Source organism: Mesoplodon bidens (genome assembly GCF_964165515.1).
Source record: "Mesoplodon bidens genome assembly, chromosome: 3".
Classification (NCBI taxonomy): domain Eukaryota; kingdom Metazoa; phylum Chordata; class Mammalia; order Artiodactyla; family Ziphiidae; genus Mesoplodon; species Mesoplodon bidens.
In genome coordinates this window covers 12518332-12590420 of record NC_138178.1, presented here as the reverse complement: position 1 = coordinate 12590420, position 72089 = coordinate 12518332, and the positions used below count along the sequence as shown (strand labels likewise).

Below are 72089 nucleotides of genomic sequence, written 5' to 3'. Positions count from 1 at the left end.
TAAATTGGATATTGATGGGCAATTACCTGACACCAAATAGCTCTATAAATCAATGTGCTAGAAGCTGGTACCCCAGTCAAGGGCAGCTCTCAGAAAAGGCGGGCCCCGCAGCCCTGTGAGGTGAGGCTGGGGAGCAGAGGTGGCCTTCTGACCACCTTGCAGAGGATGGGAGATTTGCTTGGTGGGGAGCAGACGGCCCCATCCCTGGATGCTGCAGTGTCAGTGTGTGGGGAGTCAAGGGCAGGGTCCAGCCCAAACGGGGCTGCACTCCTGCCTTGGTGCCTTCCTGCAATTACCGGCTCCATCATACCTCCTGACCTCCTCCAGGATGGGGAGCTTTAAAAATAATTACTGTTTTAGGATTCTGAGAGTAATACCTTCTCATTGTAGAGAACTTTTAAAATGTGGACAAATATATAAAGAAGCAACTGTCAGCCACAGCCCCACAACCAGAGGTAACTAATCACTCTTAGCAGGTTGTCCCCTTATAGGCTTTTTAAAAAATGATGTACCTGTCATCCTGGATGCTAAGAAGTGGTACATTTTCATCCTCTGCCCCCCCACCCCCGTCAAGGATACCCACTCAAGGACAAAGCCTCTCCCCCGACCTGGAGCCAATGCAGCTTTCCCTTGCTCCAAAGGCAGGGAGCTCAATTTCAGGCAGCCACTTTCTTGCTAAAAGAGGGCCCAGAAGCTTCTAGCTTCCACCTTGATGCCTAAGAGGCTAAATCCTCCCTACTCAGTCTTATTCAGGTACGACAGGATGTGTCACCCCAGCCACAGAATATCCCCCCGACAGGAAATATATCTTCCCACAAACAAAAACCAAACAGCTTGGAAATCTGGTCTTAAAGATATACATTTTAGAAGCTCCAAGCAGTACTGTTTACAGAAGAGAATGTTGCCAGAGGAAACCTAGACAGACCTGTCTCCAGTGAACCTCCTTCCAGGTACGAAAAGAAGACAGAACAAAGGCCTGATTCCCTCGCTCCCACGGGAACCATATTTAGAAATAATACATGAAGTAAGATTGTATGATTTAATAAAGTCCCCAGTACAGTTATTTTGCAGATAATCACTGAAGGGTTTTTTTAAATTCCTTTACAACAATATTTTAAACACATGAAAAGCAGGAATTGCCCCAGATGAACATTCCTTGAGAAGCCCACATCTTCCAGCCAGTCTATGTTAGACCAATACAGAGCACAGATATTTTCACTTGCTGTAGGGCAAGAGCTCATTTCTCATAAGGTTCCCTCCCAATTACAGCCAAGATGGAATTTACCCCTTGCGTTGATAGTCACGCAAGCATGTCTTAATGAAAAACACACCTTCTCGGGCCCTCTAACAAAATCAGTCCCTCAGCAGGAGAGTGAGAGCTTGTCTCTAATCCTGCATGGAAATGCACATTTGCATGCTAATTACCCAAAAAGCTCCTCCAATTCACTGAGGTGCTATAGAAATGCTAGGTCAGAATTCTAGAAGTTCCCACTTTGCCATCAATGTCCACGGAGAGGAACAGGAACTGAGGATGGTTTAGGTGGAAGCAACTGGGACACAGTTTATTTTTAGTCATTTAAAAAATCCACATTAGCTGAATTAATCATGTCCAGATTAAGCAGAGAACCCTCTCTTGGAGTTACTCTGACTGTGGATCAGAGCAAACAGCTTATTTTTCCCCATCATTTACAGCTTAAGGAGGCCCTTTCACTCTGAGCCCGAATACAAGAAAATACAATTGTCAAAACTGGCAGACCGCTCCACAGAACCACTTGATCACGGCTCCAAAAGCTCTGTTCAATGGCTAAAAATACGTTGTTTTCAAATAGGGTTATAATTGAAAAGAATTATTTTTCGATGGAATAAAATGAAGCTGCATCTCTGCAGCAAAGTCAATCTGTGAATACAATTTGGAAACTGCCTTCTTTCGAGGAAAACAAGGAAAAGATGGGGGACCTACTTTTACTCACGCATATAAATGAGAAGTAAAAGGCCCTTTGGTCTTCTTTTCTTCATCCTCTGTATTTGCAGGTGTTGGGCAACATTTTTTCCTTTTCAGAAAGATGCTGTCTCTTTTGTTCTGCCACTTTTCTGTTTTGCTTCCAGAAGGCTCTGCAACCCTGAGAATGCCAAAGGCAAATGGACATTTTTTCATACTGTTTCTTAGGCTTTGACCATTGGTGATTTATGTTCTGACTTCTTTCCATTTGTGCCAACCTTTCTTCTGTTCCAAATGCTCTTTCACCCACTTGTGAGCCCCATGATTCGGTGCCTCTCAGAGCAGTGTTCCCATATTAAACAGAAATTCCTGGAAGGCAGAGCCAGTGTGCCTGCCTTCTCATCCTTATTGAATCCCAAACCAGTCCGGCCCAAGCCCCTGGGGCCAGAGGCCTGGATGGAGGGCACAGGAAATAACAGATATCTGCTTTACTGACCCCTAAGCTCAAAATCTTTCTCACGAAATTGTCTGCATTTTCAAATCTTGAATTAAAATAGTGGATTAAAGTCCAAGAAAACATGTTCCCCTTTTTGAACTGTTTCATAGACAGTTATCACTGAACCCCCAAAACCAAGGATCCTAAGTATACATGGGGATGGAGTAGTAACGAAGAGGGCAGGGTTTAGAAGCATGCAGTGTAGACAGTGTGATATGTGTCTATACTGTGATATTCACTTAGCACTTTCTGAACACCAGTCAACAGTTCACAGCGTTATTCAAACTTTTTTCCCCTACAAAACGGTGGAACCGTGAGCAAGACAACAAATATTCTGGCAGTTGTCTTTACATAGTAAATATTATGTAATGGCAGCTATTTTTCATAGAAGTGTAGGGTTTGGCCTGGTCTAGGGGGTTGATTCAGATGTAGTTTCACCCCAAGTCATGTAATCCAAGATTCCAAGCCACCTGCAAATATGAGTGCTCATCAAACTGGTGATCTGAGGATTGTGTCTCATTAACCAGAGAGGAACCTATCCTTCCACTAAACCCTCGTCCCCTCCTCCCTCATTTAATTTATTTGTAAAACAACTATGGAGAACTTATTATTGGATAATTATATGAAAAATACACCTAAAAAAAGATTATGCTGTCCTAGAAATTAGATTATTTCTTCCCACTGACAAAGATTCTTTCCTTGTCGAAACTTGAGCCTAGTAGTCTAGTTGTAGCAAAAGTCCTAAGTAAGTTTAGCAAGAACCCCCCACCCTTGGTTCATCTCCTCTTAAGTGATCCATTGACCCACTCAACCTGCTATTAACTGTAACTCCCCAGCAGTCTTTACTGTATTGGGAGTTAAGCCCAATCTTTCTCCTCTATTGCAATAGTCCTGAATAAAGTCTTCCTTACCCCCTTAACAACTGTCAAGATTATTTTTTCCTAGCACCTCCCAAATACTCTTAGAGCACACCTTTATGAATTATCCATTGCTATTTCAGTGTTTTTAAATTTTCAGAAAGAACTTTTACGTATTATCTTCCTCACTGCACATAAACCACCATTAAAGATGGAAATGACATCCATAATATGCTTAGAGTAATCAAAGGGTCCCAGAGCAAATGTGTGTTTCAGATCTACAGCTAATAAATCAAAGACTGTTGCCCTAATTAAGTTCAGTAAGATTATAACAATAGAGTTTTAAAGTTTGAAGAATTCCTAGAGACCACCTTGTTCAAACTTCTCATTTGACAGCAGAGAATAACTGAGGACCAGGGAAGCAAAGTGATTTGCCCTAAGTTTTTAATAAGTTCCTGGCAATGTTGATTTTGAATACAGGTCTCAGTAACGCTGTAATCAGAAACAGCGTCTTCTTTTTGGTGGACTCCACCAGAGACTGTTCCCCTACACACCAAGCCCCCTCCCCCAGGAGTCAGCACCATTCTGGGTGCCGTGAGGGTGTCTGCTACATCCTGAGTGAGGTGGTGAGACCTGGGACCAAGTGCAAGAGTGAGGCTCTCATCTGAGCACTGCAGGGGACTGACTGCCTTACCGATGTGATAAAAGGGCTGGCACACACGCCTGCAGGTGCTTTCTGGTTTACCAAGCCCTGTCACCTTGGGATTCACGGGATGCTTACAGAGACCTGGGGGGCAGGGCAGATGCCGCTCATCCCCATCCACACCTAAGAGAAGCAAGGCTCAGCGAGTTTGTCACCCGCCCTGTTTTCCATAACCACTGGGTACCAGGAGCACAACAGCCCTTGACTCCAAACCATTTGTTCTTTCCTTTCTCCCATGTGGATACCACTCCAGGTGATTTCCAAGGTCTTCTAGTGCTAGAGACAGAAGATAGAAGAGGACGAGGGGTAGGGGGAAGAGGAGGAAAGAAAAGGGGATCGAATCTACGGCTTTGTGTGCGCACGTAACTTTCCACATCTCCTTACTAAGATGATTTATGAGGAAACCCTCCTTATTTCATCACTGGCACAGTTGAAAGAAAATAATTTATAGTGATCCTAGTTAGACTCACAGCACTATGTCTACATAATATATTTCCCCAAGGAGTTCAAATAATCCAGAAATCATGGCAGACGACTGGCCTTGAGCAGTAACCACAGTGGCTGGCCTCCTCTACTGAGCAGAATATTATGGGGCGTGTCCTGGGGCCCAGCTCCTCTTCCTTGGTACCTTCATAGAAACTCTCCCACAGTCCAGACAAATCAGAAACTGGCTGGTGTGAGGGAACTCTCTTAAGCCAGGGAGAACACAATTTCTCTCTGCCTGGAGTGTGTAAAACATGAACAACATAGCATACAGCAGCTCTTAAATCACTTATATTTCCCCTTTTTATGATGCCACTGCAAATTAGCTATTCCTTGCATCTGTAATTAGAGGCTAGAACAGATGGGGAGGCCGCAGTTCAGGGAGAAAAATCTGCAGGCGTGCAATGGCTGTGCAGGACCTCCTCCCTGCAATTCACCCAGTGCTGCCTCCAGCGAATCCCTTGCAGCCCCACCCCTCCCAGTCGGGGAGAGTCCTGCCTGCCAATGAGAGCACCTTCCCAGCTGCCCAGGGGGAGCCTCCAAAGCAGAAGCTGCATTTCTCACAAAGCCCTTCCCCTCTCAACCTGATTTGGAGCAAGTCCGAAGAACTCTATCCATCACACATAAACCCAAAACTAAGCATTTTCGAACAAGAGCTGATCATAAGTCAAGAAGCACTGGGGAAGGAATAACTGCTCTTGTCTCCCAACGTCTGGTTTTGCCTGGAAAACGAATTCCAAGGAAATAATGCAAACAGCTCCCGAGTGTCTTGTGTGGCTTGGTGTCTGCCACACAGGGGTGTCCTTAATAAATACTCATGAAAGGATGCTTGGCTGGGGAGATAAAATATATAGGAGCTGAAAGGTCCTTTTGTTGTGCAAGGCTCTTCCTGGAGAATCCGATCAGCCCAGGGATTCCTCCCCCATCTTGGGCTGAGACCTGGGCCCCATGACCTACCCCAGAGCTGGGAGCCAGGCAGGGGCACACTATCCCGGGAAGGCTCCCACTCCCACTGTCCCCAGCTGGACTGGCCACCCCTTTTCTTTCCCAGGCTATCTCCTCTGCCCTGAGAGCTCGTCCAGCTGCGACCAAGAAATTGGAAAGCCTCAGAAAATGAAAGGTAAACTTTCCAAAAGCCTCAGCCCCTTTTTCAACCCCGCAGGAAGCGGTTTACGTCTGGGATATTGGATAGCAGTTTGGGCCCAGTTAACACATCTCTCCCACCACAAATCACCCGGCTGCATTCTCAGATGACACTGGCCAAATAAACTCTGGGATCATAAGGCGCTGCTGCCTTTTGTTGAAATGTAAAACGAGGGAGGGGAAACTGGATATAGGACATTGGCTTGAGAATCAGGAACTGATCCGAAATCCACTTGGAATCCCTTTCCTGTTCTCTCTGCCGTGAAAATGCAATTTTGGTTACACAGCATATGGGTGATACCACTCAGTCCTCCATTACAATCGGTCCTGTCCAACTTAAACCAGCCTGCAAAGAGTTGCTGACAGCCAACAGCTGAAGCAAGACGTTTTAACTGGTAGCGGTGAGCAAATGTTTGCATGCTGAAGTCTTGGATGGGTTATGGCATTTTAGGCTTGCTTTGCAAACTAAAACCCTCCATGTGTTACCATTTGGAGAGAGGGAGTTCTAAGGAAGAATAAACTATGCTCAGGAATTGGTTTAAACTTTTTTTTTCTTTTAGTTTTTAAATTGAAATATAGTTGACGTATAGCTTAAACTTTTTTTTTTTTTTTTTTTGGCCGCCCTCGCGCCTTGTGGAATCTCAGTTCCCTGACCAGGGATCGAAACCTAAGCCCTCAGCAGTGAAAGCATGGACCCTAACCACTGGACTGCCAGGGAATTCCCTGACTTAAAGTTCTTAAGAGCACTCTCCACAATACCCAGAGTAGCAAGAAGAAAACTTAAGATTTGCCACTGTGGTTTGATATTTCTCTGAGGGTGATCCAGCATCTTTAGGATCATCTTTTGGCATCTTTCAGGCTCAAGGTGGCAAATTTCTCCCCTGCATTGCCTCCCACCCCATTTCTCCCCAAGATGGCATCTGGGTGGTCACAGGTCTGCAGAGCCACTGGACCCTCTGAGGGGACCACTGTTGGGGAGCTGCTGGCATCTAGCTTTACGTTAAGGAGGGAGGGAATATTAGCACCATGGTCCTAGCTATTTGACTCTGGTCACAAATTCCACATGTTCTCCGGTTTCTCTGTTCTAACCTGTCTTCCATCAGCCCACTGACCTCTTCAGCCCCTTGCTGGGGCATGCAGTTAAGTTCCAGATTCCTGTCAAACACTTAGGAAGACTGGGAGAGCTAGGAGCACCACATGCCATGGCCACTGGCCCAGACACCTCCCTCTGCCAAAGCTGGATGATGGCTCCCTGGTGTCCTGTATGACAGACTCCTTCATGCTATACCCAGGAAAATTGGCCACTGAGTCCTGATGTTCTCAGGTTTTCCAAAATCCACAGGATGTTCCTTGCCTTTCCAAACCCTGATACTCAAGAACAAGGAGAAAATAAGAAGATTGACATTGACCTCCCCATCTTACTTCTCTGACTCCCCACATTCAACCAATGGAGGGAACAGGCTTTTCTCTTATTGTCATACCTGCCTGCTTCCTTACTCCAGCCTCATGACGGGTGAGTGTATCAGTTAGCTATTGCTGTGTAACAAACAACTGTGTATCTTAGGGGCATCTAACTTGTGAGCATTTATTTAGCTCACATGTTTGTGGGCATGCTGGATGTCGGCTGATCTATGTGTCTCTCACTCTCCTTCTCAAAGCAGGGGGCCTGCCTGAGCCATGTTCTCATGGAAATGGTCGAATCACAAGAGAGCAAGTGAAAACACACAAGTCTTCTTAAGACCTAGGTACAGAACTTGCACCCTTTTACTTGCACCTTATTCTTTTGCCCAAGGCAAGTCATGTGGCTAAACACAAGGTCATAGGTTTGGGAAATACACTCTGCCCCTGTGGTGGGAGAAACTGCAAAGCCACAGGGCAAAAGGAGTGAATAGAGAGAGGAGAAAAGGTCTGGGGTCAATGATAGACTCTACCACGGTTCAGTAAGGGGGAGAAACTGGCTTGCTAACAATGGAATATAATTTGGGAATTCTTTCAAAAATATTAGATCCATTACATTCATCTGTACACTGGTACCAAAAATACATGGTTACTTGACCTACTAGGTAGATTAATTTATCCTTGGGAAACATTTTTGCTTCTTCCCATCTTGCTGGCAGGTTACAAATGGGAATCTTCACCAGCCTGCCAAGGCGTACAATTGTTTATGAAAAGTGGTCCACTCCCCCAGCATTGTCCATTACAAAGAGAAGACCGCTTCTCCACAGTGGTGTCCTCCTGGTCTCTGCCTCTTGTTGCCCACCCTTAGAGGATTTCCAGCCTCCAGGCTGTGAAGGAGGCTGCTCATAAAGCTAGACTGTGCGCCATTAACTTGTCCATTTAACGGACATGCAGTAATAAGTGCCCACTCCTTCCTCACACAGAGATCATGTATTCTAACCTCACCTCTATATAATAGATTACTTACTGGAGAAATACAGATCTTTTTCTGCCTAACCTGAGGATCCACAACATCTATGTCTTTATCAGAGACTCAGGTACGGAAAGAAAACTGCAAATGATAATACTTAGAATAGACATCATGATCTTCTGGAATTACATATTATACCAGGATGGGCGTTATCTCTGTCTCCAGAATTGCCTTATTATTTAAGATTAAACATACCAACATACAACAAATATTAAAGCCAAAATGAGCATATGATTTAATAGGGAATATATAGGGTGCCAGGAATCATTTAACATGGTGATAATACTAACATTTTGAATACTTACATTCCAGATACTATTCTAGGCATTTGTATACATTCCTCATTTAATCATCACTATAATTCTTTGAAGGTACTATTATTATCTCCCCTGTAGAAATGAAACCTGAGGCTGGAAATTTAGGTCACCTGCCCAATTCCAGGGTCACTTGGATAGTCAATGGTGGGGCTATGATTCCAACCTGTATATATAGAAATATGAGGTCAAAAGTCACTCACTGGGCTTCCCTGGTGGCGCAGTGGTTGAGAGTCCACCTGCCGATGCAGGGGACACAGGTTCGTGCCCCGGTCCGGGAAGATCCCACATGCCGCGGAGCGGCTGGGCCCGTGAGCCATGGCCGCTGAGCCTGCGCGTCCGGAGCCTGTGCTCCGCAACGGGAGAGGCCGCAACAGTGAGAGGCCCGCGTATCGCAAAAAAAAAAAAAAGTCACTCACTTTCCCCCTCTAGGTCTTAGCTCAGCCTTGAGATATCCTACTCTGATTTTGTATAAATTCTTTAACTGTTGCGATTTAAGTTTACTATTTTTAGTGTCTGGAAGACACAATGTCTGGAATTCATAGTCTTTCCAGGAGGTTAGAACAACATACAAAAAATATTCACAGTGGTTCTCTTTTAGGTGGTGGGATTTCAAGGGATTTTTGGTTTTTTCTTTTCTCTGTGCTTTTCTGTATTAAGTTTTCTGTATCAAATAATATTACATTTACACTGAGTAGAAAATTGAAATTTTCTTCTCACGAATTTTTTAATATAAATATAACTGGCATGGAACTTTATATTAGTTTTAGGTGTACAACACAATGACTTGAGATATCTATATATCTATATCTATATATATCAAAATGCTCACCACAATACGTTTAGTTAACATCCATCACCTCACATAGTTACAAATTTTTTATTATTATTTAAAATTATTTCTAATTTTTAAGTTACTTTGGAAACTAGTTATTTTTGGTAAAAATGTGTTATTATACACATGAATGGGTTTATTACTGTTATTTTTATTTTTATTTTTTATTTATTTTTTTTTTTTGCGGTACGCGGGCCTCTCACTGTTGTGGCCTCTCCCGTTGAGGAGTACAGGCTCCGGACGCGCAGGCTCAGCGGCCATGGCTCACGGGTCCAGCTGCTCCGCGGCGGCATGTGGAATCTTCCCGGACCGGGGCACGAACCCGGGTCCCCTGCATTGGCAGGCAGACTCCCAACCACTGCGCCACCAGGGAAGCCCCTGTTATTTTTAATGAACCAATAAATAATTGAATTTCTCATTTGTAATTTCTAGTACAGTAAATGGTGATTAATATAAACTACAGAAACAATTACTCTTTAAAATCTTCAGTAATTAGAGTGTAAAGGGGTTCTGAAGCCAAAACATTTGAGGAATGGTGATGGATACAGTACAACAAGATTTGAAGATGAAGGTTCTAAATTCAAATTCCAGTTCCATCACTGAACTGACTTTGATTTTCAATAAGTTATTTAAGGGTAGGCTCCAAAGTCAGACTGTCTGGGGTCATAATTTTGGCTCCACTGCCTGCTGGTAGTGTGACTGTGAGTGAGTCATTTTACCTTTGTAAATAGGAATGACTATAATACTCCTTCATCTGGTTGCTGCGAGGATTAAATGGCATTATCCTTCTTAAATGCTAACAACTGTTCTTACCACAGAGTAAGAGCAATTATTATGAGTCTCAAACATTTTCAAATAGAAAATATTTCCTTCTTTTTTCTTCATCTTGTGGCTCAAAATTGTCCATCATAACTACGTGTGATTCTCCAGGGCTGGAAGCTATAAAAAGAGTGACCTTCTCCATCTTCACCTCCGTCGGGCAGGTACGGAAGCCAGAACGGGTCGTTGTTATTTTCCAGAAGGAGGACATAAGCAAGGCAAGTTGTGACTCTAAAGCAACAGAAAAATGATGGAGGTTGCAGGTTGACACAGGGTCTTGGAAGGACCCTGGGGAGACCCAGACAGCCAGGTCCCCAGGATGTCTGAGACCTCCTGTACCTGGGAGACATCCTGGTCCACTAATTCAGCCCAAAGCTGGTTCTTTCCCTGTTCCCCCGCCACACCATATGGTCCACAAAAACACCATATCCCGATGTCTCTGGAGTTCCCCAGTCCTACAAACAGCGTCCTTCCCACCCCTCCTCCCTTCCCTTCTCCCTGAGCCCCCTCCACACCCTCCCACCTGGGAGCTGGCAGCCCTCTTCTCTGTCAAATCCATTAATAGACAGATGAAGGCCTTCCCAGAACAGTTCCAGAGCCTCTGGAGTTAGAAGCCTCCCAGCACCAGGGCTGGCAGCCCGCCTTCTCTTTGCACAGAGGTGAACTATTCTGAGGCTCTCAGCGCCCCCTAGCGGGCCCTTCCTTTTACCAAATCCCACAGACACAGCAACCTCTTTATCCACAGGGGAGGATGCCTTTCGTTAGGAGCAAGAAGGTTACAAAAAAATGATTCTATTCTAATAATACAACAAAACCCTAGAAACCTTCTCTGCTCCCTCACTCTCCAAATTATTCTTCTAAGAAGGGAGACAGAGGAGAAAGAAAGTTGTTAAGCCAAGAGACACCTCATTCTACAACAATGTTCAATTTGTCTAGAGGTCCTAGTAAGATTCCCTAACACAAAAACAGAGTAAAACAGACTATGGAGTAAACAGGGATGCAGAGATGGGACCGGAAAAAACAAAGGCAGGAGAGATGTGGATTCAGCAACAGCTGAGGCTTGACCCAGCTCTAATACTTTGAGCTGCTGGTTTATATTTGAATGTAAGTTCAAGTGTCTGTAAGTTCAAGACCAATGAATGGAAGTTCAAGAGCATTAAGAATGCCCTTTGGGGAGACTCACAAGCAGGACGGTCAGTGTCTGCTTTTCTGCAGTTGCCCTACCCAGGCAGTAAAACTATGAACCCCAGATTAGGAGAGAAAATTTCTCTGAGTATAACACCCTGTCTCTGAAAAGCCACACTTTTCCAGGCTACAGCTGCCTCAGGAGGCCCCGAAGGAGTCCCAGCCAGAGAGTCTGACCCCCTCCACTGTCAGAGACCCCACCCTCTTTAAATGGCAGATTGTTCCAATGGAAAACCTCTTCTGTACATTCAGCTCAGGATGAGAGCAGATTGCCTTCACTTGTAACTTCAGGTTGTTGTTACCTAGGGTCACGTTGTTATAACCTAGAACTCTGGGAAGCAGCGTCATGAAATCATAAGAGCTGTGTTTAGCCAAAGTGGTATGTTCTTATATCAATCATTCACGCAACCCTGTACAAATGCAATTTTAACAGATGTTAGTACGTACATGAGCTGGGAGAGCATCTCCATTAATAACTGTCTGCTTGTTCTGGGAGACTGGGGAGACCTCTTCTCAGCTACAGGCTCAAGTTCGGGGTAGGCTGGGAATAGTATCTCCATTTAGACATTTTTAAAGTAACATTAGTAGAGGCTTGAAAGTCCCTGACAAATGGCAGGACATAAATATGTGACCAGTGTGACTGTTTTTTAGCCCGTTCATGCAGGGAGTAATTTACTCCTTGGTCTTATTTGATGCATGCTAATTGCTACCTTTTTCAAATTGATTTGATTTGAGGTCCCTGGTCTCTTAGTGACAATAGGGAAATTAAGAGGAAAGGTGACATTTCCTGAGAAAGAACAGCAATTCCCACATGAAGAGGCTGCCATTGGGGCCAGGTGGTGGCAGCTGTGCCCCCAGCACAGGGAGAAACCAAGGGCAGGTGGGCAGGGGCTGAATATCCTGGAGCCAACCTTTTCCTTGGCAATTGCCCATCTCACTAATAGAAGAAAGCTCATGGAGGGGGAAAGACTATTTTCTGGCCAGGCTGGGTATAAACACTCTTCTGACTCTTCCTAAAGTGAAGGCCCAGGAAGATCTGTTAAGTAGCTGATGCCAGCACTTATCTTTTTGATGCAAAGTTCTTGTCATAATGTTATAGGAACCACTGTAAAATGCCGGCATGGACATATGTTTAAAGCCAGAGCCAGGGAGGCTGTGTCAGAAAAATATAGAAGGGACAGAGATTGGGTGATTCAAGAGCTAAACTACTTCTATCTGCAGTATCGAGTTTACTGCAGTTCAAGAAATAATTTGCGGGACTTCCCTGGTGGCAGAGCAGTTAAGAATCCGCCTGCCAATGCAAGGGACACGGGTTTGAGCCCTGGTCCAGGGAGATCCCACATGCTGCGGAGCAACTAAGCCTGTGTGCCACAACTACTGAGGCTGCACTCTAGAGCCCGTGAGCCACAACTTCTGAGCTCGTGTGCCACAACTACTGAAGCCCACACGCCTAGAGCCCGTGCTCTGCAACAGGAGAACACACTGCGATGAGAAGCCTGCGCTCAGCAACGAACAGTAGCCCCTGCTTGCTGCAACTAGAGAAAGCCTGTGCGCAGCAACAAAGACTGAACGCAGCCATAAATACATAAATAAATAAATAAATTGCAAGAAAAAATATATATTATTAAACTTTAAAAAAAAAGAAAGAGGGACTTCCCTGGTGGCGCAGTGGTTAAGACTCTGCGTTCCCAATGCAGGGGGCCTGGGTTCAATCCCTGGTCCGGGAACTAGACCCCACATGCATGCTGCAACTAAGAGTTCGCATGCCATAACTAAGGAGCTGGCAAGCTGCAACTAAGGAGCCCATGTGCCGCAACTAAGGAGCTGGCAAGCCACAACTAAGACCTGAAGCAACCAAATAAATAAATAAATAATTTTTTTTTTTTTTTACAAAAAGAAAGAAATAGGGCTTCCCTGGTGGCACAGTGGTTGAGAGTCCGCCTGCCGATGCAGGGGACACGGGTTCGTGCCCCCGTCCGGGAAGATCCCACATACTGTGGAGCGGCTGGGCCCGTGAGCCATGGCCGCTGAGCCTGCCTGTCCGGAGCCTGTGCTCCGCAATGGAAGAGGCCACAGCAGTGAGAGGCCCGCGTACCGCTAAAAAAAAAAAAAAAAAGAAAGAAAGAAATAATTTGCCCAACAAGATCTGGTTGTTTGTCACCTGTCAGAATGGCTATCATCAAAAAGAACAGAAATAACAAATGTTGGTGAGGAGGTGGAGAAAAGGGAACCCTCGCACACTGTTAGTGGGAATGTAAATTGGTGCAACTACTGTGGAAAACAGTATGGAGGTTTCTCAAAAACCTAAGACTAGAACTACGATATGACTCAGCAATTACACTTCTGAAAAAAACAAAAACACTATTTCAAAAAGATACATGCACCCCAGTGTTGTAGCAGCATTATTTACAGTAGCCAAGGTATGGAAGCAACCTAAGTGTACACCAACAGAACACATGAATGGATAAAAAAAGATGTGAGATAGATAGATAGATAGATACACACAATAGAATACTACTCAGTCATAAAAAAATGAAATGTTGCCATTTGCAGCAACATGGATGGACTTGGAGAGCATTATGCTAAGTGGAGTAAGTCAGACAGAGAAAGACAAATACTGTATGGTATCACTTATATGTGGAATCTAAAAAATACAACAAAGTAGTGAATATAACAAAAAAGAAGCAGACTCAGATATAAAGAACAAACTAGTGGTTACCAGTGGGGAGAGGGGAGAGGGGAGGGGCAATATAGGGGTAGGGGATTAGGAGGCACAAACTATTATGTATAAAGTAAGCTACAAGGATATATTGTACAACACAGGGAATATAGCCAATATTTTATAATAACTATAAATGGAGTATAACCTTTAAAAATTGCAAATCACTACATAGTACACCTGCAACTTACCAAATATTGTACAGCAACCATACTTCAATTTAAAAAAAAGATTTTGTTCTTTATCGCTGAGGTGCCCTTGGTCATGGTTGGGGAATTAGCTGTGGGATGTGCCCACATTTAGGCATCTCTCCAGAATACTGGCTACTAACCAGTCAATTTGTTGACATCATTGTCTAACTGTAAACAGTTAAGTGATTACTGACACCATTAACTTAGGCTAAGGAGTTGTGTCCCCCACCCAAACCACAAACCACTTTAAAAGAAAGGTAATCCTTTATGTTCCATTCATTAACTACTACTTTGCATTGGCGAAACCTGGACATACTCCAGTACAAGAAGGGAAAGTGAGTTCACTGCTCTCATAGCAGGATTCGATCACAAGCACTTGTTCTCACTCTAGACTCAGAGCAGTGGTCTCAAACTTCAGTGGCATCAGAATCACCTGTGTTCTGGCGATTACTGGGCCTCACTCTCAAAGTTCCTCATTCAGTAGTTTTTGGGTAAAACCTGAGCATCTGCATTTGCAACAGGCTCCAGGTTGTACTGATTCTGCTGGTCTGGGGCCACCCTTTGGAAACCACTGACCTAGAACTGGAAGAAATCTCCCACTTAGACGAGGCTGACTCTCTCCCAATATATGGAAACACAGCAGATGCTACTCACTCTGAAAAGTTAACTACCATTTTGACTTATAAATGAAGGAGACAGGCAGTTTTGAGAATTTCTAAATTAAAGTCTTTTCGTTAATAACCCATGGGGATTTCAATTTTAATATTCTTCATGCCCTGGAAAGACTGTCATTAGAAACAAGGAAAACACTACATTCAGAAATGGGTCAAAGCTGCCACCACACTGAGGGCATTTGAGCCAAATAAAGGTACACAACTATTTTTTCCCCTATTCTTTACACCAAATATATTCGAAGTCAGCAGAATCTCTAAGGTGTCTAGGACTAAGAATGAAGAGTAGAGTAAGATCTAAATACAACAATTCAAAAGCAAGGAAAGAGATTCAGAAGCACCCAATAGCTTTATCATTTTTTAAACTGCCCATTTTAGCACAGGATTTTTAAATTGGAAAAGAGATAGCAAATTCTACCTATAACTGCATCACAATGACTCTTCATTCACTCCTTGGCCCTCAGCTTTGCAGATTTGTAGACTGATAATACAAATGGGCTATTGTTTAATTATGTGCATAACTAATGAGTAACTGTATGCTCAGGGTGCAGCTTTAGCCGAGTCCTTTGTGTCAGGAAGATGCCCTCAACCATGAACTCTGCAGTCAGGGTTCTGAAGGTTTGACAATCTCAGCAAAGAGCTTAGCCCCAATCCATGTTCATTCATTGATAATTTCCATTGGCATAGTTAATGATGGTGACAATATACCAAAGACCACCTCTATAACTGCCTAGATGGGACTCGGTGATTGGATTGTTTAAAAAAAAAATGACAGAATGAACACATCCAAATTCAGCTGGAGGCGTAAGTTCCAGTGTCTGTTAAAAATTCTGTCAAACTATTCAATACTTCACAGTGAAACGTTATGTTGTTCCACATATTTAATTACATCGTTGCTATATTCACATGGTGAGACTGGGTTTTTAGGGAGGAATGGCCATGTTTTCCTTGAGTTTCAAGACTGTGTATGTCATGGGCTAGTGAGATTATGAAGTCTGGGGTCCTGCTCTTCAGAACTGAGAGGAGGAAGAGGAAAGAGGAAATCGTAAGATTGCAGGAAGAGCATGGCACTCCGAGCTGGGCGTTTTCACGGGTGTAGGCAGGAACTGGGAGCAGAAGATGGAAGGGCATGGAAATCCACAGATGAAACAACTCTGGGTGTTCCTTCCCCACGTAAGGTGGTTATTTGGAAAGGCCAGACTTACACCTCTTCCCAGCAGGAATTTTCTCAGTATTGGAGGGAACGAGCCTTCCTGTCTGAACCCAAAGAACATGAGCCCATCTCTAGGCACCCCCAGCAGTTTATAAAGCACTCAATAAAAAGCAGTTGTTATAATGAAACTTTTCACAGGAACTGATATTCCAGTGCTTTGCAACATAGTAGTTGGATATTCATCCAAGTGCAGGTGAAACAATAGATGGGGTAGATGTTGTTTTCCAGGACTCAGAATGATGGCTCTGGGGCTTCCCTGGTGGCACAGTGGTTAAGAATCCGCCTGCCAATGCAGGGGACACGGGTTCGAGCCCTGGTCCGGGAAGATCCCACATGCCACGGAGCAACTAAGCCTGTGCACCACAACTACTGAGCCTGTGCTCTAGAGCCTGTGAGCCACAACTACTGAGCCCATGTGCCACAACTACTGAGCCCATACTCTAGAACCCGTGCTCCGCAACAAGAGAAGCCACTGCAATGAGAAGCCCACACACCGCAACGAAAAGTAGCCCCCACTCACCACAATTAGAGAAAGGCCGCGCACAGCAACGAAGACCCAATGCAGCCAAAAATTAATTAATTAATTAATTAAATTTAAAAAGAAAACAGAAAAGAATGATGGCTCTGCCTCCAGAAACCTAAAGCCGTCAAACGCCACAAATTTGCTTTCTGTTGGTGGTGATATATTTATATCCAACCTTGTTCCACAAATAATCTGAAGAGGCTTATAATATGCATGCCACCTTAAAATACGAAAGTGTGAATAAAAAAGGTGAGGAATAATATAGATAGAATGGAAAGACATGATCAGAAGGCCTCATGCAATCTCCAAAATTGAAGACTAGGCCAGAAATTGGGCTCTGAGCTTTTCAGCAGCCAAAATAATTATAATTATAATAATAATAGAAATGAAAATTCATATTGTCTATCAAAAGGAAACGTAACAATTCATCCGAAGAAAGGCTTTTTCCCAATTCTTGGGTTGAAAGTACATTCCTATGGGAGATGGCCTGGCCATGGTGCATTAACCTCACCTTTCCAGTCAAGCCCATCAGGGAAAGGACACTGGAACTGATGTCAGAAAACCTGCGTCTGAGTGGCTGTTCCAGTTGATCTTGGGTTACTCACTTGCCTCTCATAAAACAGCAAAACATACTCCACAGCTGGCATGAGAATTAAGATCCTGAGATAAACGAAAATCACAAAGTGCTGTTCAAGGAGAAAACATTTTAAAATCATGTTTTCTTTATTACTCTTTTAGTTTCCCTTGCCATACGGTCAAGCATGCCCCACACACATCCTCCTGGGTCTCTGAGGTCCACAGGTGGATTCAAAACCAGCCTACATCCTGGAGAGCTGATTTACTTCGGGGGCTTGCTCTCCATAATCAGTAACTGTGAACAGTCCCTGATTTATTACAGCCCTTCTCAAGTTCAATCTCTTGACCAGCAAGTCAGAGATTAATCTGAAAAAACCGTTCTGTGTTCATTTGTCACAATTTCTACTTTTTGTCCAGCTCACTCCTTCATCCTTTCTCACCATCCTTTCTCACCATCCTTTCTTCACGGTGAAGAACTAACACACATCCCAGGAAGCCTCTGCACTTACATAAAATCTAAGGCAGAACACTGGCAATGACTACCATTTTATTTTGTACATTCATTTCCTTAAAAGTCATTAATTACCCTTTGTTCCTAAAGTCACATAAGAGATGACATCGATTGCTTAATTTGAAAGGTTCAATATAATGAAAGATTGTTTTGAATCCCAAATTCTCAAATACCAAAGATAAAATACAAACTATAGAAAAAGTGTTACAAAGCCAAGATGAAAATTTTACCAAATGACCATTAAAACAGAGGCTCAGACTTGTAACTAGTATGCTAACATTATGGGAATTTGTCTATTTTTACTTTGGTATTGGTGGTGGTGACTGGACCTCTTAAGATGATAAAATCTCTTTACTCAAAGCAAAGGAACTTATACAAAAGGAGAATGGTTATCCATTTCTTGTTATGTAATTTTTTAACAGTTCTGCTTCCTCTTTCTCATGACATATGGGGACAGGTCCTCCAGGTGAGAGAGATTCAATGGCTCAAGTTTGTAAGATGCATGAGTGCATTTTATCTATGAGGTCACCATGTGGAAAACTGCTGTTTCAAGGCACTAATCACAGGTGAATGAATGAAAGTGGTACTTTCTTCATACTTAAAGAGATAAGATGTCTTCTAATTAAGGAATTTATTTCATTTATGACAATATCCATCCCAGAGTCCAGTAATTTCCCTGTATTTTATTTTTTAAGACAAGGGATGAAATAAGAAGTATATTAATACTTTATCCGAAAAAAATGTTGGTAACTCATAAATTAATTTTCTAGATAGAGTAACCTTGCTTCTTTAAAATCCCAAACTTAGAAAATAATCTGCCACCTTGGATGGCTATCTTTCTAAAATGAATTATATATGTAAATGATTTACCAAGGAATTTCAATTCTTTGAGAATGTAAAGGCAGCATTTTCCCCTCAGTCATGACTTTCAGTGGTGCTATGTCAAATGAGTTTTTCCATTCTCCTAATGATGTCTTAGGCAGAATCTATAATTTCTGGTTACTTTCAGTTATTAGAACCTAGCTAAATTCAAAGCTCCCTCTGTACCTGACACAGGCTAGGTTTGGGGGCCAAGAGCCAGGAGTGGGGTCTGGGCCATGGTTTGCTTATTCATTCTTTCCCCCACCCTGGCATGTTGATTTGGTAGATGATGGCGGGGGATGCTGGCCCCACTGCTGGGTCCAGCTGCTCTCCGGTGGGAAGGCAGAGGAAGGATAAGAGGAGTACCATTGAAACACTGTGCTCACAGCACTTAATAAGCAGCAGTGGTTATGATAATAAAATGTTTTTCAGGAACTGATGTTTGAAAGTATATAGCTGGATATTTATCCAAGTGCAAGTGAACAGATGGGTTTGACATGCTGTTTTATAGAACTCAGAATGGTGGCCCTCTGGCTTGCCTTTGGTTTGGTCTAATAGTTGGTGACTTAGACTGATGGGGTAGACTCCTCATAGGTGGCTTCTCCCCTTTAGTTGGGTGGTGTTCAGCTCCATCTCAGCCCCCTCTGTCACTGAAGACCACTCAGAGCAATAGTCTAAGCTCCCTCTCTGCCTCTCTAGTAGTCCTCACGTCCAATCCTTTCTCAGGATGGACCACCCCATCATTTGACTTGGGGGTCTCCTGGGAAGCCCCACAGCTCTTACCCTTTCTCTGGGTTCCATACTTCTTCATGTGGAGCCATGGGTATGACTAGTATACTTTTTCCTTTCCTCAGGGGGCAGAGAGAGTTTGGTTGGGGTGGAGCTGTACCCTACTTCTTCCAGGCCACTACCACGGTTCAAGACTTGCTGGTACAGAGTACTCCACTGGGCACTCCTGACCAGAAACTGACGACAGCTCCCTTGTGCTTGTATGCCCCCAATTCCAGAGAATTCACATCAAGTACTCTTAAGAATTCTCTCACCACTCTCTGCTCTAACTTGTTAAGCCTCCAGCCAGGGGATCAGAAGCAAGTCTCTTGCAAGTACTGCAATTTCTATAAGTAATTATCCTGGGGAAAAGGAGAGAATTAAGTTACAGAAAAGATAAAGGAGTCAGAGTTTGCTTAAGTCCTCTTCTGGAATATATCTGACTGGATCAAGAAGTGGAATAGAACCACAGTCCTCAGGGAAAGAACTAGAATGTTGTTTCACTTCTCTGAGAAAGAGTAACTCCTAAAAAGTTCACTATACAGAAGAAAAAGAGACACTTGTGATCTTCAGACTTCCACTATTTATCATAAGGTACATGCTGTGGTTTTCTCTTTCATTGTCTCTTAGCCCTAGAGAAAAAAGTTCTTTATGCATCATGTCGTATGACACAGGAAAATATTGCCTCATGGCCCAAAGAAAACCTTCAACTGCCTTGACTTGTCGGGCATTAGTATGTCAGGATTGATGGAGTGTTCCTCAGGGGGAAATTAATGAATATGCATTTGTGACTAAAGCTTTTCATTAGTGCGCTCTCTCTCTCTCTCTCTCTCTCTCTCTCTCTCTCTGTGTGTGTGTGTGTGTGTGTATGTGTGTGTGTGTGTGTGTATGGTGGTGGTTTAAAAACTCTGACTTATACAGTTTGGTCAATGACTCAAGTCTAGTTAGAAAGCTAAATAACAGAACTTTCCATTGGAGAGATGGCCTAACAAACCAAAGTTAATGCAAGCATTTTATATCAACTACTAAATATATATACCTCTCTCAGTATAGGATGGCACCCCAAAAATGTTGCTGACATTATTAGTCCACATGGATACTCTTATCTTATACTTTCTTAAAGAAAAAGGCTTTTTACTCTTGTATGTATGTACTAGGAAAATTTTACTTCCATGAGTAAATATCCACAATTTTGGTGGATTAAAGTATTAACCAATGTATTGCCTTTTGGAGATTAATTAAATACTTATAAGTATGTTGATATTATTTGCTGGCAATCTCATTAACCTCAGATATCCCATCTGAAAGCTTAATGTTCTTTGTTTATATGTAATGTGACACATCTGCAGAATACAGGTAGAAATTCAGATGTGATCACATCTCGGGTTTTATTCTTTATCATAACAGAGTAAATCAGGGAAGTAGAATTCTGCTGAAGCCAAACTTTGGCTGCAAAGGACTTCTGACCACCTAATCAGAAGATATGATTTCCAACACATATTAACCTAGATGTAAATCTGTACAATAAACTAGAAATTTAATGCCAGCAAAAGGATTTTTCGCGCAGCGGGTCCAACCAATGGTTTTTCTTTTTTATCGAAGTACAGGTGATTTACAATATTATAATAGTTTCAGGTATACAACATAGTAATTCAATATTTTTACAACCAGTGGGGTTTGATGAGGGTTTTCCTTCATGCCTGTAATGCTCATTCCTCCTTCAACTTGACTCCTTCAAGACCTGTTTCAAGTCTCACCTCTTCTACGAAATGGAAATTAAAAATTCAAACTTGGAAGCTGTAATAATCATGGTTATGATAAAGCTTTATCCACAACTAAATAGTAATCTTAAAATAATGCAGGGCAGAGGGCAGAGCTAAGGCTGGAAACTGGAATGAGGCTGAATTGAAGGCACTTCCCATTGAGTGGAAACTGAAATATACTATTAAATGGGTGTAAATCTTTGCAACCTTCTGGTTTGCAAGGCAGGTGAAAGCATACAGGGTTAGTGTTATTTGCAAAACCCTAAATCGGAATCAGTCCCATAGTCTCACACAGTTAATAAGAATAGATCCTTGACTGCTATTATATCCAATCCCCCTCGTGGAAGCAGTATGAGAGCACAATGGTTAAGAAGAGCACAGGAAGTAGAGCCAGGCATTCGGACCATCGAATTCCCACACCCCTCCCCGCCCCCCACTGGCTGTGGAGCCTGCAGCACATCACTTCTGTGAGCTTCAATTTCTTCCTCTATGAAAGAGGGGCAGGAATGATATCCATCTCCTACAGAAGTCAGTTAACGACTAATGCCTCATCCTTGGGGAAGTTAAACGAGACAGCATGTACAGGGATGGGTAGAGTGCTTGGCTCTGTGTCTGTATGCTGTGCTACTCTTGCTTTGAATGTTCTCCTTCCAGCTTCCAAATTCTCTCTCCGTACCTACTTCAATCTCACTGCTATAAGACTACCCCTGACTTTCCCAGCTTCTCCACAGGGATGTTCCCATTCATGGGGCTGTGCTTCCTGACTGCCCAATTTGGTTAGAGGCATCATGGAGACAGAACTACCATCAAGTCCCTTATTTTATGACTTTTCACAAGCACTTACTAAAGACTTGTGGACTTAAGTCCTTAAACAAGGTAGCAGTTATAGTGTTGAGCGTCTACACATGATGCCTCTTCGATCACAACGTGAACACATAAAGTTCTAGAAAATTATAAATACTAAGGAATCAAGAAGCAAATGATTTTTATTCAAGGGAAGATTATTTATTTACAAAGGCATAAAAACAGATGACACCCTGTGTGGATGATTATGAGACTGGTGTGAACTTGGCTTTCAGAGAAATGGCGTGTGATGTTCTGCTTTTTAATTTGCAATTCAGTTAGCCGAAAGCCCAGACAGATCTGGGTAAGCAGAGAGAAGCAAGGTAAAATGTAGTGAAAATAGCCTGCAATGGCCTGCTTATTCAGCTGTGAAGATATGCAGTAAAATGGATACTTTAAATAAAATGTATGCATTCATTATAACAAAAATGAGTATGTTCAATTAAAACATGGGCCTTTAAAGCACTACACCAAGAATTAAGAAGGTTAAAAAGCATCAAGATAGTCAAGACAAAATAGATATGATCATCTGAGTCATTTCTATTTCATCATGGCTGTCTACAGAGTTCTCCAGTGAATAGAACTTATTGAAAATCAGATCTACCTCTGAGAAGACAAGGGAACCAGAATAGGTGAATCTTTCATTTGCATAGTGAAACATAAAGAGTCTACACTATAAGTCAGAAAACACAAGCTGTCAATCTGCTTTTGATCCCACAGAAGAAGAGGAAAGAAGGAGACTGAGGCAGAAAAAAACATTAGAAGACATAATGGCTGAAAAATGTGGAAAATTTTCAACCCAATGGTTCAAGAATCTCAACAAACGTCAAGTAGAATAAACATAGCGATAACTACATCTAGGCACATCACTGTCAAAATGCTGAACGCCAAACCTTAACATCAGCTGGTGGGGATGGCAGGAGGATTACATTAGAGGTAGGAGAATAAAAATTACCGCTGACTTCTCATAAGACCCAATGAAGCCAGAAGTAAATGGGATGACATTTTTACTGTGCTGGTGTTTAGTGAGGGGGGCTGGAGAGACTGTCAACCTAAAATTCTAAAACTAGCAGAAATATCCTTCAAAAATGAAGGGGGGAGGGATAAATTAGGAGTCTGGGATTAGCAGATACAACTACTATATATAAAATATTTAGATAAACAACAAGGTCCTCCTGTATAGCATAGGGAACTATATTCAATATCTTGTAATAAACTCTAATGGAAAAGAATATGAAAAAATATATATGTATAACCAGATCACTTTGCTTTACACTAGAAGCTAACACAACATTGTAAATTATACTTCAATTTTTTTAAATTCTTAAAAAAGAAATCTAATTCTTCAAAAAAAATGAAGGTGAAAAAAGAGATTTTTTTTAAAAAAGTGATTTTGCTGCCAGCAGCTCTGTACTACAATAAATAGTAAAGAACGTTCTTCAGGCTGAGGGAACTAATATCAGTTGGAAACTCCAATCTACACAAAGGAATGAAGAACACCAGAAATGATACATTTAGAAACTTTTTTGGGTTGTTTTTAAAATTTTTACTTACAGGTTAATTGACTATTTAGAGCAAAAATAAAACGATGTGCTGTGGAGTTTATAGTGTATGCTGAAGATGTATAACAACAATAGCACAAAGTGAGAGGGTAGTAAGTGGATGCATATGGTTTGAGATTTTATCTGGGAGGGACTTCCCTGGTGGTGCAGTGGTTAAGAATCTGCCTGCCAATGCCGGGGACACAGGTTCAAGCCCTGGTCTGGGAAGATCCCACATGCCGCGGAGCAACTAAGCCCCTGCGCCACAACTACTGAGCCTGCACTCTAGAGCCCACAGGCCACAGCAACGAAGACCCAACGCAGCCAAAAATTAAATAAATTTATTTTTTTTAAAGATTTTATCTGGGAATTGGTACGTGATAAGTTAAGGATGTATATGGTAATCCCTAGGGCAACCATTAAAAAAATAAATAAAACAAAGAGGTATAACTTAAAAAGCCAACAGAAAGGGGAAAATGGCATACCAAAAAACTCAATCCAAAAAAATTCAAGGACTGAGATTTAAAAAGGAACAAAAACAGATGGAGCAATTAGAAAACAAAAGCAAATAATGTCCCAGGCCAAGGGTAATGGTTCTTGGGGGTAGCTCAGTTCCTGTGGGAAAAGACCTTACAAATCTGTTATATTCACTAAATCACATAAGCATAGCTGCACACAAAATCAATAGTGATATCTATGATAACTTATACATATTAAATTAGTATGAATGGGTCCTTAATAATTCCCACTGACTATATTGCACCCAAGAGAAATTTTTAGGACCTTGTTTCCTAGCAGTTTCAACAAGAAGCTTGGAAATCTGCCTTGTGTCAGATAATACATCTTAGAACTAAGAACAATTTCCCCGATCATCGAGGTATTTCTGATTCTATGACTGGGAGTTCCAGTGGTTGCTTGAGACAAAAAGCTTTGGGTATCACCTTTTTTTAAGCTGCCAGGCTTAGTGATTCTGATGTTCCGGCTTCCTGAAGGGAGCAGAGGAAGGTATTAAACTTGGGAGCCAAACAGACCTGCAGCTAGGGTGTCCCAACAGTCCCCTGCATGAACTCAGGTCACCCAGCAGTGGGGCTGGAAAGACAGACAATGGGCCAGGTGCAAATGTCCTCAGTGAATGTGGGAGAGTGACCTGAAGGTTGACAGATGGCAGGACTGAGGACCAGGTCACGGGTGTTGTAGACATAAGTAACGTGAGCCTCACAGCAGGGGCTTGTTTATGGTAGAAAGAGTTCCAGAGGGCACACTGGAAGAGCTTATGTGGAAGGGGAGCCGGGGAGGGAGGGAGGGTCTGGGTACAGTGAAATCAGATTGTGGGAGATGATGGGTGAATGGAGGAGGCATTCTGTTCCAATGACTGTTCCTTCTGATTTTCCTTCTGCATTTCTCACATTCTTTAGAAACTGCCCTTCTGCCTGAGCTGTGCTAAGGGGAGCCCAACACGTTCTTTTGTTGTTGTTGTTTACAGCAGAGCAAGACAAAGGGGGCAGGCCACATCCAACGGGACAAAACTGAGACCCATGTGTGGGCTCGCTCCAGGTTGGGAGATATCATTTCTACAGCTCTTCTCTGTCAAAACACTTAGAGGGCTTCTGGTTTCATATAACGAGGCAAATTCTTCCGTTACAGATAATGTCTCGGATTTAATCCCGTCACTGCTATCGTAATATGAACACGAACTACTTAACATCCACATGCTTTTATAAACTGTGGAATAGGAGAATGACAATGTTCCCAACTGGTGGGGAGTCTCATGACACAAAGTCTTTATCACATGTGATAAAACAGAATTAGAAATCCATTTCTCCAGCTTTTAAAAACAATGTAATGAAGTCAATGCACCATTTTACAATGACTAATAAAATCTAATTTAAATACAAACTTTAGTAATTTATAAAATTGAGTGAAATGCCAAGGACTTACTAAGCTTTTTTTTACTTTAGTCCAAACACACGAACACTGTTTTCTTGTTCTCTCATGACCTGTTGATAGTCATAAAAGCCAAGCTATTACCTACATCAAAAATGTTGTACAATTCTTATAGTGTCCGGAGGTGATTTTTTACTCCATCATCTTGGTAGTGTATCTAAAGAGGCATTAAATACAAGGATTATTCTCTCCTTCATCTGCTTTGTAACTCTGAATTCCTTGTTCTTCCGGTGAAATTTAGGAAGCTTCACTTTTTTAACCTTGCAATAGCCATCAGGTTAAAGAAAAGCATACATTCAACACCTAATTTTTTTTTAGTAGAACTTTCTTTTTGGTACTGGAGTATAAATTGGACTTTTATGACTTGCTGAAGGTGCTCTCAGTTTCCATTGCAGAGTTGTCCCTATAACAAGCTCTGGAAACATCTTGTTTCAGATTGCCTCAGACCAGAAGCCAATCAAGCAGGAAAAGGCGAGTCCAGTTATGTGATTACTTCCCATATCCAATGTTTTGATGCTTTCATTTTGCTTTAAGTGTGGCCAATTCCAAATGCCTCTGGACTCATGAGCAAAATCAAAATAAATACACACACTGACGTAGAACAGTGGGCAACCTCTCTCACACTCAGATATAACACAACTCAATCAGACTCAGATGTCTTCATGGCAAAGGTCCTCAAAGGGCTCTGCACAAAGCTTTTGAGGTTGAGAAATCCAGAGCTATGTGGAATAATTTGCTCTTACTTTTTTTTCCATGGTTCTGATTTTTAAGTGTAGGGGATTATTCATTGCCTGTAGCTCATTAATCATGGTAGCTTTTTTTTTTTTTTTTTTGGCTGTGTTGGGTCTTTGTTGCTGTGCGTGGGCTTTCTCTAGTTGTGGTGAGCGGGGGCTACTCTTCGTTGCGGGCTTCTCATTGCGGTAGCTTCTCTTGTTGCAGAGCACGGGCTCTAGGCTCGCAGGCTTCAGTAGTTGTGGCATGCAGGCTCAGTAGTTGTGGCTCGTGGGCTCTAGAGTGCAGGCTCAGTAGTTGTGGTGCACGGGCTTAGTTGCTCCGTGGCATGTGGGATCTCCCCGGGCCAGGGCTTGAACCCGTGTCCTCTGCATTGGCAGGCAGATTCTTAACCACTGCGTCACCAGGTAAGCCCCTCATGGTACCTTTTGATTACGAAAAGTGCAGTCCAAAAGATAGTACTCTGAGGACTTGGCAGAGAAGTTCTATGCCTATCCCTGAAATGTGCCAGAACACCCTGCACTCTGCCAACTGTGATTACACTTGGCATTAATTGAAGATGCTGAGAGCTATAAGCCTTCCTGAGTTTAGCCACCTGGAGTAGATTAAAATCTGGGTCCTGCCAGTGAGGAGCTTTGAGGGATTGGGAATACAAGGCTGTTTTAATCTTTTCCAAGTCAGGCTGTTTAGAAATATCCATACATCAAACGTTCATGGATCTCATACAATTTCCTTCTCGCAGGAGAATTCAATCACCAGTGACACTGAGTGGGATTAACTTGTGGTGGAGAGCCATCTGGAGGGAGAGAATTCACCTTCCCCTGTAATTATGTTCAGAGATTTACCACCATGGTTTTGAAAAAGTTGCTGAAGGTGCTCAAAGCTACAAATGATGTTTCCTCTGAAAGCCTTGTTCAGTTGACCCAGTGAAATTAAAACGCAACTGAAGGAAAATCTAGTCCTTCCTTTGTGCTTTATTCCTCTGCCGCAGGAGGGTGATACCAGGATTTCAAGGACTGGCTTGAGGTCTTGCAAAGATACCACGAAAAGCCAGTGGAAACTGTGCTGAAACTGTATTGCCTAGATAAAGAGAAAGGCTCGTGAAAAGGAAAGTGAACAGAGGGAGGGACTAACAGGGAAATTACTATGAGTCAGAATTCAGCTCTCTGGATCATGCTAGAGATAAGGGCTGCTCCCTTGAAGAACCCAGAAACAAATATAGATTAGTCTTAGAAAGTAGAGGACCCAGAGAAGCACAGAAGGCAGAGAAAGCCTTCTTTTTCCCGTTGCGGAGCACAGGCTCCGGATGTGCAGGCTCAGTGGCCATGGCTCACGGGCCCAGCTGCTCCGTGGCACGTGGGATCTTCCTGGACCAGGGCACGAACCCGTGTCCCCTGTATCGGCAGGCGGACTCTCAACCACTGTGCCACCAGGGAAGCCCAGCCTTCATATTTTAATGGGACAAAATGAATTACCATAGTCTGAGGATAGAGAGAAGATGGCCCAGGAGGTCAAAGGCCAACATCAAGTTCCCTGGGCCAACCCAGGTCATCTGAAATGATGCCAGTCTTCAGAGCCGTAAGAATGTCAGTCCTCTGGAAGAGGAGCTGAACCTCAGTGAAAAAAGTAAGTGCCAGCCATACCAATCTGACCTCAAAACCTCTGTGATATGGGGGCGAAATCAGATCAGGAAAATAACAGATTATTTAAAAATTGGTTTTATTAAATATTTACTATCTTCATTATTAAAATTACTGACAAACTAGATACATAGTATCTTCTTCAATTTGTAAGTCTATTATGATACAAACAATAGTGAAGCCATTAAAATTATGATACATTGATTGATTTTGAACAATATCCATAAGCCTCTAGACTCATTTGGTGAGGCTAGCGTAAGTCTGATATTTAAACCAGGCAATGGCACCATGAGAAAGGAAAATTATAAAGTCAACTCAGTTTTGAATATAAATGTGAAAATCATAAATTAAATATTGGCAAACTGTCTAAAAATGTGTAAAACAAAATACATAATGACTAAGTTGGGTTGATCTCAAGATTTCAGTGATGGCTTAACATTAGTAGAAAGTCTATTAATGTAATGCTCTACATTAACATAGTAAAAGAGAAAGGACATACCGTCATCTCACTAGATACTGGAAAGCCAACAAATAAATTTCAACACTCATTCATGACAAAAACTCTTAGTAAACTAGGAATAGAAGGGAACATCTACATCCTAGTAAAGATTACCAAAAATCTACAATAAATATCATGCGTACTGGAGAAAGGTTAGAAGCATTTCCTTTAGGGTCAGGAACAAAAAAAGGATGCCTGCTTTCACTACATCTATTCTCAGTTTATTGGAAGTCCAAGCCAGCACAATAAGAAATAAAAGATATAAGGACTGGAAAGAAAGAAAGATGATCTAATGATAAGACTGTTTTCATAAAAAATTCAAGAAACTCTTCAAGAAAAACTGTGGAATATAAGAGGAGAATTTGTCAAGATTACTGGATAAAATATCAATGTACTAAAATAACACTCAAATACACAAGCAACAAATAATTAGAAATTAGAACATGAAATGAAACACACACAATAGCAACAAAAGTTACAAATTTTCTACGAATAAATCTAACAAAAGATGGGCAACTCCTTTCTCAATAATAACATAAAACTGAAGAAAAATATAAAATAAAACCTAAATAAATGAAAAGCTACATTACTTTAATAAATATTATCAAAAATAGAAATTGCTCTTTAACTTGTAAATTCAATAATTCAACGCAACTTCAACCAACACTGCAACAGAGGCTTGCTTTTTTCTTCTCCTTTTTTGGCCGCGCTGCGTGGCATGGGGGAATCTTAGTTCCCTGACCAGGGATTGAACCCATGCCCCCTGCAGTGGAAGCACGGAGTCTCAACCACTGGACCGCCAGGGAAGTCCCATCAACAGAGTTGTTTTTATGCAACTAAATTTCACACGTAAGGTGAAATTTATTTCATTTGGATGAATGAAGAGCCAAGAAAAGCCAATACATTTTTGAAGAAGGGAGAATTATATTTGCCAGATAGTAAGGTTTAATATAAAATTATAGTATTAAAACAGTGTGGTTTTGGTACAGGGATAGACAAAGAGGCTAATGGAACAGAGCAGACTTTTAAATAAATAGTTTAATATATGGACATTTAATAAATGGTTCTGACAACTGTCTCTCCATGTAGAAAAAGACAAAATTAGACCCTCACCTCAAACTATACACAAAAATTAATTTCAGGTGGACTAAAAACTTACAAGTGAAAATAAAAACTGTAAGCTTTAGAAGATAACACAAGAGAATATCATTATTATGTAAAATCCATTAAAAGAAATAAAATAGATTTAAAAAATCCATACAGGTAAAATGTTAAAACAGGGCTTCCCTGGTGGAACGTGGTTAAGAATCCACCTGCCAGTGCAGGGGACACGGGTTCGAGCCCTGGTCCAGGAAGATCCCACATTCCGTGGAGCAACTAAGCCCGTGCACCACAACTACTGAGCCTGTGCTCTAGAGCTCATGAGCCACAACCACTGAAGTTCGTGCGCCTAGAGCCCATGCTCCGCAACAAGAGAAGCCACCGCAATGAGAAGCCCGTGCACCGCAACGAAGAGTAGCCCCCACTCGCTGCAACTAGAAAAAGCCTGCACACAGCGACGAAGACAGAACACAGCCAAAAATAAATAAAAACAAAAAAATTTTAAATGAATAAAATCTATCTTTATAAAATTAAATGAAATAAAATAAAATGTTAAAACAAAATATTGAGTAAGAAAAGCAAGTTGGAAAGAATGCATACATTTTGATGACAATAGTATGTACTGTTTGTACAAAATTATAAACACACACATATGGGAACAAACACAGTAAAAGAATATAAGCAAACTGTAAAGTTAGATAAATCTGACTACTTAAAAATTAAAACTTCTGTACAAAAGATATCATGAGCAAAGTAAAAATCAAATTCACATAATGGGAGAAAATAATTAAAACCCATACAATCATCAAATAATTGGTATGCATAATAATAAAGAATTCCAACACAGCTGTAACAAAAAGAGAAACAATCTAAAAGAAAAAGAGACAAGAATGCATACAATTCACAAAAATTGTGAATTGGTGGCTTTAATTAAGCATCTGAAAAGATTCTCAACCCCATTAACAACCAGGGAAATGAAAATCAGAAATCAATGAAACCCTATTTTGCATCCATCATATTGGCAAGAATTAGTAAATCTCATAACAGCAAATATTGGTGAGGGTGTGGGGAAATGGACTCATGCACATTGTAGGTACCACCACTTTGAAGAGCCATTGATGAAGTCCGAGGAAAGCTGAAGATGCATTATTCTTTGATCCAGTAGTTCCACTTCTACATGTCTATTCTAAAGTAAACTTGGGTGAACAAGGAGGTTTGTACAAAGTCGTTCATTTGTAGCATGGTAACATGGTTTGTAACAGCTGAAGAATGAAAACATCCTACTGTCTCTAAGTAGAATAATGGATATCCTCAGGTGTGTCAATACAATGCACTCTACACAGCAGTTAAAATGAATGAAGTAGATCTAAACCTGTCTATCTATCTACAGCAATAAATCTTTAAAAACCAAAATACTGAATAATAAAATCAAGTTGTAAAAACATACCGACAGATTTTAAAACACACTAAACAACACCTAAACTGTTTTAAGATACAGTCATCTGTATCCTATCAGTGATTCCCCCCAGGGGACATTTGGCAATGTCACAACTGGAGGAGGATGCTACTGGCATCTAGTGGGTAGAAGCCAGAAATGCTGCTAAACATCCTGCAAGGCATTGCCTAACCATCCCCCCACCCTCAATACATATAAAGAATTATTTGACTCCAAATGTCTAAAGGGCTGAGTTTGAGAAATCTTGCTCTAGAGCCATCCTATCCAAATTATATAAATGAGAATGGGGGATTGAGGCAGGAGTGTATTCTTCAAAAAACAAAAAAGAAAGAAAGAAAGAAAGAGTATAGTTCAGGGAAAAGGGAAGTAATTAAAACATATCAACTACAGTATGTGTGAAAAAGACTGAAAGAATACACATCAAAATATTCTCAGTAATGATTTCTGAGATAGTGTTCAAGAATTGTGTTGTGTGAAAAAAAAAGAATTGTGTTGTGTACACTTCTATTTTCTAATTTATCTAAAAGGAATACGAAGCAATGGTGAAATTAAAAATCATTTGAAGAGAAAGATACAAAGAAAATCTTTCATCAAAAAGTTTTCTTCCAAAATTTTATGCTTCAGATCAGTTTCATAGCGCATATTTTTACGTTATTTTTCTTAAGTATTAACTATTTTGTGTTCTACTTTTTCCCATTGGCATTATTTCACATAGATCATTCCATAAGTCCAGATAATCTTTATATTTGAATTTTTAATGGCTATATGATGTTTCATTGTATTACTCTGTCAAGAGTTACTTAGCCATTTCCTAGCTGCTAATGATTTTGGATCCTTCTATTATTATGAAAAGCATAAACATCTTTGCAAAAATCGAGTGTTTCTCTTTATTGAATTATTTCCCTGGGATTTGCTCCTGGGAGCGGATTTGCCACGTGGAAGGATATAATGAATTCTGTGAAGCTTGGTACATGTTGTCAGATTTCTTTCCAGAAAAATTATTCCACTATTTCTGCAAGCAATGCATGAGTATACTTGAGTCTCCAAAGCACTGTTAACTTTGGATTTTAAAAACTATTATTAATTTAATATGTAGGAGGTAGTATACTGGACTCTTTTAATTTGCAATTCTTTAATTATTAGGGAAGCTAAACATTTTCCCAAGTGATTGTACACTATTTGTAGTTTCCCTTGTGCAAACCATCTCCTCATATCCTTTAACCATCTGTCCAGTCAGACTTGAGTGTTGTCCAAATAGATATTAATTTTCCTTAAATTCATAATAGTAAATGTTTGTAGGTTATTACAGTGTTCCCCCTGTTGTTTTCCTATTTATTTATCCAATTTGGAACTGTGATGGTTAATTTTACGGGTCAACTTGACTGGGCCACCAAATACTCAGATAACTGGTTAAACATCATTTGGATGTATCTGTGAGGGTGTTTCTGGAAGAGAGGAGCATTGGTGGATTCTGTAAAGCTGGTGGCCCTCCCCAGAATGGAAGGGGAAACAACCACTTTGGAAAACATTTTGGTAGTTTTAAAAAGTTACACTTACCTTATGACCTAGCCATTCCATTTCCAGTTATTTACCCAAGAGAAAGCAAAGCACATGTCCATGTAAATGAGGAAGGCTGGGACCTGGGACCCTTTACTGTAGTGCTTGCACCTGGACAAACTTTCTCTTCCAGAAACAAAATACAAAGAAACTATAAGGGAGTAAAATTAACTGTGAGTCGGGGCAAATTATGAACAACACATACAAAAAGACCAAAAACACAACTGCCACTTCTGAGGAGCTGGAAGCAAAAGCAGGGTCCTGCACAGGCACGCTGCACACAGCACCACCAAAGGGGTGGCCAAACCACCCAAGCCACCCCTCCAGCACAGCCCCTGGACCCGCCACCGACCCTCACCCCACGTAAGGAAACAACTTGCCCTCCCTCAGGAAGCGAGCAAGGGAACCTGTTACTTGTTTTCGCTCCCTCATGTTGCAGTATGAGTGCCAATAAAGCCTTGCCTGAATTTCTTGTCTGGCCTCTTATCAATTTCTATTGATTAAGGAGTCCAAGAACTCTGGTCAGTGACACACAGATCTGCACAGAAATGTTCCCAGCAGGTTTACTTCTAATAAGGAAAAATTGGGAATGATAATGTCTATCAACAGGTGACTAGGTAAACACACTGTTGTATATCTATAAATGGAATAGTACTCAGCACCAACAAGGAATGAACAGTTGTTACATGCAAGAACAGGAAGGGCTGTCAAAATAGTTATTCTGAGTGAAAGAAGCAAGACAAAATAAAAAATGGTTCCACTTACGTGCAACTCAAGAAAAAGCAACCTAATCTATAGTTCCATTTATAAACAATTCTAGAAAATGCAAACAAACTAAAACAGATCAGTGGGGTGGGGGAGAGGGCGTCGAGAGTAGAGTGGGAATGGGTGCTGTGAGGTGGGACCAGGGGAAGAGCCTGCAAGGGGAGAGGCAGGTTTGGGGGAGCAGCGCAGGGAGGTAGGCGGTACATGGGCCGAGGGGGCCAAAGGCGGCCAAGGGGAGACGGTAGGGGCAGGAGCAAGAAGCGGTTAGAAGGAAAGCGGGAAGGGCAGGAGTGGGGTAAGGAGCACAGCGCGGTGTGGGGCTTGGAGACCGGACAGGAGGGGAGGTGGGAGGCGGCGGAGCGGAGCATCGAAGACGTGGGCGGGTCCTGCGGGCGTGGGCGGGTCCTGCGGCGTGGGCCCCTCCGGGTCGCGTACAGCGTCATGGCGCGCTTCCTCTGTGCGCTTAGGAGCCTTCCCTTCCGAGAAGTGCCCGGGTGGGCGGCGCGGGGCCGAGCGGACCGGGGCGGCCTCGGTGTGAGTGCCGGACCTGAGGACGCAGGTAGGACGCGGGCCTCGCGGGCCCCGCCGCCACTTCCCGGCTTTCGGTTTCCCTTCACTTGCCAGGACTTGGGAGCCCGCCTGGTTCTGGACCTGCCGCGTACTTTCTCGGGAAGCTCCTTCGGGACGCCCCTGCCCGCCCACCTCCTGCCTTCTGCGACAGCTGGTTGTAAATTGTTAGGGGCGGGGGGGCGGGGGGGTCACTGCCCCCTGTGAGGATTTGTGTAAAGGTATAGGTCCTCTCTCCAAACGTGCACACACTTCTTTTTTTTTTGCATAAAATGTTATGCTCTAGAGCCGGGCCTCAAGGTGTTGGGTCAGCAGACCACCCCGCGCGCTCTCTGCTGCAGTGGCCCCTGCTCTGTTACATTGTCCCCCTTCTCCAGTTATGTCTGCTGCTTTTCGCGTCTGAGAAGCAGGCGGTTCAGACTTTGCATGCCTGTGGATCTGCTCCCTGACCTGCTCTATTTCTGTGTTTCCAGGACCCAGGGAAACGTGTGGACTAATAATCCATACCTCCTCTAACCTGAGGTTAGTTAGTCAATGGCTGTGATACAGACTAGGGAAAAGTGTGTGTATTTTCTACAAAATGCCTTTGGCTGCTCTGTGGGACTGGGGCACGTTTACATTTCATCCTTTAGTACGGAGTCACTTGGGGAGATGTGCGTTAGCTGGCACTGTATTTCAGGCCTTTTCAGGGGAATCTAGTGCCTCGTGTCCACTGGCTTTCTGGGCAGATGCCTAGCCATCCAATCTCTGAATCCATTTGTTATGTGTCCATTGAAGACATTTAAAGCTATATATCTGGGCTGAAAATGTACCCAGTCACTTGGAATTCTTTTTATCCCTTGAAGTTTTCAAAATGCTGTGTTAAATAAATAAAAGCCCTGGCAGTGTGCGGTGGGAGCTGATCTAACATGACTTGGGGCCATGGCCTTCGGAACCTCTTGGTGTCTCTAGTCAGCCAATCTGATTATTTGTTCTGTGCCTACTGTGTGCCAAGCATTGGTTTCCTGAGAACCATAGGTGATGGAAACATCACAGCTGTGGTCTGGAGCTCTTCTCATTCCCATTTATAGGGTGGTGGTTTCAGCAGAAATTTGTCCTTCATGTTTGTACTTGGTGCTGTCGGAAACAGCCTAATGACTCGCCCTGGAATTTGAGGTTCTTCAGCAAAGTTAAAATTTGGCCAGATACCAATACAGGAACTGCTAATTTATCAGACACCCCCTCCTGGGAATTCCTTCTAAGGAAATAATTCTAAAGAAGAACAAAGTTATATGTGCAGAGATGTCTTTAACAGAACTACTCTTAAGAACTAGAAACTGGCTCTAACCCAAACATCCATCAGTTAAGGAATGCCTAAGTAAACCATGAAAGTTCAATTCAACAAACTAGTAGGCAACCGCTGAGAATGATGGGCAGGTGGTAATTTTGTGGTTAAGGGGGTTTCAGAGTCGACAGTGTCAATCACTGACCCTGTGTCTTTGGGCACGTCTTGAACTTGGTACGCTGAAGCCTGTTTTTTTCTTCTATAAAATAAGGATAGTGATAATGGTAGGGTTGTTTTACAGAATAAATGAAAAAAAACCTAAAAATGTTTTATCACAATATTGGTGCTTAGTAGGCATACAATAAGCATTAGTTGTAATTAAATAAGAAATGGAAAGGTTAAAAGTGCAGCTGCATTTAACCTTGTGTTGTGGACTTGGGGCCTTGTTTATACATTGGCCTAGTTATCCACGTTGTGGGGAGGACTAGTGAGACATAAACAAGTACCACTGCGCCACCAGGGAAGCCCGCAATCTAACCTTAATCACTCCTTCAATGTACAAAATTCTTTTCTCAAAATTCCCTTTTTTCACAAACCTTTAATCACTTTTTGTATCCATATGATTTGTCCCTTTTTTTTGCCCATCCAAAAACAACCAACTGTAGGACAAATTATTATCCTCATTTTTCCTCAACAAATGTATCTCCATTCTTTATACTTTCTCTCGCCGACAACACATATCCTACTTGCTTTCCACACTGAAATGCTTCCCTTATGATTTTTAGTAGTTTTAATTACATATTACAATTTTTAACCCTTAATAGCCTTAACAGGGCTTCCCTGGTGGCGCAGTGGTTGAGAGTCCGTCCGCCTGCCGATGCAGGGGACACGGGTTCGTGCCCCGGTCCGGGAGGATCCCGCATGCCGCGGAGCGGCTGGGCCCGTGAGCCATGGCCGCTGAGCCTGCGCATCCAGAGCCTGTGCTCCGCAACGGGAGAGGCCACAACAGTGCGAGGCCCGCGTAACGCAAAAAAAAAAAAAAAAAAAAAAAGCCTTAACAAAACCAAGAAACAAGTAATTGAACTGTTATACCAGCATTTACTGATTGGCAAACTTAAGAACATATTCCATAACCTCTAAAAACTTACATTTTTCTCATAGCATAATTTCTCTTTAACGTGGTACAAGATGTGTGTTTAATAAACCCAAACATCTTTTGAAGTTTTACTATCTAACCCAAGGCTTAAGTCTCAGGCAAAGTGGGCTGTGTTTGTATTTCAAGGACATGATAAGAGTTAACTTCAAGCTTTCTCCTATGCATATTTTTGTTCTCTCAGGGTCAGAATTCTGAAAACAGTATTTTATCAAGCCAGCTTTCTCTAACTGCATATGCAAAAAGAACCGGTTTTGGAATTTCAAAATAGTTTAATTCTTATCCATTATTTTCTGGAGTATAAAGAATACTGTTGTCATATATTGTTTAAAAAAATTATCTTCCTTTTTCTTTAGTCGTAATCTCATAGCTGAAGTTTTTCTAATGAATTGAACCTGACCTTCCCATTTTACAAAGGACAGCAAAGATACCAATCACACAAATGAAATACACACTCACATACCAGAAGACAGAACTGTCACAATCCTCCAAGACAGTGACCCACGTGGAGTCCCAAACACTTCTCCAACACAAAGGGTCCTCGACAGTAGACACACGTCAGAACCAATTGGCAAAATGCCCAAATGACACACTCAGTGCTCACAAACAGCCCTCAATGTCAGACACGTCAGAACCAATTGGCAAAATACGCAGATGGCACTTCGTGCTCAAAAGAGAAGTTTGTCCGGCTGCACACCGGTGGACTTACTCGGTCATGGAGCTCGTCAGCATGTCCAGATGCATGTTTCCGTTCCACCAAGGAAAAGCGTACGTTGACAGCCAGTGCCGAGTAGGGGAGAAACAGGGAGAATCCCCCAAACACATGGTTTCGGCAGCTGCTAGGAGCGTCCCCCCAAACCCCCCTCCCGGGGCCAGCGAGGCTCGAGCAGCGGCTCCTCACAGCCACGCGGGCGCGTCTTCATGGCGGCTCAGCTCGGGAAAATCCCGGCAGCAGATGTCGCGAGAGTGCAGCAGCCCCAGGTTGGGAGCCAGAAACTGTAACCGGAAGTGGGGTCGGGCTGCTCGCCGCTCTAAAGCCAATAAAGAGGCCAGGTTGGTGGGAAGGGAAGTTTGCTTTATTTCAGGGGCCGGCAGCCTGGCGGGGGAGGGGGCAGAGGCCTGTCCAAAGGCCGACTCCCCCCACTGACAATCAGTGGGCAAGAGGTGTTTTTTTGTTTGTTTGTTTGTTTTTGCGTTACACGGGCCTCTCACTGTTGCGGCCTCTCCCGTTGCAGCAGAGCACAGGCTCCGGACGCGCAGGCTCAGCGGCCATGGCTCACGGGCCCAGCCGATCTGCGGCATGTGGGATCTTCCAGGAACCGGGGCACGAACCCGTGTCCCCTGCATCGGCAGGCGGACTCTCAACCACTGCGCCACCAGGGGAGCCCCGCAAGAGCTTTTATAGATGGGGGGAGGTGGCTACACGCAGAAACAGCGCAGTCAGCTCTGACAGTCATCTTGACGTTGGTCATCGGTGGTCCGATCAGCGTCATCTTGATTGTTTTAAGTGCAGTTAATCTTCAGTTCCAGGGTCAGTTTGTTCCCATTTCTTTAAGGCCAGCTCTCAGAATTGTGACTGCTTATGTCATGGCTACAGCCTGGTCATCATGTAACTTCTTCCACCTTGCGGGGTTTCAGTATCTGTAAGACAGCTCACAGGGTATGGCTCGGAATATTACCTATAGCCCTTGAGGAGGAACTAAAGGTCCTTGACTTTGCTTAATGACTAACCTATTATTATTTGGTCTTGTTGGACTCTTTTCCTTTGTTTCTGCATTATCTCACTTCTCTGATTAAACTTATTCTTTGGCTAAAGTTTTTCCACAGACAAAAGGCAGCCTGAGGACATAGGGGGCAAGCACCATAGGGTCCTGCTCCATTTCACTAGGACACTGCATTCTTGTGGTTTCCTTCCCACCTCTCTGCTTGTCCCCATTTCTTCAACCTGTATATTGCGGAGCCTCAGAGTCCAGCCCTCAGGCCTCTCTGTTCTGTCTACACTCACTGACTTGGGGATCTTCCAGTCCCCAAGATAAATAACATCTAAAGGCTGAGGAGTCACAAAGTTATATTTTCATCCTAGACCTCTCTTGGAACTCTAAATCCATATATCCAACTGCCTATTTGACATCTCCACTTGCATATCTGATTGGCTTTTTTAAAGTTAACAAATTCAAAACCAAGTTCCCAAACCTACTCCTCCTGTAGTCTTCCCCCATCTCTCAGAGCCCAGAAGCTGTGGAGTATGACCCTTGGCCCTTTGCTTTCTCTTACCTCCACATCTGACCCATCAGCAGATCCCCCGGTTCCTCCATCAGACTGTGTCCAGCGTCTCGCTCCTCCTTAGCCACTCTCCTGTTGCCACCCGGATCCAGGTTTCCACCTCTCAGCCAGATTAAAGTAGCCTCTGTAATGGTTCCCCTGCTTCAGACTTTACCCTGCTTCAAATATTTTTTTAGTATATCAACCACTGATCCTCTTAAAATATGTTAGATCATGTCGTGCCTCTGCTAACCTTCCAGTGACTTCCAGACTCACTCAGAACATAAGCCCGTGTCCTTACAATAGCCTTCAGGGCCCTAAGTGATCTGGCCCCCATCATCCGTCTGCTGCCACTTCTACTAACCTTCCCTGCTGACTCCACCGCCGTTGCTCTGGCCTCCTTGCTGTCCATCAGATGCGCCAGCCACACCCAGCCTGGTGCTTCTCTTGCCTGCAGTGGTCTTCTCCTAGGTATTCACGTTGTGTGTTTGTTCATTTCCTTCGACTCTTTGCTGAAATGTCGCCTTCTTAATAAGGCCTTCCCTCATTATTTTAAATTGTGTGTGTGTATACGCACGCATAAATACATACACACACATCCTCACGCTCTCTAACCTCCTTTGTGATTTTTGAAAATATCATCTAAAGTTTTACGTTCTTAGTTACTCTACCGCAACTCCATAAGGGCGGCGACTCTTGTCTGTTTTCTTTACGTTTGTATCCCCAGCATCTAGAACAGTGTCTGGCATATAGTACGTGCTCTGTAAATATGACCAAATGAATATTTATCAAACGCCAAGGCACCGATAAATAGGGGTACACTGAACAAAGACACAGTTCTTTCAGACTTTCAGCTTCTAGTTGAATGAGACATCCAGACAAATTAACCTGCGATTGTCGTGTCTATCATGGAAGCACTGAGGGCCGTAAGAACCCAGAGGAGGAGCTTGCAACCCAGACTTAGGGGGTCAGGGAATATTTCTTGGAGAAGATAACATGTAAACGGAGACCAGAGATTGGAGACTTTGGTTTCTGTCCTGGCACGTAAGGATCTTAGAAGTCGTCACTCCATCTTAACAACAAGTAAAAAGCTAAACAAACTATGATGTCTTCTCGGGGAACTCAGAGGACCACAGTTGAGAGGGACTGGAGCATAGTAGAAGGGAGAAGTTGGAAGTGGTAAGCAGGGCCAACCATGAAGAGCCTTGGAAGTCACATCAAGGAGTTGGGAATTTATCTTGAGGGTATTATGTCACATTGAACAGTTTTGGGCAGTGAGGAAAAAGAAGCGGTTGGAATAGGGGAGGGCATACAAATTAGAAAAAAATCTGTAATCATCTGTGCTGGAGGTAATGGTGGCCTGATCCAAGGTAGTTGCAGAGGGGTGAGAATGAGCAGATCCTAGAGTTATTTAGGAAGTAGAACCAACAGGCTTGGTGCAAGGGCAAGGGAAGAGTCATGGATGATGGCCTGGCTTTCTGGGTTGAAACATGAAATTGATGAGCTGGAGCACATGAGAGGAGGACCAGATTTGGGTTGGGGTGGAGGAGGTACATGAAATTCTTTTGTTTAGGACGGGCTTAGTGGAGATATCCAGGTGTGGATTGTGTATGGATCCAGTACTCAGCAGAGAGATCTAGGATGGAGGGAAAAAACAGGTTGGGAGTCTCATCATGTAGATGGTACTTTAAGGATAAACTCTCCCAGGGCCGGGGAGGGGGTGTGGAGGGATGAGAGAAGAAAGCCTAAGACAGACAGACTCCTCTAAAGAACACCAGTATTCAAGGATGGCTTGAGGAAGGGGAGCTGAGAAAGGATGCTGAGAGGGAGGAACTGGAGAGACAGGAGGATTTGGTGTCATGGAAGCTGAGGGAGTCGACTATACCAGAAAGAGAGAGTGTCTAGTGTCACTTCTATGGAGAAGTAGATGGGATGAGGATGAAGTGTTCCTGGGTGTCCCTAAGAAGTCCTGGTGAGCTCTCTGAGAGCAGACTCAGTGCAGCGCGTCCCACCCAGAGGCACATGATGTCAGCCGGCCCCACTGTCAGTGATGCTAACGTTGCTTACTTGGTTGAGGTGGTGATTTCTAGACTTTTCTGTTGTAAAGGTACATTTTCTTACTTGTAAAATTAATAATTTGAGGGATCATATTTTGAAAATGTGTAACTTTCCATTCTTCAACAGTCTTTTCACCCAAGGGTTTTAGAATTCCCTGATGATTCTTGCTTGAATCCGTCTATTATTTTAGTGATTGCAAAAATGGTGATTTTAAAAATTTCATCATTCCCTCTCCCTTTATTACTTGGCATTCTGCATAATAACTCTGAAAGTCACTAAGCAGTAATAATTTATCACATGAATACATTTTGCTTTGCTCCCCAGGAGCTGAGTTCCTGAAAAATTTGTGTGTAACTGAGCAATATTTCCACAGGAGTATTTCAGAGGTATATTTCCATTGGAAAAAAAGAAATCCCCGTGGCCTTATAAAAAGTATTTAAGAAAGGACACCTTCTAATATATTTAACAGCTAAAAACCCTTAAATAAAATGTAGACAACCATAAGCAGTCAATAATATATAATACTGAAAATACCATATTGTGCAGTATTATAAACGCGTGATGAAGATATAAGTCTTCTCTTGCTGAGAGATTATTTAGGACTTTCTTTTTTGTAACCAAAAATTAAATTCAGCTACGATTTTCTGACATGTTTGTTATGTGGGTGGTGACATCACAGGTATTTAACATTTCATCTTCAGTGCTGTGGTCAAGTTACTAACCCTTTGGGCCTCATTTTCTCCTTTGTAAGTTGAGGTGTAAGCAGATGATAAGGTCCTTTCATATTCTTAACGTTGGATGATTAAAACGTTTGGATGATTAAAACGTTTATTTATTATAATATACATTAGGCTTCCTACTTCTCTTTGGCTAAAGTTATTATGTTTACACTCACTGGAAAAAAAGTTGTAAAATAGAAGCTGAAGGGAGCAGAAGAAAGGAAGACAAAAGTGGAAAAAAACCATGAAGCATGATAATAGATTATGGTAGGTCTCAGTTTCCTGTTCAGGAGTATGTGCTATAGGAGTCTCTTATTTTTTCCACACAAAAAGAATTTTTATTTATTTATTTTTTTTAATTTTTACGGCACGCGGTCCTCTCACTGTTGTGGCCTCTCCCGTTGCAGGGCACAGGCTCCGGACGCGCAGGCTCAGCGGCCATGGCTCACAGGCCCAGCCTCTCCGCGGCATGTGGGATCCTCCCGGACTGGGGCACGAACCCATATCCCCTGCATCGGCAGGCGGACTCCCAACCACTGCACCACCAGGGAAGCCCCAAAAAGAATTTTTAATAAAAGACCTCCCTTGACAAACAAAATCAGAGATATCTTTATAAACCAGCAAGGAAGAGGGGTCTAATAACCCACTGGCTCCACGATCTTTTCTCTCCAATCACTCAGCTACTCCCAGCTGAATCCTGACAGGAAACACTCCTTTGAACGTAGTAATAGAAGAAAGATGAACTTCTACCCTTAGTAACCCAAGGAGAATTTATTCTACCTTATTTCGTATTTCAGCTGCCTCTTATCTTCTGTGCCCCAGCAGGACTGGAAAACTGGCTCTCTACTTATTACTCATTTCTTATTAAACTAATGAGTCAATTACAGTATTTTGTACCTGAGCTTTCTGGTCTCTGTGAAGAAGAAAGGGGTGGAAGGGGGAGGGGAAGAGATGGCGTGTTTTGCTGGGAGATGGTGCCCTTTAGGAGAGAGGCTAGAGAAGAAAAGGTCATTGTGCCTTACTGGTTTTTTTTCCAAGCAAAATATATTTTAATAATATAGAAAATATAAAAGTCCTTAACTTGATCACAGACATCATTTGAAAGTCAGTAGCACCCATCTTATAATTTGCAATTTGTCGACCATTGCTATTAAAGTAAATAAATTCTTATACAGTAGTTATTTTGAGATCCCTAACAATGTAATGAAATACGAAGAACAATTAAACATATAAATATTTGTAGTAAAGGCATGACTCTAATTCTTTGGGTAAATAACTAAATTTTCTTAGACAAATCCAAGGAAGTCAACCTCAGCACTCCGGGCCTTGCTGTTTTAATTTTTTTTAAATTCCTATTGAACAACACAGGGTCCCTTACAAAGCGGAAGCCGGTTCTCTCCGAGAGTGAGTTGCAGAAGAAGCTGACTCCAGAGCAGTTCCATGTCACAAGAGAAAAAGGGACGGAACCGGTAAGCTACACCGACCGACAGTTTCTGAGTAGATGTGTTGGGGGCAGGGCAGGACAGGTTGGAATCTATCTCGCTATGAAACCTAACTCATCACATCTGCTCTGCGAATCTGGTGCCTTTCGTTGCTCTCCTTCTTCGGCCATGAATATCCATCCAGTTGTGCAAACCAGAATCCTTCCCTGGACACACTGCCCTCCGTCGCCTCGCCCACCCATTCTGCCTCCGAAAGGACCTTCCCATACTCGGCGTCTCCGCTGCTCTCACCTGCAGGCTGGTCCAGGCTCCCACCAGCCCTGGCTCGCGTGCGTTTGCCTCCAGCTGCTTTTGCTCCTCACCTTGCCGTTCTCCGTATGGCTGCCAAAGAGATCTTTTGGAAACAGATCTGACCACATCACCCCGTGCTCGAAATTCTTCAGTGGCTTCCCACTGCTTTCAAAGTAAAGAGAAAAGTTGAAAAGTGGCTAATAAGGCCCTAAAGGCTCTGGCCCCTACCTCCATCCCCTGTCCTCAGATCTGGCCACTTTTCCCCCTGGTCACTACACTCAGGCCACACTGTCCTCTTTCAGCTCTCAGACCTTGGGCTTCCCCTCCCTTCAGGCCCTTTCACCCTGTGTCCTCCCCCACCACCAACACCCCGACCCATTCAAACCTACCTTTCAGCTCTCAGTCCCACTCTCACTCCCACAGGGAGGCCTTTCCTCAGCCCCGATGGGTTTGCTTTTACCAGTACTTTCTCTTCTTAGCACTTGCCATCCTTGGTATACCCCAGCACATAACATGGTGCCTGCAGATAACAGGCGCTCAAAAAATAAACCGTGGTGACTGTCGCATGACTGCAGGCCACGAGGAGGACACATTATTGAAGCTGCCTTCAATAATCTCAGCTTTCTTTCATTTCCTGAGAGAACAGCCCTTACAGTATGTACCATGTTTACTGTGCTGCATTTCCCAACAGGTAGTCTGTGTTAGTCCCAAATATGACCACTGGGATATAGTTATTGAACCAGGTTATTAGATATTTTCATTGGTGAAGCAGACCCCACAGAGTGGACCACAGCGCAGTGGTTTTAAAAGCTGTAGAATATTTATATCTTTGAATTTAGCAGTCCCTGCAAAATTCAGGCAAGCTGTCCATGTGCTATGACCGTATAACCGTGGTCTCACCCTCAACTTCGCCACCGACGCTAAAGCCGTTAGGCCAGCAGATCCCAATAGATTCTGGTGAAATACTGGTATTTTTGAAAACTTCCTGTGGGTGGGATTTTAATAAAGGCTTCACTGGGAAAGAGACTACATTAGCCATAGTGCAGATAGCACAGGGGAGCCACACGTGATTCCCTGTGCAGTTGTGTGCATTCCCATAGCATTGTAAGCCGGCCCTATTCTGAGGGACAGGTGTGGAGCTGGAGACGGCAGCCTGAAGATGAGCTGCCAGATGTTTAGGAGAATTAATATGGGGGATTTTCAAACAAATGGTATAATATACTCTGTGCATTTGGCCGTTTGACAAAATGAGCATCATCCATTATTGTAAGTCATGTTATGAATCCCTTTCAGTTGATCCATTTCCACAGTTAACTTTTTAGAACGTTGCAGAACTATAAGCCTTAGTTAGCTCCCTGAGGGTAAGGAAAGAGAAGTAAAACACCTCAGCTTTCTGTTTGGTGACTCAGAATTCAAATTCAGTTGCACGTGCTTTTTATTGGACAGCAGCAACTTGCTAACACTCTGCTAAGTATGACAAAGGGGTTTACAGCCTGGTCAAGCGATAACTAAAAGTCAAATATCAGTAGAAGGTAGGTTTTATGCAGGTCATTCTTTGCCTTCCAGATCCGTTACCCACATGCCTCACTCTGCTCTGAGTTCTGGGAAGACTAACCAGCTCCCTTGCCCTCGGAATCCTGATTGGGTTTGGCCCCTGGGAGATGCCAGCAAGATCAGAGGGCACAGTGGAGAAACAGGCATCCAGGGTCCCCCTAGGACTGTGTTCCTCCCATGCAGGTTGCAGCTTCTGCTGGCAGCCCTCCCCTCCAGCCGCAGCCTCACGGGTCCTGCCCGTGCTGTGTCCCACAGGCCAGTAGCGTGTTCTCAGTCACTGGCCCGGGGGTGCTTCACCTTCCCCGTTGGTCTCCATCGGCCCTGTCCCCACCTTTATAAATAGTTCTGTGTGAAATTATCTGCAAATCATTCCTTTTGAGTGTATCATCTGTTTCCAACAGGTATGTATTCATAGTATGGAAAAGATAAAAGAAGAGAGAACTCGCATTGGTGCAGACAGACTGTGTTAGTACAGGCTGCCGTAGCAGGATGCCACAGACTGGGCTGCTTAAACAACAAACATTCATTTCTCAGGGTTCTGGAGGCTGAGAAATCCCAGATCAAGGTGCCAGCCAATTCAGTTCCTGATAAGGACTCTCTTCCTGGTTTGCAGATGGCCACCTTCTTGCCGTGTCCTCACGTGGTGGAGAAAGAGGTCATCTCTCTCGTGTCTCTTCTTATAAGGGCATTAATCCCATTCTTGAGGGCTCCACCCTCATGTCCTCATCACCTCCCAAAGGCCCCACCCCCTAACACCATCACATTGCGGGTCAGGGCTTAAACTTGAATTTGGTGGGGGCAGTACACGAATACTCAGTCCTTAGGACAGACTTTGAAAACCCAGGGGAAGGCGTATCTTGAAAGTCATTATGTCTCTGACTCTGACAGTCATGCATTTCAGTTCTCTCTTCTAAATAATTCTTGAATCTATTCTAGTCTTTTTATTTCCACTGCTCCTGCCACAGTTAAATCTAGGCTTGAACTGGTGGCCGTTTGACTGTCCTTTGCCTCCAGTGTCTTCCTGCCCCGACTCCAATCCATTCTTCATGTGCATGTCAAGTGCTCCTTCTGTTAATAAACACCGGCTCTGATCGTGTGCACACCCACTTTAAAAGTTTCCAACGGCTTTCCATGTTCAGTGGGATGGCATGAAAACTCTTCAGCGTGGTCTGATCAAAGCCACTATGACGTGGCCCTCCCCACCTCTGCAGCAACCTCTTCTCCACCTTGCCCTGCTCTGTCATGTGGGCCCAGCCCAGGCTGCTGGTCTGTCTGAAATACTCTTCCATTTCTTCATCTGATTAACTCGCACTCATCCTTCAGAACTCAGTTTAGTGTCTTGGCATTTCCTGTAATAAACACCAATCAGCCATGCAATGAAAAATAATGATAGAAGATTAAAGAAAAAGAAAACCCTGATCTCAGACACCTCAGACGTTACCTGGTCCAGAAAGCCTTGGTGGAAACTCCCCTAGTAGTAAAGGGCCTAGTGCTATCCTCACTCCCTACTAACCTCTCCATCAGAGCTCCTGTCATGTGGTGTGACAGCTGCCAGCTCACGTGTCTCTTCCCAACTTGGTAGCAGATTCCAAGTGCAGGAACTGTGGGTTGGTTTGGTTTCACTTTGTTTTTCCATCTCTGCAGCCTTAGTACCCAGTCCAGCATTGGATACACACTAGGTTTTCAAGTAAATACTGGAATGAACAAGCGAGAAGCCCTAAATAAGTGATAGGACTTGTATAAAACTGAGGAGGAAGGGTGCGAGGGCAGACGGGGAATCAGGCGAGGAGGCGGAGGAGAAACGTCATTTCATAAAATACGTCGGCTAAGGGTTCTTTTATGTTTGATTTTTTTTTTAACTTACTGTGCCACCAGTTCCCTGTCACTTCCTCTGCCCAACTGTCCCTGCAATGACAGGATTATATTTTGAATATTATCAGGCTGTCCAGATCGCATGAGTAGGCTTTTCTAGATCACCTTCAGGTCTGGGTAGCCCTTTGGCATGTGTGTCTCATCAGCCCAGGTGGGGGAGGGGGGGATGCGAAACTTCCTTTTCATTCCAGGTGCCCATTCGTGCCAGCGTTGGGTACAGGCCTTTGAGGGGACGGGCCAGAGAAAGACCAGCTCACCACTGTTTGGATGTCTGCAGCCAAGTTCAGGGTTTTTTGTTTGTTTTTTTTTTTTTGCGGTACGCGGGCCTCTCACAGCTGTGGCCTCTTCCGCTGCGGAGCACAGGCTCCGGACGCGCAGGCTCAGCGGCCATGGCTCACGGGCCCAGCCGCTCCACGGCATGTGGGATCTTCCCGGACCGGGGCACGAACCCGTGTCCCCTGCATCGGCAGGCGGACCCTCAACCACTGCGCCACCAGGGAAGCCCCAAGTTCAGGGTTTTTAGAGGGAAAACATCCAAGTGTGCTGAGATGGTTGGCTCAGTAGGCTAATTTGAAATTGTCCATTATGCAGCTTCCTGAAAATGTGCTGTTAATCCTACCACGAGGAATGTGAATGTTTGACCTGTGGACTTGTTGAGGTGGGACGTCTAGAGAGGACCAAGAGGGCTGCTTGTTTCCTGAGTCAGCTCTGGGACTCAGTGACCCACCCTGTGCCTCAGCCTCTCTCCATAAAATGGGACGGCGCCTGCCACTAGCCACTGCTTGTAGATTTTCACACTAGGCTCGTTCAAGTTTTTTTTTTTTTTTTTTTTTGCAGTACGCGGGCCTCTCACTGTTGTGGCCTCTCCCCTTGCGGAGCACAGGCTCCGAACGCGCAGGCTCAGCGGCCATGGCTCATGGGCCCAGCCGGTCCACAGCATGTGGGATCTTCCTGGACCGGGGCACAAACCCGTGTCCCCTGCATCGGCAGGCGGACTGTCAACCACGGCGCCACCAGGGAAGCCCAAGAGTTTCTTTTTTTTGACATTCCTTTGACAGAGGAGATGACGAAGGAACTGGGCAAAAATAGTCTTTTTTTTTTTTTTTTTTTCAAACCATGAGATCAGTTTACAAAATAACATTAAAAAAATTAGTCTTGGCTCATTCATTGCCTCAAGTGTCCTTGTTTTCCTCTCGGAACCTGCAAACTCCTTAAGCCACAATTAACATGGTAATTTCGTCTAAGTAGTAACTTAGGCCCTGCAAGAATCTAGCTCATTATTTAGCATGTATTAAGTATGCAGTGTTCTAAACACCACGTGAAGCATATTAAAGGCACAAGGTAATCTCACTGAGCTTTGCTTTTTATGTATCTATATCCTGTCTTTAATTGGAGATTTCAAAGTGTTTTAGACAGTGGACTAGATTCCTGTTGTATTCACTCTTTTGAAATGGTGACTGAGATCTTACACAATCCAGAGGCTCGGTTCTCTTGCTTTTTCACAGGCTTTGATGTTCTTGGGTGAAAGGTGCTATATAAATACAAAGCATTATTAATGTCATAATTTGAATATTTGGCACAATAAAGGCCGGTCGTAAACAAGCCTGTAGGCTTCTTTGCTGGGCGCATTGTAATTTTCTCTCCAGTGATATTTGCACTTTGTCAAATTAACACAAAAATTCCTTTATTGGGAGACTTAATCTTGGATTTGGATCTGCTGTATTGTGTCCTGCTGGAGTTATGAGAAACCTGAACGTGATGTATCTCATTTACTTTCAGCCTTTCAGTGGGATCTACCTGAATAACAAGGAATCAGGAATGTATCACTGTGTGAGCTATGACAGCCCACTCTTCAGGTGACATAAACATCAAAAGGTACCGAAGGAGAGCGAGCCCCTAAATTCATACAGCTCCTTCTCCTGGGGCCTTGGATAAATACCCACGATGTTTTTTTTTTTTTTGTTTTTTTTTTTTTTTTTTTTTTTTTTTTTTTTGCGGTAGGCGGGCCTCTCACTGTTGTGGCCTCTCCCCCTGCAGAGCACAGGCTCCGGACGCGCAGGCTCAGCAGCCATGGCTCACGGGCCCAGCCGCTCCGCGGCATGCGGGATCCTCCCAGACCGGGGCACGAACCCGTGTCCCCTGCATCGGCAGGCGGACTCCCAACCACTGCGCCACCAGGGAAGCCCCCACGATGTTTTTAATTGCCCTTCTCACTTGGCCTGGTTGCTATAAGGAGGGCTGCTCATTTAAGATTCTTGCCTATCTTGATTATTTCTAGTGTTTAGAGCATTAACTTCTTAGCCTATATTCTTTCTTTCTGTATCCCCAAGAAACAGCTAAAAACAAAACCTTAAGATAAAGCTATTAGAGTATTTTCTCCTGGGAAAGTATTTAAATAAATCTAAACCATAATGGTATTTGCTTGGCCATGTGATTAAAACTGTATCTCTCCCAGGGAGAAATGGGTTTATAATTTAATTTAGGAAATGTAGAAGTTTATGAGGATAGATTCCCCACAGTGCTTGAAGGTAGTGAATACCATGTCCTCTTCTGTGTAGCTAAAAGTAAATTTAATTGTCCCTTGATTTCAAAGCCTCTTTTAAGTCAATCAGGATCTGAAATCTCTCAACAAAGGCTTTTTTGTTTAGACATGCAGGAAACAGTCTAAAAAAAGTAGATTCGATGAAGAAGAAAGGAAAACATCTTTGAAGTCCTGTTTTTCAGAACTTCAAAGATGTTTTCCTTTCTTTTGCATCAACCCTAAATTGGTTTAGAATAAAATATAAATCAAGCCAGCTCTGTGAATCTTCCATTAGGCAGTGCCTCATTATGTGCTTTGGGCTTTGAGCAGACTGGGCTTTCCTAGGCTGCCAATGTGGGCTGAATTTGGAAAGCCAGACCCCGCCTGCAAGGACGAGGAACGATTAGGATTGATTTTCCTTCACACTCACGGAAGGGCAGGACTTTGTCCGGATTCATTCACTCTGTCGGTGGCTGGTGAGGAGATAGCAGAGATGGCAGTCAGGGGAATTCCCTGGCAGTCCAGTGGTTAGGACTCCTTGCTCTCACTGCCAAGGGCCCAGGTTCAGTCCCTGGTTGGGGAGCTAAGATCCCACAAGCCTTGCGGCACGGCCAAAAAATAAATAAATAAATAATAAAATAAATCTTAAAAAAAAAAAAAAAAAAAAGATGGCAGTCAGGCTGAGATGGCCTGGGGGACGCTAGGAACAGTAAAATGGATGCATATTTCTGAACCATTAGTTATTCTTTGACTCTTGGTTCTATTAAAAGGGAGAAGTGGGACTTTGAGATGGCCACTCTGCTTTTAGCCAAAGAACCGTGTTGTAAAAGTATAAAGCACGGCCTTGTGACTATGCAGTAAACAGCCAGATGTTCTGTTTCCATCTTTCGACTGTGAAGGCAAAAGATGTGAGGTCATCTTTGCAAGAGCATGTTCCTTCCTACATTTGAGTCTTTGTTTTTTAACTTCATTGGCGTTCCAGTTTCTGTACCTGTAAAGATGACACTCTCTTCCTACCCAATGCCCAGCCAGGTTCTGTCAGGAAATCACAGAATGTTGGGGGCAGGTAAGGACCGGAGAGACCAGAGCAAAAAACTCTATCTAGTAGAACTTTCTATGATGATGGAAATGTTCTATATCTGTTCCATCCACTTCGGTGGCCACCAATCACACATGGCTGTTGAGCACTTGAAATGTGGCTGATGCGGCTGAAAAACTGAATTTTTAATTTTATTTCATTTTAAATAATTTTAAATAATTTAACCGTGAAAGGCCACATGTGACCAGTAGCCACTGTATTAGCACAGTGCTCGTCCAAATTAAGGAAGCTGAGTGACCATCCCCAAAGCAGCCAAGACTAGTGAGAATACCAGCCAGTTCCCCAAAAGCCCTTTCATCAAGTGGCCAGTTTAATGACCTACCAACCTGTGTGTTTCTTTTTAATCATTTAGTTTTAGTTGCAGTTTCCATTTTCATTTCTTAAGGACTTTTGAGTTTGTTCCATTTTTTTTCCTCCCACTGCTGCTGCTGCTGCAGCTGAGACGGAGAAAAATAAGAATATATTCCTAAGAATCTTTTATGTTCCAGAATGTACTCGTCTTAAAGATGCATTTATTTATAGGAGAGACAGTGTAGTACAGTGGTTAAGTCTGTAGATGTACATCCTGGCTTCATTGCTGTGTGACCTCAGGCAAGTTTCTTAACCTCTCTGTGCCTCAGTTTCCCCACCTGTAACATGAGCATGCTAGTAGTACTGAATTCATAAACTTGTTGGGAGGATTAACTGAGTTATGAGTTAATACATGTGAAAGCACCAGAGCAATGCCTCACACATGCCAAGCACTGGATACATGTTAGCAATGAGACATTCTTAGAGACAGATCCTTCTTAGGGCCATATACATGAATGTGTCTTTGATAATGAGGAACTCTTGAGAATTTCTTCTGATTAATGAGAATCTATAAATGAAGACTATATTCCTGACGGTGCTTCCCATTCAGGAGGGTGGATAGCTTTCTTGTTTGACCTCTCATTTTCCCTCTCTCTCTGTCCCCCGTCTCCAGCCTCAGTAATAGAGAGCAGGAGTAGAAAAGAAATAAACATTCCTTCAAATGCTTGTACAGAGTCAAAACCAGGTGAAAAGTCAACCAAAACTAAACAGTTAAGGAATCAAGTGGATGAGGGATCACTGTCTCTTGGCTGCTGGGCTCCTTGCTGCCTGCACACTTCCCTTCGGGCCAAACCAGTATGGTGCACATTCTGGGGGAGACAACTCAGAGACATTTAATCCAGGGTTTCCAAGTCAAGAGCCTCTCGGGATTTTATCACTCCCCTGGGGACTCCAGGCTGTTGCTTCTTAACCTTGGAATTTTGTGACTTTGCCCCTCCCCTGCTTCCTCTATTCCCCTCCCTTCTCCTCCCCCCGCCCCCCCACACGGATTCTGAAAGTGTTTATTAAAATCTACTGTGAGATCACATGTTTCATGGTCATAAATCTTAGAATAGAAGGAAACTGAGAGCCTGATGTTAGTTCCCTTTTTACAGAATATGCTGACATCCTAGGTGTTAATAGGAACTTAGTAACATCGTTAACCTTTTGTGAGCTCCCATTCCTTCAAAGGAATGGAAATTCTTCTACCATGAGGGTTGTCAGTTATCACCAAGTGCCTCTGCTGCTGTTTTGGGGGGCTGTGGAATTTCCAGAAACTAAGATAAAAACAAAGCAAATAAACATATAACAAAACCAAACAAAAGAAGCACCTCTAAGAGTACATGACTAAAGGTGGTACAGAATGGTTTTAGTTTCTCAAGGGAGGGCCTTACAATCTGCTAATCATTTAAATATGTATTTTGGAATTTCTAATTCACCTTAATATTTAAGTTTTCACTCTTAAATGATACATGATGGGCCTCTCATATTACCTGGTAAAATCTCCAGATTCTGTTAATTGCATCAATAAAACTTTTGTTTCCCATAAAATGTTTTAAATGACTTTTTATTAGTCTTAGATTCATTCATTAAAAAAATTATTATATTCATAATTCTCCATCAAAATTCCTTTAATGATCACTAGTTTATGTATAATGTTCAGTGTGGAAAAGCTATGATTAAAAGATACTTAAAATGTTTTTCCCTGGACCAAAGTAGCTCGGATGAATATTTTTGAACCCTTGGAAAACAAAAAGGGCTGCAGAGAACCCAATCTGAATGTGCAGACACTTCTAATTGGACCCACAGCTGCTCAAATTTCATGGATACCTGTTACTACTAATAATAATGATATTTAAAAAATAATGGCTACTGACTTAAGTACCACGTGTCTAACACTATGCTAAAAACAGTACATGTAGAAAGCATCTCAGTTAATCCTCTCAGTAACCCCATGAAATAACAATGCCATTACGATTCTGAAGATCAGGACACAGAGGCTTTAAAAGATTAAGTAACTTGCCAAGGTTGCATAGACATAACAGACAGAGCCTGGCTTCACACCTGAGTCTCTCAGAAGTCAACCTCAGAGCTATACCTGACTTCCTGGGATCTTTTCAGGGCTCTTCGAGGTGCTCCCTTTTGCAACTGCGTATCCGCGAGACCACACCCTCTTCCTACACTTCAGTCGAAACAGCATTGCAGCAGATTGAATGCACGAGCACATATAAAGAGGCAATTGTCATTTTTTTTAAGCTAGACATTAAAGAGATTTACAAAGTTATAAAACAGTGCAACTCTTCGCACTAAATGTTTGTTTCAGTTTCGAAAATAGAATTATTGTTGTAAAAACAGGTTATGTCAGCACGTAATGAATTTATTATTTTTAAAAATAATTTAATGCATATATATTTTTGTAATTCTCACTTATAATTTCTAATTTGTTAAGAATTGATAGACAAAACTCATGTAAACAAAAGTTCTCAGAGATCCTCAGTAATTCTGTAGTACAGAGGGGTCCCAAGACCAGAATGTTTGAGTCTCTGTCTTGCACTAGACTCTTTCTGCTGGGGCTCGTGCTCTAAACTGAGCTTCCTTCTGTGCTCATAGTCTAGGGGTTTGATTATTTGCCACTTTTCCCCCCTCTTTACTCAGTTTTTGGTGTTTTGGGGTTTTTTTTGAAGAATTTACAATTCATTTCTTGTCTCTCCTCCTCAAATAGAGAGAGCCATTTCCCTGCCATCTAAAATTTGTTTCCTAGTGTGATTTAAGGGAGCCATCTTTCAAAGCACTTAGAGAGCGAGTCTCTGATGAGCAGATTTGCTTGTTGCCCTCCTCCTCCTCTTGCCGGCTCCTCTGCCACCACCATCACCTCCCCCAGCATCGTTCTTCCCTGTGGCGCTTCCCCGGGAAGGTCACTGCACTGCAGTGATGACTCTGGGTGCCCAGGCTTACCTATCACCACTAGCCCCACAGCACAGCTCCTTAACCCCTCAGAGCATCTCTATAACGTAGACATGATTATCTGCATGTTACAGATGAGAAAACTGAGGCTTGGAGAGAATAAGCAGCCTGTCCAATTTCACACAGCCAAGAAGTGACAGAGGCAGCTCTTGAACCCCTGAAGGCAGTCGGGCTTTGAATTTAGATAACCCAAAGTTCCGGTGGCTGAAGACGGCTGTTTCATCAGTTCTCACGCTTCTCTGATACGCTAAACTCACAATGCCCTCCTTCGACCACTATTGTTTCATTTCCATTTCCCCCTTTGCTACGTTTAGAACACAGGGATTTGATCTGTTTCCTAAGGTGCAGCAGTTCACAAAGCTCCTCATGTTTTTAGTCCTTGAGTGGGATGACTTCGACATCAAAGGAACAAGAAATCTTTGACCTGATGAGACGGCGTCTTTAATAGTGGAGATGCAGTGGGCAGATTCCTGTGCAACTAGTGGTTCACGGAACTGGCCTTGGGATCTGGCAGAGGAGAAGGGAATCGAATCGTGCTTGGTAGAAAAATGATTCGGGGCATAAAATGCTCTTTGTATGGTAATAGCAGCCTTCACAGCCGTAGTGTCATGATGTCTAACACAGCTCTGAGAAAAAGTACTGCTCGGGCACTGGATGGCCTTCGTTTTCTGAGGCTCACGGGACGTCTGGCTCTGATGAGAGTAACACAGGGATCTTGCGACGTGTGGACACCTCGTTGGGACTAGCTCGCACAGAGGTCATCTGCAAGCAGGTGGGTGTCTTTGTTTTCTCTGATGTGTTTTCCCCAATGCCGCCCCACATGCCACAGAGAGCTCGCTTGTCCTTGCCTATCTGGTGTTATGGCCGGGAGCACTTTTGTCACGGAAGCACCTTGGGTTTCTCCCGTGCTGCTGGTACGTATCTCCCATCACTCCGGGCACTGCAGACCCGAGAAGGAGCCTTTCCTGGTTCAAGCCTTGCAGAGATGGGAACAGAGCAAGGATCTGAAAGAGAGAGCTGGCCCTTCACATTCTGCTGCACAGGGCCAGTCAGCAGGAAGGCCAAGCATAGCTGGCGTCCCGATGCCCCCTTCTCACGCTGCAGCGTGTCAGCGACCGGCGGAGCAGCGCTGCAGGTGACATCAGCGCGTTATTCCTCCTGTGAGCTTGGTAGGAGAGAGTGGCTTAAATCCAGACAGCATATTCACTTTGATATGCTTGGGTGCTCAAATGTTCTGGTTTTGTAAGCAGATAAATATAGCTTAGTCTTGTCTTCAATAGAAAACAATAATCATACACTGGCTACAAGATTACCGAGTACTCACCCAGGAACTGTGTTAGTGCTTTAGATGTGTCGTATCAATGAATCATCACAACATCTCTATTACATAGGTATAATTATCGTCCCCATTTTATAGATGAGTAAATCAAGGCCTAAGTTAAATCACTTGCTCACATTCTCACTGATAAAGGAGAGAGCTATTGACCACTACTGTGCTCTGCATCCTTTCATTTCTTAATCAAATTCTGGTACAGTAGACTTTTTCCCCACACCAGTGTCTAAAACTCGAGTGGGGTGGCCATGTGGGATTCATGTGTCTGGTTTTACATAAAGAGGCTTGTCCCAGTTGAGAAATGACAGAGGCTTCTCTCCTTGCAGTGCGAAGCTCACCTTGGCCATGTGTTTCCTGATGGACCTGGGCCTACTGGTCAGAGGTTTTGCATCAACAGTCTGGCACTCAAGTTCAAACCAAGCAAACACTGACTACCTTCCCTCGCCACTCCCTCATTTCCAAACTCAATTTTCATAATTTATGTGAATGGCTAGTTTTATTACCTACTAAACCAGGCTGAGTTTGCTGCTATCACCAAGCAAGTCACACCTTCTCTAACTTACTACCTGGAGTCATCTCATCCCTGGCTCTGGCTTTGATTGGAATTTCACAAAATGACAGAGGGGCAACCATTTCCATTAAATCGACTTCGGTGGGCTTTGCTTGGACCAGAGGGCATGACTCTTTGGGGACATTTGGAGGCTGATGGACAAACCAAAGAATTCCTACAAAACCACCCTGAACGTTCCACTGCAGTTAAGTTCTTCATGGACATATATAGGTGAGAGATCAAGTGAAAAGAGGAAAGAATATATGGAGTTAGACTACTTCACAGTCCCAGCATGGAAGGAAGCAACGAGGAGGAGGGTTGTGGATGAGCTGTGCTTTGGGGGATCCACAGGATGCATGATATTTTTCTCAAAACTTTAGACTGTCTTGAACATTCCAGTTCCAGCTTCTCTACGGGCAACTTAAGTTTCAATGGAAGTTTGCTAGATTTCAGTGATAATGAATACAAGTGGCTACAAAGTTAAACTTTAATTTAGTTCAAATAAAATATTTACTAAAATCTGTTTGCTTTTTGTCTAAGTCTGTGAATTTGTTCTTTTATAAAAATGACTCAATCAAATGCCAAAAAATAATTAGGTCACGTGGTAGTAGGTGTTTGGTTACACCAATGCTGATAGCAACTCAAGTGTTTTTTACAAATTGAGAGTCTTGAATAACTTGTTACTGAAAGTGTTTAAATCATTTTCTTTGAGATTTTATGGACAGAAAGGAGACTTAAGTATTCTATTTTTCTCTTTATTACTGTGTTACGCATTATGAACTCTTCTTCTAGTGCTTACCCTGGAAATCACAATATCCATCCTTAACTTATTACAGTCATACTAAAATTATTAATTTTTTCTACTTTTCCAAGAATGTTAACCTTAGAACACTTTAACTTCATTAACATTCTCCCATATTTTGTGTTACTATTGTCATGTATTTAATTTTATACACATATAAACCCCACAAATCATTGTTAGTGTATATGTTGATATTCATTTATGTTTACCTACATATTTGCTGTTTCTGTTGCTCTTTATTTCTTCCTGAAATCCCATGTTTCCTTGTGGGATTTTTTTTTCTTCTGCTTGAAGAACTCTTTTTCTTTTAGTTCATGATTTCTCATGGTGAATCTTCTCAGTTTTTATTGGTAAGAAAATGTATTTATTCGCCTTTCATTTTTTTAAAGCTTTATTGAGGTACAATTGATATATTTAAAAACTGCACATATTTAATGTATACCTTTGGGTCTCCTTTTATTTTTGAAGAATCCTTTTCCCTGGACATAGAATTCTAATTTGGAGAAATTTTATTTGGACATTTTACAGTTTCATTCAATTGTCTTATGGCTTCTATAGTTTCTCCTGAGAAATCAGCTGTCAGTGCAATTGTTGCTCCTCTGAAGGTAATGTGTTCCCCTCCCCCCACAACTGTTCTTATGATTTTCTCTTTTTATTTGATTTTCAGCAGTTTGTAATGTGCCCTGGTGTGGTTGTCTTTGTATTTATTGTGCTTGGGGTTCACAGAGCTCTTTGAATCTTAGGTTGATACTTTCATCAGTTTGATATTATCTCTTTCTTTTTCTCCCTAGACTATCTCCTTTTGAATTACACAAATTTTAGACCATTAATTGCATCCCACATATCTCTAAGGCTCTTTTCTGTATCTTCCCGTTCTTTTAAATATCTGTATTTCTATGTGGATATTTTCTGTCAACCTCTTCTCTAATTTACTAGTCTTATCCTTTTGCTTCTCTAGTCTGCTGTTAAACACATCTTATGCATTCTTAATTTTAAGTGTTGTAGTCCTAAAATAACCATTTGATTCTTTTTTATGGATTCCAGTTCTCTGTTAAAGTTCTCCGTCTTCAACAGGCAAAAAGAAAATTCTATGAGGCCTTTCCTCCTGAAACAGTTTGAACTTTTAATCTCTGCTCACAAAACGGATGACAAACAGTGCCCTGCATTTCAGAGGCTCTCCACTTAGGGTTTTAGCACCGTGACCTACACAGGTCCCATATTCATCAAATGTGCTAAGATGAAGACTAGCCATTTACTTAGGGTCCCCAAGTCTCTGTTATAAATGCTCTGCTCATTTCTGTGTCCCCTAGTAGATGCCCTTTGTGGGTACAAAGCCTAAATTCTCAGGCTCTTGGCAGAGTTTAGAATTGGCAAATGATCCCAGGATAAAAGGGGCTCTGTGGGGTTCTTCCCTCTCTGGAGTTGTGGCAGACAGAATAATGGCTCCCCAGAGATGTCCATATCCTAATCCCCAGACCTGTAAATACATTACTTTCATGGTAAAAGGGTCTTTGCAGATGTGAATGAATTAAAGACCTTGATACAGGGAGATAGATTATCCTGGATCCTCTGGATGGGTCCATTCTAACACATGAGTCTTTAGAAGTAAACCTTTCCTGGCTGGGGTCAGGGAGAGATGTGATGATGGAAGAAGGGTTGGAGAGATGCTGCATTGCTGGCTTTGAAGATGGAAGAAGAGGACCATGAGCCCAAGAATGTGAATAGCTTCTAGGAGCTGGAAAAGGCAAGAAAATGGATTCTCCCCTAGAGCCTCAGAAAGGAACACAGCCCTGCCGACATCTGCTTTATCCCAGTGAGACTCTTTTCAGACTTCCATGTAACCGCAAGGTAATAAATGTGTTGTCTTAAGCCACCCAGTTTGTGGTTGGTTGTTAACAGCAGCAATAGAAAACCAGTACAGGAATCCTAGCCCCTTTATTTCTTCTTACCTCAGAACCTTTCTGTTGTCTACAGAGATAATAATTTGTAATTACTTAGTAATTTATAAATTAATAAATGTAATACATATTTATAAATTAATAAATAATCTCTGTATTTTGCCTAGCTCTGTTGTCCCGGATGGGAGTGCTGGCTTGCTGCTAGCTACTCGTTGCTCCTGGATAATAGCGCACAGTTTTAGTATCCAAAGCCTTTTAACTTTGCCCTCACAAATGTCCCTGTGAGGAAGACAAAGACAGTATGTTTTTTTGCTATTTTGTATTTGGAGTGGAAGCTCAGGAAGGTTAAGTGAATTATTCCAAATTAGATAATGCTTAAGAAGCCAAGTCAAGCCTACAACACAGGTCTCTAGACAACACGGCCAGTCCTCTTTCCATTATTATAATGTCTGTGACCCACAATCAGAATCAAGCACTCCTATATTTTAAATTATTTACATACAGTTACTTCAAGTGAAAAATTTGCTGAATGTTAATAATTTCAAACAATCATGTAACCTCTACCACAATCAAGATACAGAACAATTCCCTTACCCTAAAATTAATTAATCCCTCCCCCACCCTGACCCCAGCCAACTACTGATATTTCTGTCACTAGAGCATTGCCTTGTCTAGCATTCTATATAAATGGAAATGTATAGTATGCAGCCATTTGTATTTGGAGCGTTTCACTTGGCCTAACAGTTTTAAGGTTCATCCATGTTATATTGTGATTTGTTCCTTTTTGTTGCTGAGCAGTATACCATAGTCTATCCATGGGTAAACAGTTTATCTGTTCACCAATTAACAGACATTTAGGTTGCTTCCACTTTTGGCTGTTACAATTAGTGCTGCTATGAACATTTACATACACACTGGTGTGTAGACTTAACGTTTTCATTTCTCTGGGAGTGAAATATATATTTAATTTCATAAGGTACTGTGTATGTTTTTCCAAAGTGGCTGTTCTATTTTGTATTCCCAAGAGCAACAAGTGAACATCCAGTTGCTCCACATCCTTGTCAACACTTCCTCTTTTTTTCCCCTACAGATGGCCAGTTGCCCCAGCACCATTTGTTGAAGACTTTCTTGAACATCCTTGATATTTTTACAAAAATTAATTTACCATATAAGTGTGGGTCTATTTCTGGACCCCCTGTTCCATTGATATGTCTATCCTTATGGCATTATGTTGATTAATAATTGCTTTATAGCAAGTCGTAAAATCAGATCAATATGGGTTTCCAGCTTTGTTCTTCTTCAAAATTGTTTTGGCTATGCTGCGTACCATAAATAAATAAATAAATAAATAAATAAATAAATAAAAGATAGATAGATAGATAGATAGATAGCAGGAATGAAGACTGTCTCCACTGCCAGCATGAAATGACCTCCAGGCTATATAACAGTGGGGAGGACTGTGTGTAGTATGCTACTTTCATCTACCAAAGATGGCAACTTCTCCAAATAAACTTTCCTTTGAGATTTGTGTCAGAAACCATGAAAATATTTTCCATAATTATGAAACAATATTAAATTTAAAAAATCAGTCCCCAAATAAGAATAAAGTGAAACAATGAACCTAACTCTCTATCATGTTAGTGGCATTGCCATAGGGAGAGGAACAATTGTAAGTAATTTTAAAACATGGTAATCTGACTGTCTCTCCATAATGGGCTATTACCTAGGACAAAAAGAACTGCCAAAGAAAAAATTAAGCTATTTTCATATCATAGTGTTGGCAGATGAGCAGTTATGTTGGTGTCATTGGGAACTGGGATTTTTGGTGTGGAAGAAAGGAGAAACCAATGGATGATAGATAAGGTGACATAAAAAGCCTATAGTTTTCGATTTGAGTTGGAAATTCAAGTATGTAATCATATAAAACTCATTTTATCTTAAAAAAATAATAATTTCCTAACCCTGTCCATGAAGAGGCCTAAAAACAAGGAGCATTCCAATGATAGGAGGCAAGCAAGGCCCCAGCGTCCCTGGTCAGTTATGTATCCTGGATCAAACATCCCAGATTGATCTTCCAGTGAAGATCTTGGCAGTGAAGCTACTGCCGCAGCAGAAACGGCAGAGCCAGCCCGGCAGAGGCAAGAAGGCTGTTTTTATCAGCACCAGGTTTGCCCCCCTCTCAGTGATCATCCCGGCTGGGCCCCATCACTGTGATCCCAGCCAGATGCTGGATTCCTGGGCCACTTGAAAGATAAGACCCTAACACAGGAAGCAGCAACAGGGAGTTGGGGACATCAAAACCAGTCAGCTCGTAAAAAGTCGCAGAGGGGCCCTGACAGGACACAGCTGCTGGCCCACGGCCTGTGTGGGGACTTCAGCAGCACAAGTCACAGGACGCCCGGCCTCAGGGGCTGGAGCAGAGGTCGTTCTGTCCCCCGGCCTCAGCGTCAGGAAGGGCTTCTCCCCCGCTCCCTGGCTGCCTTCGAACTCCCGGGCCAGTCCCAGGAAACCAGAGTCTGCAGACTGCTTTACTCAAAACTGCCAGAAAGCCTTTTCTTTTATTTTCTATTGATATATATTTGACTTACAATATTGTGTTAGTTTCAGCTGTACAGCATAGTGATTCAGTACTTTTGCAGGTTGTATTCCATTACAGGGTTATTACAAGACATCAGGTATAATACCCTGTGCTGACAGTTTACCCTTGTTGCCTTTTATGGCTGAGTCAAATGCTCACAAGGAAATGCAGCGTTCAAAAGCAGGATGGGACTTTTTCTAATACTATAGGAAAATAAATAAAGAAACCAAGCACACGAACTTCCCGTTTGGATGCACAGACGTGCCGTGAGAAGGGCCTCTTCCCTCTCACCAGCCTCACTCCTGTCTCTCTCTCTTAGGTCTCAGCTCCCTGTCACTTCCTTGGGAAAACCTGTAAGCACCTGGGTCAGGTCGGAGCCTCCCGTTCATACACCCCAGACTCTCTGAAATCACGTATTACACTTGCCATTCACAGATTATGTAATTACTTGTTTAACATTCTTCCCCTCTTGACGATGGGCTGTCCCCGTGTGGTTTCCCAGATTCCACTCAGCCTCAGTCTCTCCGCACCCTGCTCTCCAGGGAGGCATCAAACGCAGGTTTAAACAGCAAGTCTCAGGTATAGCATGAAAAGCCCCAGTCTGACATCACCCTGCCTCAGAGCAGCAGGCCCTGGAGATGTCCCCAAAGGCAGGGCAGGTCCTCTCTGTGGAGGTGATGGCTCAGAGGGGGCACCAAGGCTGTCAAGGTCACTGCTGTTTTTCCGGGACCTGCATGATGCCTGGTTCACTGTAGGAGCCCAGTAAGTACTCCCTCGGATGACAGTGAACGCTGGGTGGCTGGCCATACGGGTCACGGCTGCACAAAGTACTTCCAACAGTGATCATCAGGATGACCTTATGTCCCATGTGCCGGGCCGTCCTGATCTGTCAGTTGTCTCTCTCTCCTAAGAATGTCCTAGTTTGGATGACAATGTATTTGGACGCCCTGCGGAAGTATGAGTCAAGCCAACCTCTTCCTATTAAATAAAAACGGAGGGCAGGGGTGAAAACACCTCACTCGGGGCTCAAAACTCCCTTCTCACTTTGATCCTAGGTTCAACAAGAATTTATTCGTAAACCACCTTTATTTCCTTATTATCAAAGTAATAAATATTCAATTTGGAAAATTTAGGAAATACAGATATGCAAAAAAGAGAACATCTCAATTACTATAATCCCAACACCCAGAGATACCCACCCTAATATTCTGAGATCATTCTTCTCCCATGAAAATACATACTTTTTATCAAAATGACAGCACACTTGTAGGGGGCAGGGGGTGACAAAATTCTAATGCATAGAGTGTAGAGTAATCAGCCAGCACACCCCCCGTTCCATTCACAGCGTCATGGGTTACTGTGAGCATTTGGGAATAGTGTGTGTGTCTCTGTGTGTGTGTGTCTGTGTCTGTGTCTGTGTCTGTGTGTGAATGAAACGTTTCAGATAGAGTTGGCATCCCCTTGTTATTCAATAACATGAATTGATATAACTTCTTCCAGGATATATGTATGTATGTACGTACATATGTATATGTGTGTATGTGTGTGTCTAGTGTATGTGTTTATATTACTTACATGAATTGATATATCTCTTCCAGGATATATGTATGTATGTAGGTATGTACATATATATATGTGTATGTGTGTGTCTAGTGTACGTATTTATATTACTTGTATGAATTGATATATCTTCTTTTAGGATATATGTATGTATGTATATGTGTATGTACGTGTGTGTCTAATGTATGTGTCTGTATTACTTACACAAATGGTAATTACTGTGCATATTGATCTGAAACCTATAACTTCCACACTCCAGTTTTTAAATCTCCCCATGTTGATATTTGTAGCACTGATTAAGCAGCTGTGTCGTACTGTGTTGTATGAATATAGCACGTTATTTATTCCTCTATTTTTAAAATTTAGGTTGTTCCTAACATTTTACCATTACAACCAATGCTGCAGGAAACTCCACGTACAAATTTCCTTGTGCACTTCTTCAAGGGTTTCTTTTTCATTCAGTCCTGGGGGCTGAGGAGGGAGTTCAGGGGACCCACAGGTGGAAGGAAATACCCAGGTAGTGAGCGGTGTCTTACCTGACCTGCTTTTGTCCTCCAGGGGTCAGGCTCTCTGGACCCCTGTGATCTATATTCCACTGACCGGCTGAAGTTCAGAAACCACACATGCACACACACACGATGAACAGAATGCAAATTGTGCATGAACTTCATTGATTTTTATCATTAAATATCTTTTATCGACCAATTTATAAAGGTACAACTAATATGGAGGGGGGGTTCCCCTGGAACTCTAAAAGGCTCAGAAACAGCTCTGTGTAGAAGCAGATTCTGATTTTTCCAAATGAAAAAAAAAAAAAAATCTCACATGTAGGACTTATCTGAGCCAATAGAGGGCGTCTCTCACCTTTACAAGTCCCTTGAACACTTTTTTGGGGGGAGGGGGTTGAGGGTGGCAAGACCCTGAGATGTACTGAATCTGAATGGGCTTTTTTTTTTTTTTTAGCACTAAAAAATAATATATTTAATAATGTAGAGAGAAATTTTTAAAGTACAGTTTCTTTTGAAAATATTGACATTCAAACGAACAGCTTTGGACTCACTGCCAAAAGCTTTCTCAATTAAAATTTTTAAATGTTGGTTTTATTGTAGGAAGATACATTAATTCTTTGAAGTCAGAATGAAAGGGTTGCACAATTTAATTTTTATATAAATGATTGTTTGAATATACAAAGTATCAAATATAAACAGTAGTGTAACAAGAAAATAAATTGGCAGAAATAATTATTCAACCAGTAGCAATAATTAAGACCACCATTTGAAAGATCTTCTATAAACAAAGAATGGAAAAATACTGTTATAAGTTTTTACAGCACACAATTGAATTCCATTCTAATTCATTACTATTATACTTCCTTCTTCTTCAGTATTAGTGGACCCACATTATCTCCTGTCAATTCATTGTGCTTATTATGTGAACCATCACAGGCAGGAAACGTCTTAGAACGCCAACACCTACAATAAACTGCTTTAGTAAGACACAAATCTTCAATGTTTATCTCATTCACCACTTTGGGATTTTCCTTTTGTATTTTAAGATTAATCAAGCTATCCTTCTGTTGCTTTTTCTTCGGGAGAAATGGACGAACCGCAAGGTAGCCAAGTAGTGCAAGTACACCAAGGAAAGGCAATAATCGAAGCCATTCTGAAACTGTGAGCTGGGCGAACCCGGTAATGTTCTCGGGGACTGGGAGCCGCTTAAGATACGCGGGGAGCTGCACCTTCACGATGCGGGCCACGCTCTCCAGCACCATTCTGGCCAGCGGTGTCCGCTCCTCGCCCGACCCCCGCCGCTCTCCGGCCGAGCTGCCGCGCCTGCGCCGAGAGCGGAAGCCGCCGGCTGAATGGGCTTTTTGCTGTAGACTAAGGCGGTAGGATGTGGGTGGGATTGGTAACTAGAAAACTGACATACGAATATTGCTAAAACGCCCTCTTTTGCATGGAATAGAGTTGAATCAATTTTCTCTCTTCCATTAAGCTCTTCCTCTTGCTAGATTGACCTAAGGACATTAGCCAGTTCTCCCACCCTTGGCATATAGCTGAGAGTTTCGGCTGGTAGACTGTTGCACTGCATCTTTCCATTGTCCAAACGAGTGTGACTGTTGTGTGTAACCGGGTTATACGTGGGGGAATGAGTAATTCTGGAAAGGTCCACTAGGGGGAGCCAAATGACTGCTTTAGAACCATTCACTGCCCGTTGGGATTCCTCTTTGGGAAGCTGCTTCCTAATACCTCATGGCCACCGTCCTCCTTCCCCTTTAAAAATCAGAAGTAATCATAGCAGCAGAACTGTATATTCTGTATTTTCTTACTTAACTACCCACAGACTTTAAACAAACAAGTAATGCCGCTGTGGTGACATATTCAACAATGTGAAGATTCTCTGCCTTTTTAATAGGGAATAGAATAATTAGAGAAATCTTGCCTTAGAAAGACCATTAACTGGATGCACAGTGAGAAATAAATCCCCAAGTATATTGGAGGGCTAGGGGATGGGAGAACGGTTTATAAGTATAAACAATTACCAGGTTAAGCTGATCACTTTTCATATATTTTCAACTAACATTTTAAGCATCTGTTTTAAAGGGGATTTGACAGTGATTTTTTTTCTTCTTATGCTGTGATAGGGGTTGGCTCTGCATTAAGAATCACCTAGACAAATACATCCTTCCTGCTTCTGTTCTGCTTGAGACCTAGAAGACTGTTTATCGAGGTCCACAGCATCCTCCCGTTGGCATTGGCCGTGACTAGGCATTCTGTAGCCAGGAACTGCTGGGAAAATGGTGCCTCTGAATTTCAACCAGCTTCTTAAAATACTTCCCCCCTTCCACTTCCCTGGTGGCGCAGTGGTTAAGAATTCGTCTGCCAATGCAGGGGACACAGGTTCGAGTCCTGGTCCAGGAGGATCCCACATGCTGCGGAGCAACTAAGCCACTGCAGTGAGAAGCCAGTGCACCGCCACAAAGAGCAGCCCCCGCTGGCCGAAACTAGAGAAAGCCTGCATGCAACGAAGACCCAATGCAGCCGGAAAAAAAAAAATCCTCTCCCTCCTTCTTGGTACCCACCCTTAAACCTTTTTAACGCACAGCCAGGGGCTAGTGGGTCCTTCTGAGATCCCACACACTTTGTAACAAAGTATAGCTCCAATTCCATTATATAATTATTTTAAATCTGAATTCCTTATTAAACGGTCAAAGCTTTGAGGAAAGAAATTTGCCTGGATTTTCTCGAGAAAATTTTAGCCCCAGAACCCAGCAGAGTGCAAGGCACACAGGAGTTCATCAATTTTTATGGAATAAATAATATCCTCATGAACACGGTGTAAAATAATAAAAGCTAGGAGCAAGCAATGACTTTCCCTGTGCCCGCCTCTCTCTAAGCACTAGATATGTGTGAACTCATTTCATCCTCAGAAATGCCCCCATGAAACAGGTACCAGGTACTACTACTAACTACATTTTAAAGTTGAGAAAAGTGACCTCAGATTGACGAGGAGGATTAAGTAACTTGCCCAAGGTCATGAGTGGTATAAGCCGAGACTGGGGTTTGAACCCCAGGATGGTGATGCCACCACCTGGACTCTCGGCCACATTACCATAAAGAACTATGCCCGGGAATTAGAGGTGGTTATGCAGACGTGTACCTGCATACTGACTATACCCTACGGGTGCCAATTAATTCACAATTAAGGAAAACTTGAATGGAGTAGCATGCAACTTACTTCATGTCTTAGGTAGGTCTAAGTTGCTGTAACAAGAAGACTCCCCCCGACCCCGCAATTCAATGACTTAAAGATCAAAATACTTATTTCTACCTCATATAATAGCCTGGAGTGAGTGTTCTGGGCCAGCGGGCAGCTCTCTTCATGTGGTCATCCAGGGACCCAGGGTCTTCCATCCCGGGGCCCAGCCATTCCCAAGGGCCTTGTGGTCCTCTGTGCAGTTGGGACTGGCCCTGTCTTTGGAGAGAACTTGGTCACAGAGACACATGTAACTGCTGGGAAATGAGGTCTCACTGGGCAGCCATGTACACAGTGACAAGTTCACTACCATGGAAAAAAGCAAACTTGATAGGAAATTAGCTGTGCCCACCACACTCAGTACTCAGGCCTGTGCCAGCCAGCATTTTATTACTCACTTTCATAAGGACAGACGTTATCTGCTCGTGAAATTAGAGGATGACACCGGTACAGAAAAGAGAAAAAATATATTGGATGATAGATGAGGATTTTTTTTTAACTCATAACCTTAGGGAATGACTTCTTAGATATGACACCAGAAGCACAAGCTACAAAAGAAAGAATAGATAAACTGGACGTCATCAAAATTTTAAACTTTTGTGTTTCCAAGGACACCATCAAGAAAGTGAAAATGCACAGGAGAAAAATTTTGCAAATTATATATCTGATAAGGGACTTGTGTCTAGAATATATAAAGAACTATTAGAGCTTGGTTATAAAAAGACAATTAGGGCTTCCCTGGTGGCGCAGTGGTTGAGAGTCCGCCTGCCGATGCAGGGGACATGGGTTCGTGCCCCGGTCCGGGAAGATCCCACATGCCGCGGAGCAGCTGGGCCCGTGAGCCATGGCCGCTGAGCCTGTGTGTCCGGAGCCTGTGCTCCGCAACGGGAGAGTCCACAACAGTGAGAGGCCCACGTACCACAAAAAAAAAAAAAAAAAAAAAAAAAAAGACAATTAACCCAATTTTTTAAACTGACAAACTATCTAAATAGTTTCTCCAAAGAAGATATAGGAATGTCCAACAAGCACATGAGAAGTGCTCAACACCATTAGCCAGCAGGAAAATGCAAATCAAACCCATAAGACAGCACTCCACACCCACTAGGGTGGCCCCACTAGGGCGGCTGTAATCAAAAAGACAAATAATAACAAGCGTGGGCGAGGGTGTGGAGAAACTGAAACCCTCACACACTGCTGGTGGGAATGGAAAATGGTGCAGGCGCTTTGGAAAACAGTCTGGCAGTTCCTCAAAAGTTTAAAGTTACTTTATTCTGCTCCTAGGTGTACACCCAAGAGAAACAGAAACATATGTCCACACAAAAACGTGTACACAAATGTTCACAGCAGTATCATTCATAATAGCCAAAATGTGAAAACAATCCAAATGTCCATCAACTGATGTGATATGTTTGTATAATGGAGTATTTGAAAAAAAAGGAATAATAATATTTTATAATAATAATAACAATAATATAATAATAATAATTTTATAATAATATTTTATAATTTTATATGGAGTATAATCTATGAAAATAGCAAATCATTACGTTGTAGAGCCGAAACTAATGTAATATTGTAAGTCAAGTACAATTCAATTTTTAAAAGTTAAAAATAAATTATATAACGTATATAAACGTATATATAATATAAACGTATATAAATTATATAATGTACTTCTGAATTTTAAAAAAAGGAGTAAAGTACTGATACATCTACAATATGGATGAACCTCGCAAACATTAAGCTAAAGGAGGAAACCAGTCACACAGACCACATACTGCATGATTCCAATTGTACGGAATATCCAGAATAGGCAGATCTCTAGAGACAGAAAGCAGATTAGTGGTTGCCTAGAGCTGGGAGAGGTGTGACAGTTAAGGGGTGTTGAGTTGCTTTGGAAGATAATGAAAATGTTAAAAACTGATTGTGGCGATGGATATAGTATAGAGTGAATGTATTAAATATACGAACAGCCATTGAATTGTACACTTTAAATGGGCTTGTATGATATGTTCATTATTCCTCAGAAAAGCTGTTAAAAAATCATGGGAATTCCCTGGCGGTCCAGTGGTTAGGACTCTGTGCTTCCACTGAAGGGGGCACAGGTTCGATCCCTGGTCAGGGAACTAAGATCCCGCCTGCCTCGTGGGGAGGCAAAAAAAAAAAAAAAAAACATAAGCGGCAAGAACAGTGGGCTCCACTAACAAATGAAATGCACCATCGCGCCATGTAACATCCAGCTCACAGACTCGGAAAACCCTCTGCACAAGTACGGGATGGGGAGAGAGGTGTTGACAGTGACACCAGGGAAAGGGGGAGGGGGGTCAGGATTGCATTATGAGCAAACAGCATGACGGAGCTGCCAGAACAGTTAAATACGCTGAGGTGAAGGCTATCCTCTCCCAGCAGAACTTCCAGGGGCTGTTTCGAGCTTTAAAGCCTGGGGTGCTCCGGAAAACAGAGCCCACTCACAGCTCTAAACTCACTACTAGGGAAAACAAGCGAGAAGATAGGAATACTAATGGTGGTTATTGCCAAGGCTTCGATGTCAGAGGAGTCTTCTGTTCTGGCCTCAGGTGGACTGACTCACTGGTGTCAGGCCTGCCTGTGACTCGCATCACCAGGTTCGGTGGGCAGAGGCTGCAAAGATCTGAGTGGAGGAGTCCCCTGCATTCAGGGCTGTTGGCTGGGGGTCCGGAGCGACAGCCCTATTACCAGGCACCCCGTGGACACCAGTGAAAAAGGAAGTTGGGGATGGGGTCAGGAATCAAATGGGTTTGAAAAGAAGACAATCATAACAGGTACACTATTTAAAAAATATCTCCCGGTGATGCTTCTTTAACAGTAAGCCTGTCTCTCTCTCCCTATACTTCCTAAAACGTCCACCTTCCTTTTCTTCATTTGCACTCCACTTCTCACCAAAAATAATCTGAGGACAGAATGGAAACTTTGAGCCCCAGGAAGGACTTAGTATCATTGCTCTAAGTTTTAGGGTGTCCTATGAGCTCACTGGCAGAAAGAAAACAGAAGTGCCTGAATTGTTCTCATTTTCAGGAATGAGAAAGCATACCACATTTCCAAACTATAAAAGAGTTACTGACACAACAGCTAAAAGAATTTTCTGACATGACTCTTTGTTTTAGTGGATAAATGTAGGTGATGGAAAATCATTTTTCAGTAAGGCAGAAAAAGCATTTTATATATTTATGCGTGTTGCTCAGAGTTGCTGATCTATTATTTCTACCAGAAGCCCACACGTCAGAAATGCATTTAATTTCTTAATTTCTGCTAGAATTCACCCTAAAATAAACAAACAAATGAGCAATTATTTATCTGCCTCTTCTGTTTCAGCACTGGGGTGAATGAAGAGATGCCAGAGAGTGAGAATAGTATTTGCATTCTAGAAAATTCCTTGAGCCGTAACAGTAACACACAGGAAATAATTTGAACCGTGGAACAGCACAGACTTAGATGCCGGGGTGGGTGGCAGTTAGGCACCTTACCTTGGACGTATGGGGGTTCCAGCAGGAGAGATCAGTGAGAACCACAGTGGTAAATAAAGCTGCGTCAGAATGAAGGTCTGGAAAGCCAGGCTCCAGGGTTCTGACCTGCCTCCTCCATAAAGAGGGCACCAGGCTCACACCCATCCTGGAAAGGCTGGTCCCATGCCAACGAGGCCAGGGAACAGAAACAGCAACACCGCAAGCCTCATTACAGGACAGCCATCCCCCAGAACAGATGCAGCCCCACCCAAACAAGGCAGTTTGGGGACAAAGGAGACCTAAATCCCTTGGCCACCCCCGACCCCCGCCCCTCTCAGCCGCGCTGTGGCCTCAATGGGCCAGGTGGCACCTAGGGCCAGTCTGGCATCCGCTGCTGGGAACTGGCATGTTTAATCCGCTCAATTAGAAGTGTAACGAGGGCTTCCCTGGTGGCGCAGTGGTTGAGAGTCCGCCTGCCAATGCAGGGGACATGGGTTCGAGCCCTGGTCCGCGAAGATCCCACATGCCACGAGGCAACTGGGTCTGTGCTCCACAACTACTGTGCCTGCCCTCTAGAGCCCGTGCACCGCAACAAGAGAAGCCACCTCAGTGAGAAGCCCGCGCACCACAACGAATAGTAACCCCCGCTCACCACAACTAGAGAGAGCCCGCATGCAGCAATGAAGACCCAATGCAGCCAAAAATAAATAAATAAATAAAAATAAATTTTAAAAAAATGTAACGACTTCTCGCTTCCATTTGCCAGGCTGCCAGGGAGAACGTACAGACAGCCAAGTGCGGTCCACGATGCTTAGCAAAAGCTCAGAAAGTGCAAGCCCAAAGCTTCCTTCAGAGTGACAAGCATTCTCCAGAAAAGACCCGGATGTGTCCAGCTCTTCCTCCCGCCCCGCGTGGTCCTGCCTGCGGGGGGCGTGATGGCCAAGGACACGGACTACAACCCTCTTTTCGTCATCTCTAAATGGGTGTTAATAATAGATGATGTCTACTTTTGCAAAGGTTAAGACAGAGCCTATAAAGGGCTGATGCCTGATGTCTGGCACTTAGCAGTTTCACAGGAGCTGTTATGACCCCGTTAATTTCTAGTATTTCTGGTCCCTCCACTGCCTGGAAACAATCCAGGCAAAATGTCTCTGGAGATGCAGGTGAAGAGGGCTCAACCATACGACTCCCCAGCACATCAGTGTCTCAGCAACAAGTCAGGGAGTGGCCTGAAAACACCGGGGGAGTTGATAGACATTTCAGTAAACCCAGGGATGTCCCTTCCAGGATCGCAATGCACAGTCACGTCATTTCCGGGTCTTGCTCACCTTCCTGCACCTCTGCCTCACCTGGGGGAAGCAGAGAGGCAGCTGTTTTTACACTTTCCCAATCAGCCTCCTATACTTTCCCACCTCCACCCAGGGCCTCCTCCCCCTTGGAGTCCCAGGGCATGGCAGTCAAGCATGTGTGAGGAAGGGTCTGCAGTAGGCAGAACACCCACACCCTAGTCCCTGTGAAGGGCACCCCCTGTTCCACAGTGGAGGGCGGCTAAGGTAGCAGATGGAATTAGGGCTGATAATCAGCTGACCTTAAGACAGAGAGATGAAACAACAAATGCTGGAGAGGGTGTGGAGAAAAGGGAAGCCTCTTACACTGCTGGTGGGAATGTAAATTGATACAGCCACTATGGAGAACAGTATGGAGTTTCCTCAAAAATCTAAAAATAGAACTAGCATACGACCCAGCAATCCCACTACTGGGCATATACCCAGAGAAAACCATAATTCAAAAGGACACATGTACCCCAATGTTCATTGCAGCTCTATCTACAATAGCCAGGACATGGAAGCAACCTAAATGTCCATCAACAGAGGAATGGAAAAGAAGATGTGGTACATATATACAATGGAATATTACCCAGCCATAAAAAGGAATGAAATTGGGTCATCTGCAGAGATGTGGATGGACCTAGAGACTGTCATACAGAGTGAAGTAAATCAGAAAGAGAAAAACAAATATCGTATATGTGGAATCTAGAAAACTGGTATAGATGATCTTATTTGCAAAGCAGAAATAGACACACAGATGTAGAGAACAAACATATGGATACCAAGGGGGAAAGGGGTGGTGGTGGGATGAATTGGGAGATTGGGATTGACACATATATACTATTGATAGTATGTATAAAATAGATAACTAATGAGAACATACTGTATAGCACAGGGACCTCTACTCAGTGCTCTGTGGTGACCTAAATGGGAAGGAAATCCAAAAAAGAGGGGATATATGTATACGTATAGCTGATTCATTTTGCTGTACAGCAGACACTAACACAACATTGTAAAGCAACTACACTGCAAAAAAAATTTTTTTTTAAAGAGATGATACTGAAGGGCCCCACGTGACCACAGGGTTCTTAAACATGGAAAAAGGAGGCAGGAGGTGTGACAACAGAAAAAATGGCCAGAGAGCTGCCATGTCACTGGCTTTGAAGATGGAGGAAGGAGGGCAACAAGCCAAGGAATGTGGGAGCCCTCCAGAAGCCGGAAAAGGTAAGGAAACGGATTCCCCCGTAGAGCCTCCAGAAGGAATGCAGCCCTGCTGACACCTTGATTTAGTCCAGTGAGACCTGTGTCAGACTTTCAACCTACAGATTGTAAGACAGTAAATTTGTATAGTTTTGAGCCACCAAGTTTGTGGTGATTTGAATGACAGCCACAGAGAATGAATACAGAGTCTTCCCACTCATCATCTGGCGACATCCATTCTCCCTCCCAAGATGTATTTCTGAGAGAGGTGGTGCGTGCTATCTCCGTGATTTTTCTTGTACTCTGATGGAACATGCCAGCCAAATGCTAAGACCCTATGCCCTGCAAGTATAGGTAAAAATTGTCGTCACGCGTGCGAACCTCCATGTGAGCCTGCTCCAGGAAGTAAGGATGGCCAAGGAGTTACTGG

General features: G+C 43.0%; 2 protein-coding genes across 2 annotated transcripts; one reads left to right on the top strand and one right to left on the bottom strand.

Annotated features, from left to right (window-relative positions):
• The first annotated feature begins 33484 nt into the window (after positions 1 to 33484).
• MSRB2 (methionine sulfoxide reductase B2) lies at positions 33485 to 55574 on the top strand. Its single transcript, XM_081230094.1, has 5 exons — positions 33485 to 33635; positions 42468 to 42568; positions 48038 to 48114; positions 53797 to 53944; positions 54832 to 55574. Exons 1-5 carry the CDS (start codon positions 33518 to 33520, stop codon positions 54934 to 54936), a joined length of 549 nt encoding a protein of 182 aa, XP_081086220.1. The 5' UTR covers positions 33485 to 33517; the 3' UTR covers positions 54937 to 55574.
• Positions 55575 to 62826: 7252 nt separating this feature from the next.
• On the bottom strand, positions 62827 to 63744 carry LOC308615063 (CDGSH iron-sulfur domain-containing protein 2-like). Its single transcript, XM_081230095.1, has one exon. It carries the CDS (start codon positions 63662 to 63664, stop codon positions 63257 to 63259), a length of 408 nt encoding a protein of 135 aa, XP_081086221.1. The 5' UTR covers positions 63665 to 63744; the 3' UTR covers positions 62827 to 63256.
• Positions 63745 to 72089: the final 8345 nt, after the last annotated feature.

Coding starts and splice junctions, on each gene's coding strand:
- MSRB2 (XM_081230094.1), top strand. CDS start 33,518: ATGGCGCGCTTCCTCTGTGCGCTTAGGAGCCTTCCCTTCCGAGAAGTG. Junction 42,569..48,037: donor GAGAAAAAGGGACGGAACCG/GTAAGCTACACC, acceptor ATTTACTTTCAG/CCTTTCAGTGGGATCTACCT. Junction 48,115..53,796: donor TATGACAGCCCACTCTTCAG/GTGACATAAACA, acceptor TGTCTAACACAG/CTCTGAGAAAAAGTACTGCT.
- LOC308615063 (XM_081230095.1), bottom strand. CDS start 63,664: ATGGTGCTGGAGAGCGTGGCCCGCATCGTGAAGGTGCAGCTCCCCGCG.